Source organism: Silene latifolia, chromosome X (genome assembly GCF_048544455.1).
Source record: "Silene latifolia isolate original U9 population chromosome X, ASM4854445v1, whole genome shotgun sequence".
In the NCBI taxonomy this organism is placed as follows: domain Eukaryota; kingdom Viridiplantae; phylum Streptophyta; class Magnoliopsida; order Caryophyllales; family Caryophyllaceae; genus Silene; species Silene latifolia.
Window position 1 is genome coordinate 303,394,754 of NC_133537.1, and position 72,089 is coordinate 303,466,842.

Below are 72,089 nucleotides of genomic sequence, written 5' to 3' on the forward strand. Positions count from 1 at the left end.
CAATCATTAATTCCTTCAAAGAAACCGCTTTCTATGAAAGAATGAAACAAGTATAACAATAAATAGAGAAAGGAGGATGAAGTGCGCGATGTCATAAATTTATGAGAATGAACGAAAAATAGGAAAAATTAACATTCAATGTTTTAATTTTACTTGTGAAACATCTTTAACAAGTTTTAACATTTATATAATGATCTCCTACTAAATTATATAAATGATTCCAAGACCCAAATATTAAACAAAAATGAGAATCGCTTGGGCGAAACATCCTATAATTGTGTAAATTCGGTAAGTCACGTTGACTAATTCTACCTCTAGAACTCTTGGTCGACGAATTTCCTGAAATCCATCTACTATCCCCGGAACACAAGACCGTCTTATATCCCGTTGAGTTTAACCAATTTTGGCGTGTGATAACCGCTTACCACCTTACTTACTCAAGGTAAAAAGAGAACACCCCGCTTGGGCGAGGGTGGCTCTAATGAACAAGAGATTCATAGGTGTTACTAATTGGTAAGGCTAATCTCAATTTTAGTTATGTGAGAGATCTTGTCAATTTAGTCATAAATTCCCTATAAGTGAACTAAGTCGGTGAATGTAAATGACGTGAATTGACAATCGCGAAGATAAAATGCATGTGAATGGCGATTTTGACATGCGCAAAAATAAAACAAGCAAACAAGTAAGCATATGAATAAATCCTAGTATGGCCACCTAGTTAATAAAAACTAGTCTATTACATTTCGGAAACCGACTCCTTGGTCCCTTGTCTCTTCATTCCAAAAGTGGCTTCTTCTTGTGGGATTTGGAACACCTTCCAAAAATAGACTCTTTCTCGATGTAATCCGTCTTTTGGAAACGCCGGTAAGAATAACTATTACAATTGAATTACATAGCTATTCCTATTATACATTAATTAATAAAATAAATAAAACTATTAATTAATTACAAACCGACGATACGAGATCGTATTTAATTACAAACAAATCGCTATTCCCATTCATTTCGGGTAATAACGATTAAAATAAACTAGGCATACTAGGTACAACAAGATAAATACTTTAAATAAATGACAATCATTCATTCAACTTAAATAAATATGGTTAAAATGCTGTAAAAAGATGCCAAAATCGCTCTATCAATCAATCGTTGGTATCCATCTCGGTTTTTGTGGATTTAATCGATTTTTAACATGTAAAAATCAGTAATCAACTCTTAAATCTCATTTAAGTCCAAACTAATTGTCCAAACTGTTTTGGACCTCAAAATTATTCCTCGCTAATTTTATGATGAATAATTAGTTTGATTTGGTGATATTTTGCTAATTTAATCGGTAAAATCATAATTTTTAAGTAAAAATCCAAAATAATTGAAAAATTACCGAAAAAAATTGAAATTTTTTTTTGAGTATTCTGGAACACTCCCAAGAATACCAAAATGTCAGAAAAAATGCCCCAAAAATCTGGATAAAATATATTAAGTAAAAGATCGATATTTATCGGGTTTTAACCACTAAAACCAATAAACATAAAAATAAGATGAAATCACATTTTAAATTTCACTTTTAACTTTTAAATAATATTTTCAAATGTACATAAATTTATCATGGGCAGGAACAAACTTTTCAAAATTATGATTAATTTATTTCACTTTTATCGACTTTTATCTCATAAAATCAAAAAACATGCAAAATTTCAAACAAACCTTCAAAATTTTGCATACAATCAGTAGAAAACATGCATGAAACACCATAAAAATTCCATGGCCCGAATCATCGTTTAACTATTTTTAGTGGCTTGGGTCTAGTGGTGTCCGGGTGTGCCGTAAGGTGCTGTTTCCTCAACATTGAGGTCCCGGGTTCGATACCCTAGACGGGAGCACTGAGGTATTGCACGGTGGCCCTATGGGTCTGTTAAACGAGGTGTCGGCTTTCCGTGTTGTCGCGTATCCTCAAGGTTTGGGCTCTCCGGACTCTCTTTATGTTCTCTGGTGTTATGACACTCGCCATAGTTCGGACTAGGCGGATCCTCTAAAGTTTGAAAGGAAGCCATTTTCCTTGCTTGCAAAAAAAAAAAAAAAATACGGCATTTTGACTCGGTTTTCTACCAAAAATCCTTAAAAATAGCAAAATAACTTTATAAATCACCAAAGTTTACCACAAATCTTTTGAGATCAGTAGGTATGCATGCCCCAAAAATTTCGTGCTAACACTTCTTCTAACACAATGTTTGAGTTTTTATAAATTATCTCATAATTTATTAATATGCTTAAAATCATCATGCAAATTACAAGCCTAATCTCTGATACCACTTGAAAGATCATAGATCCTAATTAAACTCTCTAATTAAAACAAATTATCTCATAATATGTTCATTTAGTGATCTATGTAACATGCATGCAAATATAAAAGCATAAAATTAAAGATTAAGAAAAACCAATTTTCTTACATTGATATTTATGGTAATATGGGCACAATCAAGATCTCCTATCTAGATTGTTCTTGAGCTTAAAAGAAAAGAATGATCCTCCTTGAAAAACTTTCAAAAAGAAAGTCTCCTTCAACTTGCACCCAAGAACAAATCACCCAAATAATCTTACAAATATTAACTAGATATTTGTAAAACTTACCCTTGATAATATTTGTAATATTACGAACACTCTTAGTAATAATATTTTGATTACTAACTTCTTAGTAAATGATGTATAATAATTTTGGAGAGAAGATAGACAAATTTTGTTCACATGCAAAACAAGTGAACTAGCTTGTAGAAATATGAACAAAAATTGGTGTAAATAGAGTAGGAAAACCGGTTGGGAGTAGGTGGAGTGAGGGAGTCAACTTGTTTTAATATTGTCCAATCTTTATCACATGCATAAAGATGTTATGACAACTTATGGAAGAAAAAACAAGTACTGTGTAATGATTATGATTATAATCATCCACTACACTCCATTTACACGGTCCAATGTCCCATTTACGGGTCCATTTTGGTTCTTATATTTGTCGCACAAATACGTGTAAATTTTATTTAAACATCGTTTCATGTTTAAATATTTCCAATTAATTTCGTCCAAATCACTCCGTAAATATACGTGTACTGCTACACATATTTTTTACGTACTAATATTAATCACATTAATCAATTAGTACAATTTTAGTGAATTAACAATTAATTAACTAAAACTCGTCTCCCAAAATTTATTATTCAATTATCACATAATTAAATAATAACTGCCGTGCCTCGAGTTCGCAACTCGAAATCTCTCTAAAATAATCGACTAACCTTTTAGTCTATAAATCAAGGGACTAAATAAATTGTATCTCATACAATTAATTAGTTGTCAATTGGGGTTCGTTCCTTTAGGTGTGACCGAAAGGGGCCAGTTGATCACCGCCGTCTCACGACAATAATTTCAAACTCTAGTCAACCAATCGTTATCGATTTACGTTAATCAATTGACGAGGATCAAATAATTAAATATCTGATGATATTCCTTAATTGAGATTTATTATGTAAAGGCACTATTGTGGAGGACACTAACTCCAACAACTCACTCAAAAGCAATACCCATCGCATTAAATGGGGTTTGGATTCCTTCTTGTTCACCAAATGCCTTAAGGCAGCATGATCCGTGAAGATGATGACCTTGGCTCCAAGAATATAAGGTCGAAATTTCTCCAAAGCAAACACTACCGCAAGGAATTCTTTCTCGGTAATGGTATAATTTCTTTGAGCCGCATTCATATTGTCCACGCATATTGAATAACATGAGGTGCTCTTCCTACCCTTTGGCCAAGTACCGCGCCAAGGGCATAATTACTCGCGTCCGACATTATCTCAAATGGTTCACTCCAATTGGGAGGTTGAATTATAGGTGCCAAAATAAGCTTCTCCTTGAGCATATCAAAAGCTTCCTTGCATTCTTCACTCATGATGAATTCACAATCCTTTTGAAGTAGCTTGCATAAAGGAGCGACAATCTTGGAGAAATCCTTGATGAAGCGCCGGTAGAACCCGGCGTGACCTACATGAAGGAGTTTGAGTACCTACTTTTTGACAACATCCATCATTGGAGGGTTCAAACGCCTTTGTGGTTGGCGAACGGGTTTGGCTTCATCCTCCAAAAGAATCTGGTGCATGCATAAAGTGGGACTAATGCTCTTGATGTCTGCCATTGTCCACCCAATTGCTTCCTTATGTTGCTTAAGAACTCGGATGAGAGCCTCTTCTTGCTCCCTTGAAAGCTTGCTTGAAATAATTACCGGTAAAGTTTCTTCATCTCCTAGAAAAGCATACTTCAAGTGGCTTGGTAGGGGATTCATTTCAACAATAGGAGCCCTGACAATAGAAGGAATGGGTTTCTCCTTTGGTAGCTCTTCTAACAAATTGGAAGAAAGGAAGCAAAATTCCTGGACAGGAGAGAAATCGCACCATGCGAATTCTAGGCTCTGTTTTTTTCGCACGGTGCGAATTCCCCTCTGCCCGCCGGATTGCTTCCTTCTCTTCCCCCTCTTCCATTGGCGGATTTTCCTTTAATTCTTGGATAGTTTCCTGCAAATTAGAAGACAAAGCATACCTCATATCCCCTCCAACCATTCCATTAGTTAAAGCAACATCTAATGTGTCAATTTTACACAATTCATACACGGTTTGAACAATTGGTTCAAAAATTTCAAGAAAACACAAAGAAGAGGTCTTGGTTGGGTATTTCATTGCCTCATGTATGCTATACTCAATCTTTTCCCTTCAAACTCCATTGTAAGACATCCACTAGACACATCTATCTTGGTGTTAGAAGTTCTCATGAAAGGCCTTCCCAACAAAGTGAGAGTGGAGCCTTCTCGGGTTCCATTTCAATTACATAGAAGTCGGCGGGGAAAAGCATATCCCCCACCTTCACCAAGACATCTTCAACAATTCCCTTAGGGTAGATATTAGACCTATCGGCCAAAGAAATGACCGTACGAGTCGGTTTTAAATGTCCCAATTTGAGAGACTCGTAAAGGTAAGTGGGCAAGACATTAATAGATGCACCCAAATCAAGCATAGCATGTTGACAATCCAAGTCACCAATTTTGGAAGGGATGGTGAACATGCCCGGATCACTACATTTTTGTGGCAAACGTTTTTAAAACATTGCCGACACATGTTCACTAGCCCTTACCTTTTTCATGCTTTTTGCCTTGTTGGTCCTCTTAGTAGTGCACAACTCTTTCAAAAACTTTGCATGCTTGGGCACACTACTAAGAAGATCAAGAAGTGGAATGTTTACCTCTACTTTACGAAAGATATCGTAAAGGCTTGTAGTCTTCTTGTCAATTATCCGTGTGTCATTCAAAGCACTTGGAAATGGAGCTTGTGGCTCGTATTCCGGAAGTGGTTCATTGATCCTCACTTGTTCGGGTGTAGATGCTTCCCCATGTTCCACTTCCACTTCTATTTCATCTTCAACTACATCCTCCACTTCATGAACAATAGGGAGTGGCCTTGATTTCTTAGGAGCCTTGGGTGCCTCTATCAACTCTCTACCATTCCTCAAAGAGACCGCTTTTGCTTGTTATTTGGTGGGTGGAGGAATTGTGTGAGAAGGGAGGCTCCCTCCTTGAGTGGGTTGTGAAGCGAGTGTGTTGAGAATTTGACCAAATTGGGTCTCAAGGTTACCAATCCTAGAATCGGTGAGCTGATTTTGTTGAAGCACGGTGGTTTGGAATTCCTTGGTATTGTTTAGCAAGGCTTGGCTTTCTTTTTCATTGCCACTTGATTCATAGCAAGTGTCTTCATCATCTCTTCCAAGGAATTTTGTGATTGGTTTTGATTTTGATTTGGTTTTTGAAATGAGGAGTTTGAGGATCCCTTTTGGTTTTCATTTTGAATTCCAACCCAACCCATATTTGGATGAGATTTCCACCCTTCATTGTAAGTGTTGGAATATGGGCCGAACTTCCTAAACCCAAGAGCCTTCACCGCTTGAATTGCCTCCTCCATTTGCAAAGATGGACACCCATCGGTGGGATGAGTTGGATCATTACAAAGACCACAAAATTTCACATGAGATGTACTTCCATTCCCTTTTTCAAGTTCCTTAACCAAATTGGTAAGAAAATCAACTTTTTCTTCCATATGGTTGGAGCTTTGCCTTGAAGAAGATGCCACACTTGCCTTCCTAATTCTCCTTCCGAAATTCCTAGAACTTCCTACCAATCTTTCAATCAAATCATTTGCCTCTTGAACCGACATGTACTCAATCCCTCCGTGTGTAGCGGCTTTAATCATCCTAGCATCATCCTCAAGGAGACCACCACAAAAGTTCAAGACTAGGTCGTGGTCGGTATACCCATAGTATGGACAACTAGCAAGAAGTTGTTTGAACCTCTCCAAATACTCATACAAGTTCTCTCCATCTATTTGTTCAACATTACTTATTTCTTTCTTCAATTGAGAGGAGAGATTAGCGGGAAAATACTTCTCTACAAAGGCCTTCTTCATGTGATTCCAAGTAGTAATGCTCCCGATGGGGAGATAGTAAAGTCAATCGTTTTCCGCATCCTTGAGTGAGAATGGGAAGACTCTTAGTTGAAGTTGCTCATCGGTAACCCCATTAGGCTTCATGCTTGAGCAAACCATATGAAATTTGTTTAAATGCTTATTGGGATCCTCCGTGCTAAGTCCATGGAATTGGGGCAATTGGTGGATGAGCCCGGACTTGAGTTCAAAGGTGGCTTTTCCGCTAAGGCCGGAAATGATATACACAAGGGGACTTATGTAAGGTCCGGGGTGGTGAGTTCTTTGATGGTCCTAGGCCTTGATGGTTCCTCATGTGGGTCATGTCTTGGGTGTTCTTCGATATCCCCCATGATGATTCTTATGGGTTGTGGATCGGTTTCTAAAACAAAAGCAACGGTGTTATCTTCCTCTTGGTCTTGTTGAGCAACGGGATTAATTTATTCAATAACCGGGGTGTCTCTTCTAATACCTCCTCCTATCCAAGCAAGTGATCTTTGAATTTCCGGATTGAATGGAAAAAGTGGTTCACTTGAGTTCCTAGTATTGACCATAAACAATTCTAAACAAGAGCACACAATCAAAAAGGTTCACACAAGTAATGAAAAAGACACTAACAACAATGAACAAAGATTAACTAACACAACTATTCTAAAAACACCAACAAAAACACTAGCAAAACCGTTACCTTCCCCGGCAACGGCGCCAAAATTTGACACACCTAAAACGTCGCTATTTAAGACGGCCAAATTAATAATTTATATACCACAATACGTACTAATTAATACTAATTCTAAACTAGCAAAGTAGTAAGCAATGAGATCGAAGCCAAGAGAAGGGGGGTTTTGCAATGGTGTATTCAATAGAGCAAGTAGAACAATCGTGACAAATTAAACAAAAAACAAGTATGTAAAGGGGGGGGGGGGGGGGGGTTGGTTTGGTTTTCAAAAGTAACAAAGACAAAGCAAAATTCAAACAAGAGTAAGCAACAAGTAATCAAACAAGCAAGTTTTGAGATGGAAATTTATCAAATTTAAGAGAGACATAATCCGACTCAATAAAGTGAAACACTTTAGTTAATAAAACCACAAAATCAATCCTTTAATTATATATTATCACCCTATTGTGAAGATAAATCTTCTAAATCTCCTTAATAATGGCCAAATGACAAGGAAATCGCACTTAATCAAATAACCCAACTTATCAATTCTACCAAGTAGAAATCACATACATTGGTCAAATTAACAAGAAGATAAGAGCACTAGAGATTCAATAGGGGTAATTAGACACAATGAAATCACGATTAATGCCTAATTACAAGTTAATCCTTTACTTGCTAGTCAAGCCAAGAAGAAATCACATTCATTAGCAAAATAACAAGGTGTTGCAAAGATGATATTATAAGGAAATCACACTTAATAATCCCAACAACAATAAATTAAGGAACTTGATTAAGCAACAAGGAAATCACAATTAATTACTCAATGTAAACAAGGATTCCAAAATTCAAACAATAAACACAAAGGATTAACAATGATAATGAAAATTAAGGAAAGATTAAGTAGTATTACAACCAAAGATTACACCTTTGAGCCGGATTAAGAAGAGGAGATTAGTTCTCCATAGTAGATCTAAACCCAATCAAAAAGATGAATAATTCCCAAAATTACAACTTGATTAATTAAAATGAGCATAAGATGTCTTAACCTAAAGTTAAACATCCTATATATAGTCTAACATAACCTAATAACCATGGGCTTAAGATAGGAAAAGCCCGTAATACAAAACGGCACGAAACCCAGAAAAGTCGCACCGTGCGAATTCTGGAGTCTAGAAATTCGCACGGTGCGAGAAGTGGCCTGGAGTGCGCTTTTCAATTGTTGCTTGCTTGATCCTTGGAAGGCTTTCTCATGTTGTTTCTTCAATGCTTGTTTTTCACCCTTCCTTTGATGCTTCTCTTGGTCTTTTGGCACCTCATTCTTCACTAGAAAACCATGCTAAATGATAAAACACTCGGGATTGGTCAAGTAACGTTATGATTGTCAAAAACCGTTACCAAATGCTATCAAATGAGCTCCAAATGATGTCAAACAAATGTAGAAATAGGAGCTCATCACACTCCTTTAACTAGCTAGATACACTTTTTAAAGTTACTAGATATACATCTTTGGCTAGCTGGATACACTCCTTAAAGTTACTAGATACATACCTTTAGCTTGTTTGATACACCCCTTTAAATAACTAGATAGATAATTTTAGCTAACTAGATACACTTCTTTAAATACGAATTAATATATTTATGTATCTAGTCTAGAATACCAACATTGGACGTAGTCATAGCCAAATTCAAGTAGTTCAACATACCACCAGAATACCAGATGCATTGTACTCCGTAAGTGATACTATTATCATTTAAGTAATTGAGAAATATCTCATAACATACATCACATTAAATTTGTTACTAATCAAAATCTAGTTTGGACCTGGATCTTGTTGGTGGATGGAGGCAAGTATATGATGAGCTAACACTCGTGACTGTCAGAGGCGGGGGCCGTGAGGTTCCCCTGACTCGTCCTCGACTTGAGTTACTTCTCTGCACACATTCCTTAAGGAACCAGTCTGCCTTAGATAACCTTACCACAGAGTCTACAGTAGAGATTAAGCATTCTAAGATCGATGTATTGTAACAGAAACTCGTTTTGAAATAGAAACTTGTAATTTTAATATTCATTTCTGCGTTCTTAAATTCAATGATATGTAAACTATGTACGAAACACATCAGATAAAAACTGATCAGACCACACTTTTCTGTTTCCACTTTCAGCAATTCTTACACCCAAAAAAACTACAATTGCAATTCAGGTGAAAAACAATTAATTTCAGATCACAAAATTGATATACATTAAATCAGTATGTCAAAAATTGTTCAGGTTCATAATTTTTCCTAATTTCATTATGGAATAAAACTCAACCTTCATTCATGTAATGAGTATGGCATTGCCATCAATAATTTTGGAAAATTATCAGTGAAAAAAAAACCTTAGAAAAATCAATTGGTCTCCCTTGTGACGGGTTATCATTTGTGGCGGATATTTTGTGAGTTAAAATGGTAACAAAATGGGTTAGTGGAGAAAGGGGACCACATGAATAGTATTGCAGAGAGAGAAAAAGTGGGTACTTTGTGAGGTAAAATGGTATCCGTCACTCAAAAGTGACGGATATGTGCCGTCACAAACAAGAATTTGTGTAGAAAAATAGTCTTGGCAAGTTGGAAATATATTAATGCCTCAAATGTTTTTTTTGAGGGGAAAACCCGAAGGCTTACTTTAATATCGAAAGATCAAACAAAACAGCATCGTTCGCAGTCGGTGGTAAGACACTCGCACACTCCATTCGACCAGAAATCCTAGGATAAATATGAGCTAAAGCATGGGCAACAGAATTGTTCACGCGACTCGAAAAAGACCAAACTGTTGGGAAATGTGTCCTCAACAATAGTGCGATCACATGATTTAAATATCATTATTAAATCTCATTTTAAGAATACATATGGGATGTAATATTTTACAGTCAACTGGTCCACACATATCGGTAATGATTGGCTGACTAGAGTTTGACATTACTGTCGTGCGACGGTGGTGATCAGTTGATCCTCTTAGGTCATACCTATAGGGAAATACTCTTACTTGATTATTTAATTAATCGTATACCGATACGAGTTAATTAAATTGCTTAAAATTGACGGATGATTTTGTGAGTATAATTTACGCATCTTATTGTAAATATGATTAAATGAGACACGGTCTAAGTAATCGAATTATTTTATTACTTAGATGAAATTATTGTTTACAGAAACAATTGAAACGAAATGAATAAATTATTATAAATACAGAATGTTGTAGTTTATAATTTGGAAACTTTTGGTACAAGTAATTACGAATTACTAGTCGATTTTGTAAATGACATATTTTATGAGTATGTTGATTTTTAATATGTTAAAAATACATTACAATTTCATATTTCAAGTAACATGTCACATATGTTACAATTGACAAATGACAAAATAAAATGGAGCATCCATTTTATGTTGTATATGCCGAAATAATGGAGGGAGTATATGATATACATTGTGTTTTTATCTTGAGTGGAAAACACAATAATTATACCTAAAGGAGTAGCCATGCACACCTATGCGTTTGAGAAGAGCAAAAATAAAAGGTATTGGGCTACCTACCCAAGGCCCTCTCTCTCTTCTCTTTTTCGGCCCTATCAAAAGAAAGAGAGCAATTTTTCCTCTCTAATTATTCATTCATTTTGTGATACACAATACAATTTTCTAGTGTAAGAAAATGGATAATCTCTACAATATATGATTTTTCTAGAGAAATAAACTCACAAAAATTACTCCTCTCTTGACCGAAATATTCAAGAGTAAAATTACAATTTATATTGTATCAATTTTATAGCAAAAACTAATATTATTACTAGATCTAAATAATATTGGTTATTAAGATGTATTCCTTGGGTATATGCTTTTGGGAGGGATTCTATACTTGAATCCTTGTTCTTCCATTTGGAGAGCTCAAGAACAAAAGAGAAGGAGATCTCTTTTATGCCCATTTGAACCGAAATTATATTGTAAGGATATTATTTCTTCCTTATTTTGATTTATTGTTTGCATGCATAAGACCTTTATTAATTTTATGACAAATTAATTTATAACATATATGAGTATGTTAGTATGTATTTAGATCTACATTTCCTTCAATCGGTATCAAGAGCCACGGTTGTTTGCATGCAAATCGGTTAAAAGTTTTTCCGAGTTATAAGAATAACAAATAAAACTTGTAAAATTTGTGTTATTATGATATATCACGAAATTAATTCATGCATGTTAATATTTCTGGTCCTAAAATGATTTAGGATATTTTGGTTAATTTTACGGATTTTTATTATTCATATTTTACAATAATGACATTTAAATATGATTTTATGAGTAAAAATGTCATTTTTGGTCTAAAATTAGCTATACTTCGAATTTTCCGTTGATTTTTGGATATGTTGTCACATATATTATTTAGAGATAACCTGTAAATTTTCATAATTCTTGGACTTGTTATGCTCGAAAAATGAATTTTTCATTATTAAATTCGGATTTAGGTGAAAAATAGGTTAATATGAGTTAAATTTCGAATCTGGTCATAGAAAATTAATATGTTGTCACATGCAATTTTACAAGATGTGTGTAAAATAATTGGCTATAAAGAAGTCTTTTTGCATGATTTATGGATTTTTGAAGAAAAATAGCATAAATAGTGACATTATTAGTGGAAAATTAATAAAACATAATCTATGACTTAGGAAAAACGTCTAATGTTGCATTTTATTATCTTTTTCAGATCTAAAATTGAAAAGTTAGTAAAAATAATTTTTCCATGTTTTTATGATTATTTTATTAAAAATCGATAAACCGCAACATTGTTTTTCCGGAAAAATTTCGAAATTTTTAACCTAAGATTTTGAACATTATGAGTGTCATGGTATTTTTCCAGAATGTTCATGAATTTAAATTTCAAATTTCAAATTTATTTGAAATTTTGTGATTTATTTGAAGTTTATGGCTTATTTTTGTAATTTTTGGTCCATTTATGAACAATTTTATAAAATATGGGTTAATTATGGTCAAATTATTAGTGAAGACTAAATTTTGAGTCCTAAGAGGTTAGGGTAATTAACTTATGCATAAATATGAGTTTATGTATTTGTGTGATTATAAAATGTTGAAATCACGCAAATCCGTAAAAACCGAGTAATATACGATATTGGCTAATTAAAGGCGATTTAGCATAAAATTGAGCATGTTCATACATATTATAATGCTGCATTTTTCCTTTATGATTGTCATAATTTTAGTTTATGTAATTTTGAAATTATGTAATTTTACTTAGTATGGCCTTAGATTTTAATTGGTATTTCCCGAAATGTATGGGAATATCGATTCGGTTGTAATTTTATTGTGATCTCGTATCACCGTTTTGTAATTTAATAGATTTATTTTTATTTTAGTTACAAATGTATAATAGGAAATTATGTAATTTATTATGTAATTTTATTCATTCCGGAGTTCCCAAAGACGGATTTCTTCAAGAATGGCGATACATAAAGACGGTGTTACCTCGAGATGCGTGCCACAACCGAAGTTCAAGGGACCAATGGAGTTGTTTTCCGAATATGTAATAGTTAAATAGTTTTTCTATTTTAGGAAAGGCCATACTAGGATTTATTTATTTTTATGCTTGCATTTTATTTTATGTCGCATGCATCGCTAAATCGCCATAACTAAAACATGCATCCTTATTTTATCGAGTTTATCGACCTTGTCAATTAAAATTATCGTAGTTCACCGCTTTAGTTCACTTAAAACGTGATAGATAATAAATTGACATGACCTATCGCTAAAACAATTAATTGAGACATAGCCTTACCAAATAGTAGAAACCAGAAAACCTATTTCGCGAGGGAGTGCGCTCGGCCCCACCGGGGTACAAACCTTGTTACGTAGGGGAAGTGGGTGATGAATGTTAATCCACCGAATTCATGTTGATAAGGGATGTATCGGCCACACCGTGCCCAAGTTAATTAGGGTTTGGATCATGGACACATTTATTCGAAATTTGGATTGAACTCAACAAAAGTTTTTGATAAGGGATGTATCGGCCCCACCGTGCCCTTGTCGGATGTGTTTTCGGCTAAAGATAATTGTTAATGTAATATTATCGACCAAGAGTTCTAAAAGTAGAATCGATTAAACGTTAATCCACCAAGTTGTATTGATAAAGGATGAATCGGCCCCACCGTGCCTAAGTCGATATGAATTTGGGTCTTGGAATCATTTATCATAGTTGGGTAGAGGTCACTATGTAAATGTTTTACTTGTTGTTTACAAGTATTAATAAAACGATAAATGTTAAGTTTTCCACTATTCCGTTGTTATATTGTTCTATTTCTTTACCACAATTCATATACGATATCATTTTGATTTTGATACAAATCTCCATTAAAACATCGTAACTAAAGACAAAATTTGAATTTGCTTCTAAAACCTCAAACGAACCATTGCTAAGGATCTCTTGTAAAGAGTATAGATTAAAGTTATTCATTATCAAACAGGTTTTTGATTCTTGACTAACACTTCTACTTACAATGGACTATGTTTCATATGCTTAATTGAATTAAGTACCTTGAAGCGATAAATTGTTTTGGTGATTAGATTTTCAGAATTCGTAATTGACCAAAATAACGCAACCACTTCAATGAAAGTTTTAAGACTAAAACGAACAAATGAAGAGTAATCTTCATGAATTCAATTTTGCTTCTCAAAGCAGACTCATTGAAATGAGTGGGAGCATTCTCTTAAACCGTTAAGATGAGGACGAGGTTCAAGAAGTAAAGATAATAATGGAATTGATACAAGGTAATGTTAAAAGTAAAGTCATTGAGGAATGACGATACTAAACCTATCAATCCCGACCAATAAAGTTTCCATTGTATTAAATGTTGGACACAAGAAAGGAAACTGCCCCAAATTATTGAAGAATCAACAAGTTAGTTGTGGGACATCTAATGGGACTTTCTTCTTTAAATGTTTATTTGATTAAACATAAATTTTGCTAGTACCACTTCGTCAATATTAGAAACCGATGGAGGTTTTCATCATTGTACTTGATACATAGGATGATTAGAATATGACGACTAGCAACAATAATGTCGAGAGATAGAGTAATTGTGTACTCAATCTAGTTTTTGGATTTAAAGTTGTACTTAATTATGACTATTAAGTGCATAAACTCTAAATAAGAATATAAACTTGTTAAGATACAAAAGAGGTTTTCACTTTTGTGACCCTATACACCACGATTTGATGTATGGCTAGCCCATTATCAAGGTGATTATATTCTAAACCAAACTAGAATGATATATCATGTAGATGATGTAAGATTCAAATTGGTAACCCAAGATTAAACCTTAAATTTTGGAATGATGAACGCAAAGAGTTATCGAGTACTCTTGAAACCATTAGATTGTTAATGATATATGCGTATCTTGTATTCAAAGCAAGATGTCTCATGCCTTTTGGTTGAAAAGGAGATCGAGGTTGTAAATCATCTATCCAAAATAGGTTGATCATTATCTTTTACCAACGATTTAAGTTGACACTAATATGTTCACTTAATAAGGTAAATAGAGAAATCTTTGAAGAATTTCAAAGAGTTCAAGGAATCACGATTTAGTCGTGATGGGATTATCAAAGTGAAGACTTTGATATAAGCCGAATGAATTGTGATATAGTATCACAAATTAATCTCTCTTAACACGCATTATGGGATAATGTATGATTGGATAAGAATTCAAACGCTATTCGATAAGGTTTGGACTTCGATCAAGTTATTTTGAGTTACTTGATCCTTTTGGGGATTTTATCATTTTGTCTAAATTATTTTTCCACTAAATCGAATCATATGAGATATGAAATGGTAAGGGTACCATGTTTGTAAGTTTTCACAAGAAACAAATGCTCATTTTTCCCTCTTCAATTATCACGAGTACGACGGGTTTGCGACTCGTGAAGCTGTCTTTCTAAAATACAAGTTTATGTTTAGAAGACAGAGTGGGAAAAATTATTCAAGAGCCACAAAGAATGCCACAAAAATGTTATGTCACAAGAAACTGGTCTTTCTTGGCTACATGAGACGTTTTGTGTAAGACGTTGTTTCTTCAAAACCTAGGAGGTTAAATTCGTCACTAACATACTCATATATGTTAAAAATGATGAATTCATGCTACTTTTAAGAAAGTAAAGAGCTTATAACTTACAAAAGAAATTGTTTGATTCAAGTTGATTACTTCTGGAAAGTAATCGACAAAGGAGTTACATAAGAGTGTTTAAGTCACAACTCAATACAAGGCTTAGAGCCATGAAAATCCGAAATAAAAGGCTTGATTAGTGACAAAGGGTTTTGCACTAATAAAGAGATATTTCATAGCAAGATTAGTTGCAAAGGGTTTTGCACTAATTGAAATGCTTAAGTCTATTTGGATCTTCTTAGGGATTGTGTTTCATTATGAGGTTATGAAATACACAGCAAGTGAATCTAAAACCCACTTCTTCAATAGAAGCAATGTATTCAATACATGTCATAAGTTTTATAGATTCTTGCAATCCTAAGATAATGTGAAACTTAAGAGAGGATCTTAAGTAGGACATCAATGAGTTGGAATCAACATTTTGATCATGTGATAAAACATTTCTCGATAAGTCGAGAAGTTGTGTTTATACATGGAGTTTAGTGAGAGTTACGGAATTTTTTAATTAGTCCGATATGTGGATGACATATTGATCATTGAGAATGATTTAAGACTTTTGGAGTATTATAATACATCTTGAATATCCGGATTTATGAAGATAAATCCACATGATATTAGCGCCAGTAAGGAGTCTTATGTTGATAAGATTCATGACTAGTTCAATTAAATTGAACATATTTGATTGATTTCATTTGCTTCCGCTGCCGAATCAATTAAAAAGAAATGATGTATAACACTTCATATGCTTTGAGTATGATGAATTGTTTTCAAAAATCGAATTTAAGTAATCTTTACCAAGTAAGTTGTAAAGATTACCCTTAAGTCTTGCGAGAAGCATTAAAGAAGTAAAGCAAAGTGTTTATGATGCAATTTTGTGTAAGGGTGTTACACAAGTGACAATTGACAATTGAGATTGCGCATGGTTTCCGACAAAACCATAATCAAAACACATTAAGATGGTTAAGATACCATTGTGGCTATGTTAATTAAGAAGTAGATTTTCTAGAATCGTTCTAGGCAATAAAGAACAATGAGAGATATTTATAACGGAAATTGAGTACACTTGCAATCATGGGATGTGCAAGAAGGAAGAGTCCCGCACACTGCGAAAACAGTGGGAGCTATTCTAAGGATAGAAGGCCTATGTCTTGATTGGATCTCGACACGTACTCAGAAAGTTTTGTGATGCAAATGTATACATTACAAAGGAAAACGAGTATGTAGTGAGGTTGAGTAAGGTACAAGAAATTGATAAAACCTACTAACCAAAGCCTTCTCAAAGGCTAAACATGATGAGTCATGTCATTTCAATTGAATTGAAATGAACAACTACGTACAAGATCAAATTAGATTATAGAACATGAAATAGTAATCAGGCATTGACTATTCATATGTGATAATCGCATTTGTCGTTCGAGTTTTACTTTAAAACTCTTTTATTATACTTTGTTACATCCAAACGGGTTGTAGAGACAATTGAACCCCGTTAAAGTGAACACGGATTAACATTGTATTTGCCCATAGTTACTTGTATGAGGTGACGTCTCGAAGTGACTAGAGTGTGATGCGATTGATGGCAAGTTCAAGTGCCATAGAGTCATGTGAGATGACTAGTCGATCACATAGCAGCGGTATTAGGAACATTTTGTCGGGCCCTATGACCGCTTATAGAGTTCTGGCAATTTATATAGCCTGGTCGTGGCGAGAGCTACTATAGTATTCAAATGAGTCGATTCTTTTGACTAAAGACTATTCGCCTAAGATGGCACAATTTCAGATTAACTTTGATTTGTGTTACTACGACCTTCGTAAATGGGGTCAAATGGGCATATTTTGGGTTATGACGGCTGTGGCTAGTCGAAGGGAATGAGTGCGATAGGAATTGTCCACCCCCTTGTCAGGGTTAAAACAATATCTCGGGGCCACTCGAGGAGTAATGAAGCTCGGAAATGCGTGGCCACGCTCGGAAGGTATCAGTGGATAAATCCGGTCAATCAGTTATTCTCCGGATCGAGGAAACCACTCTCGATATGATCACTTGCAAGTACGACCTGAAAGACACCTTGCATTGAGTGGGAGATAGTAATATGACAAGAGAATTGGTGACGCACACTTGTCGAGGACAAGTGGGAGATTGTTGGGAATTGTGTCCTCAACAATAGTGCGATCACATGATTTAAATATCATTATTAAATCTCATTTTAAGAATACATATGGGATGTAATATTTTACAGTCAACTGGTCCACACATATCGGTAATGATTGGCTGACTAGAGTTTGACATTACAGTCGTGCGACGGTGGTGATCAGTTGATCCCCTTAGGTCATACCTATAGGGAAATACTCTTACTTGATTATTTAATTAATCGTATACCGATACGAGTTAATTAAATTGCTTAAAATTGACGGATGATTTTGTGAGTATAATTTACGCATCTTATTGTAAATATGATTAAATGAGACACGATCTAAGTAATCGAATTATTTTATTACTTAGATGAAATTATTGTTTACAGAAACAATTGAAACGAAATGAATAAATTATTATAAATACAGAATGTTGTAGTTTATAATTTGGAAACTTTTGGTACAAGTAATTACGAATTACTAGTCGATTTTGTAAATGACATATTTTATGAGTATGTTGATTTTTAATATGTTAAAAATACATTACAATTTCATATGTCAAGTAACATGTCACATATGTTACAATTGACAAATGACAAAATAAAATGGAGCATCCATTTTATGTTGTATATGCCGAAATAATGGAGGGAGTATATGATATACATTGTGTTTTTATCTTGAGTGGAAAACACAATAATTATACCTAAAGGAGTAGCCATGCACACCTATGCTTTTAAGAAGAGGAAAAATAAAAGGTATTGAGCTACCTACCCAAGGCCCTCTCTCTCTTCTCTTTTTCGGCCCTATCAAAAGAAAGAGAGCAATTTTTCCTCTCTAATTATTCATTCATTTTGTGATACACAATACAATTTTCTAGTGTAAGAAAATGGATAATCTCTACAATATATGATTTTTCTAGAGAAATAAACTCACAAAAATTACTCCTCTCTTGACCGAAATATTCAAGAGTAAAATTACAATTTATATTGTATCAATTTTATAGCAAAAACTAATATTATTACTAGATCTAAATAATATTGGTTATTAAGATGTATTCCTTGGGTATATGCTTTTGGGAGGGATTCTATACTTGAATCCTTGTTCTTCCATTTGGAGAGCTCAAGAACAAAAGAGAAGGAGATCTCTTTTGTGCCCATTTGAACCGAAATTATATTGTAAGGATATTATTTCTTCCTTATTTTGATTTATTGTTTGCATGCATTAGACCTTTATTAATTTTATGACAAATTAATTTATAACATATATGAGTATGTTAGTATGTATTTAGATCTACATTTCCTTCACAAACAACAGAATTAAAGTACTCGCTTAAACATAAGACCTCATCTATAACTAGCATAAAAGAACTACGGCCAGCTTGCTTCTTGTTGAGCGCTTCAATGACTTGTGCACAATCACTCTCCATCACAATGTCCTTGTAACCCATCCGCTTCGCTTCCTTGACACCTTCCAACACTGCTACAGCTTCCGCCACATGCGGCTCCCAAACTTGATCCTGCACGACAGAAATGCTCCACAAAACCGCACCCCTATCATCCCGACAAACAAGTCCAAGACTCACTCCTACCCCTTCACTTACCCCCGCATCTGCGTTGATTTTAACACACCCCATCGGTGGCAGTCACCATCCTCTTCCCTCCTCAGCCCCCATTCCGTCCTCCCTCCTCCGTCGTCCTCGCCTCACTTCATACTCCGACCCTTCGAGTTCAGCTGCCACATCTCCTACTCGTCGAATAATCACCATAGGATCGACCTCCTTTGCATCGAATATAACTTTGTTGCGATGCTCCCATATCGCCCAACACCCCAACATAAACAGCCTATGCTCCCTCCCACCGAGCTCCCTCCATCTCTCCTCCACCCAGTCACGTATCTCGCCAGCCATGGCTCCCTCCCCGTCCCCTATCCCAAGCCCCTCCCACACATTTTGAGCAACCCCACAATTTTTAAAAAGATGGATACTTGTTTCATAAAAAGAATTACATAAATAACAGTAAGAAATATCACCTCGAATACGAGACGCGATGTTTGCTCTCGTTGCCAGCGCTTCACTGCACAGTTGCGAAAAGAACAGCTTCACTCGGGGCCAAACCGGGACATTCTAGAGCCTCTTCCACAGCCACATCTCCCTCTCCCTATCCGAGCTCCCACTCACCTCCTGTTGGGGCTGGTGTCCTTTACAGGTAGTGCAAGGACTTGTAAATCTCTAAAAGGATCAAAGGGTATACTTTTGTATTATAATATGTTGGTCCACGTTTATCAATAACGGTTGGCTTGCTAGATAAGTTTGACGTTATTGTCATACAGATGGCGGTGATCAACTGGTCCCTAAAAGTCACACCTATAGGATACGTTTGAGAGATGTGACGGTATGAAAATACAGTCATGTTGATGCCAGAAAATTGACTAAGCAGTTAGTCCGAGTTATTTGACTAGCAATTAGTCAAAATGCGATGTTGAGATATTTTATTTAATACGGATTAAATAATATTGGCTAAGGCGAATTAAGCAGTTAATTCGTAAATTAAATATAAACGGTTATATTTAATTAATGTATATTGAATTAATTATACAATATTGTCTTTGTCGGACACATATTAATATTTCAACTAATCCGAGTTATTAGTTGATGTTTTAATAACCGATAACCGATGACGATTTATAATAAAACCGTGTCATATACATTTAGCATTTAACGAACCAGACCACGAGTTAAAATTAAGAGGAAGTGGAAGCCCACTTCCCCATGAGAGGCTCGGTTTGGCCGAATGCAAGAGAACAAAAGGAGAGCCTTCTCTCCTTTTGTGACCCAATTCATTCTACAACAAAATTATGGTTTTTGAGAAATATTTCCTCTCAAAAATTCAGATCTCACATCTAAAGAAACTCACATCAAATTCTCTCAATATTGCAAGGCAATTAGAGAATTCATTTCTAGCACAAGGGCATAGTCTCAGACGGTCTTGGGTGTATCGATTAGGAGGAAATCTCTGTTGATTTCTGTTCTTAGGCCGCATCTCAAAGGACCCGAGGTTAATTTTAATGCTTTATCGTTTTCTATTATATTTTCGTTTTATGACAATGATCTCATATAAAATTTGCGTTATAGTCCTATAATTTAAGGGTTTTATACGGATATTACCCTACAAGTGGTATCAGAGCGAGGCCACGTAAATTTTTCTATGTGATTTTCATCAAACGGAATTGAATCGATATTTTTTTCCTCTTAAAAAAGCGTGCGGCAGCCTATTTTTCATCTCGGCAGAATTTTTTTTTTTTTGCATTGAAATCTGTGTGGCTGCATTTTTGTCTCGGCAAATTTTTTTTTGCACGGCTGTTTTTTCCTTTCTTGAAAACCGTGCCTTGTTCATACATGGTTGTGATTGTTGTTATTTTGTTTATTGAAAACCGTGACAAACTTTTACCGTCTGATCAGACGATGTTTTGTTTTCAATCGTTCATTGCATATTGTTCTTGTAATCGATATTCATAACAATATGTTAAAATTTTGTCAATTGTAATTTGGTTTTAATACGGATTAGTTTACATTTGCAATTGATTTATTTTTGACAAATCGACATTGTTTTTGGTTTGTTAAGGCTCACGGTCTTGAGCTGCAAAAAATTTTTTTTTTGCCTTTTTGCTCTCGGTATGAGCTGCTGGGTTTTAAAAAAAAAAAAAAAAAATTTTGTTTTTTTTTGTCCAGCCGTGAATAAAAGAAAAAAAAGGATTTTTCATGTTCTTCTTTTTTTTCGGCCATGTTTTATGCATAACACGGATTTTATGCATTCGCTTGATAGTGAAATGGTTCACTCACGTACCATTTAGTTATTTTAAAGCATTTAAAGTAACGGATTATGATGAATTAAAATTAAACTGATAGAAGCGGTTTTATCACATAATTTTAATTATCTTTGGTGGTTTGGATAAATTTAACATAATTACGGAATTGTGTCACGAATAAATTTTATTTTAGTTGATGCATTTTATTTATCGTAATTTTGAATGTTTTGAATGCTTTTATTACGTATTTATTTATTTTACACGGTTGTAACTTAGTGTGGCCTTAGTAGAACGTGTTACCGTAATGATGGAACACGGTCTTGGTTGTATTTTGAGATCTCGTATCTCCCTTTTATTTTTTTTAATTACAGTTTTTATTTAGAATGTAAATAGGTTTATATTTTGTAAATTTTAATTGTAATTTTGAGAAGACTAAAGATGGAGATCGGATGCTCACTCCCGCTGCATGGAAAAGATGGAACATCAAGACAAGCTTCTCGGGTCCAACGGTGGATTCCAAAGTTGTATTATGTTCTTTTTACTAGGATAGGCCACACTAGGAATTTTTATTTACGTATTGCATTCTTTTATTTATTTTATCGTAACGATAGATTGCATCATATTCCGCCTAAAACCAAACCACCTAATAATTGCATGAAAACTGACTCATATAGAGGTCACGCGTTAGTTTTCTATGACATTCTCATGTCACACGATCATTTTAAGCCATCACCTAAGTTAATTCATTCACGTAATGCTAGTTATTCGTTCACTTAAAATGAATTAAAACTAAGTTGATGGGATCTTCCTCGTATAAACAAAAATTGAGAATAGTCTTTATAGGTCAAACTCAAATGAATCCCTTCTTCGTCGGTAGGCATAATATGACCCCTTCTACGTCGGGTAAGTTGGGAACCGATTGACTTATTTTATCTCAACACTATGGTCACTAAATGCGATCCTGTGATTGTGGTGGACTATAGATAGGATTTACGGAAATCTATCGACCAAGAGTTCTTACGGAAGAACTAGCTAAACGGTTGGCTTATCAATTTACGGAAATTGAGTCTTGGGATCACTTGTATTATTCTTGAGGGAGATCAATTATGCAAGTGCAATGAGTCTACACGATTAAAATGATTTTTTAATAGACTTAAATCACCTCGATGAGTTGCTTATTTCGTTTTTGTTTTTCTTTCTTTTTCAGCGTAGATCACGTTTTTTAAAGCGCTAATAACATAATGGTGGCATCCTCGATGACCCAATGCCAAGTGCCACATTGGACCGTGAGAGTCCGGCCGGATCTTCATGAATCGGAAGAATCAGTCCACTAGATCGAAGAATGATGGATCAAACTTCGCGGAATGGGAGGCGGCATTACGGAATGCGCCCACTGGCCGACGGGAAGCTCAAGTATATCCGATTGAGCCCCTCCTCATGACCCCGGCCCCACGGCTCGAGTTAACGAGGTCTCCACGTATAGCGACTTCGTCATGGAAGCGGGTGCGATTAAAAACGTACTTATTTTTGCAATGGAATCCAATTTGCATAAACGCTTCATAGCCCAGGTGCAAACAAGATTTTCACCACGCTCACTAAGGAATTCTCGAAAGCACCGAGAATCGTGACCTATGAGCATACCACTCGCTTCTTTGATGCGAGACTCGAAGAAAGGGCCAACAGGTTAGCCCACACATTCTCGGCATGATTGAGAATGTCGAGAGACTGGAGGCGCTTGATTGTAAAATCAGCGAGAACATTGTGATTGACCGCATGCTCCATTCACTCCACGATGGTTTTGCGCTCTTTAGAGCCAATTACTATATGAATGATTTGAAGAAAAGTCCCCATGAACTGCACTCCCTTCTCGTACGCACCGAGAAGGACATGAAGTTCGGTGGGAGCATGAAACAAGATGTTCTCGTTGTGACAAACAAGGGCAAGGGTAAGGGCAAAGCTCAAGCGAGACCTAGCGGTAGGCAAACCGAAGTTCAAGAAGTCGGGTCGGGTAAGAGTGGGCCTGGCGAGGCAAGTAACTCATCGAGGCACGACAAAGAGCAAACGACCGATAACATGGAATGCCATCATTGCCACTAGATGGGCATTGGAGGCGTACATGTCTGTTTACCATGAGGACATAAAGCGGTCGCGTTAAACTTTGTTGGTATGTCTTCATCCTTTTCTACTTTTATTCATATGATTGAGATTAACCACGCAAGTTACGGAACTTGGGTACTAGATCCTGGTTGTGGTTCTCATCTGTGTAATCATGTGCGGGGGCTCGGAACATCGAACCCCTCGTAAAGGGTGAGGTGGACTGCGTATCGGGAATGGAGCACGATTGGCTGCCGTCTCGAGGGGAACATACGTGATCCGACTTCCTAGCGTATTTGAGTTATTTTTATATAACTGCTATTATGTACCCAGTCTTTCTAAAACATTATTTGGTTTACGCACTTGACAAACTTGGTTTTTCATTTGTAATAGAGAATAATAATTGCATTTTCTCATTACACGATATGATTTTTGGCAAGGCAGTCTCCATGAATGGAATTTATGTTTTAGATCAGACCACTGAAATATTACACGTAATGCATAAAAAGTTAAAGGTTGGTGACAAAGATCAAACGTATCTAACGCTGTAGTATGGGACACATTAATGAGAAACGCGTAAAACAGCTCATAAAGAATGGAGCTATCTCGGCCTTTGATTTTCAATCATTTGGCACGTGTGAATCATGTCTCATCGGTAAGATGACTCGAATTTCCTTCAAAGGTGTTGGAATGCGCGCTGCTGACCTATTAGGACTCATAAACACGGATGTATGTGGCCCTATGTCAATCACCGCACGAGAAGGCTATAGGTATTTCATCACTTTCACGGACGATTTAAGTAGATATGGCTATCTCTACTTAATGAAGCATAAAAGTGAGTCCTTTGAGAAATTCAGAGAATACCAGAATCGGGTACAGAACCAACTGGGTAGAAAGATTAAAACACTACGTTCAGATCGTGGTGGCGAGTATCTTTCTCACGAGTTTGATCAACACCTTAAAGACTGTGGGATTGCCTTACAGTTAACTCCACCTGGAACACCTCAGTTGAATGGTGTGTCCGAACGGAGAAATCGAACACTAATTGATATGGTTCGATCTATGATGAGTCACACGGTATTACTTGATTCATTATAGGGTTATGCTCTTTGTCATTTGCTCTAATACTTAACCAAGTCCGTCTAAAATTTGTTGACAAGACTCCATATGAACTATGGAAGGGAACGGTCCCTGACTTGTCTTTTATACGGGTTTGGGGCAGCGAGGCTTATGTCAAGTGGAGACACGAGGATAAGCTTGGCCCGCGATCGGTCAAGACATACTTTATAGGTTATCCTAAAGGAACACTTGGTCATTACTTCTATTCGCCAACCGAACAACGTATATTTGTTGCGGCTAGTGCGACATTCTTAGAGAAGGAGTTTCTCGAGAATGCAAAGAGTGATAGAACCTACACCTCCATCCCGTCTCCACCCGCTAGGGATCTATAGGCCGACTTCACAGAATACATTCCATCCTTCTCCGCTTTCCAATACCAAATATCCATAGGCCGATGTTGGCTCACTCTAATATTAAGAATGCGCTCCATCTCGAAAGGCAAGAATAGACCCGAAACTCGTTCCAAATTGGTTCATCATTCTTACCATACACACATTCATTACTAGACTGAAACGAATTCAAAAATAGTAAGATGTCATCAATTGAATCCAAAAACAAAGCACAGCGGACCGGCTGTAGTGAACAACAATCCCATGGCATACGCCAGTGATACCACCAGCCACACCATACGACATCGGAAACCACCGGCGACGTCTTACGACCACCCCACCTCCTACCTACCACCAAGCCCGCCCCGTCTAAGACCAGACCAACCATCCAGCCCAATAACTACCACCAACTACATTAATATGACCTTACATGGCCAGACCCACACCATTTACCTTTCTTCCTTTGACAGCTAAAAAAACGACAACTAATATTTCTTTCGCCTTCAAATATGCAGCTTCCCATCTCACCAAGGATACACCACCGGACCCTCAGCCCTTTCTCTTCCCTGTGTATCCCCCATCGCCGCAACATGCCTCAACGCGCCACCATCGGAAACCATGAGACTAACCTGTGTCATTTTTTTTTTGCAAAATTCAATCGAAATACGAGATCTACGATAAACGAAGTAAGATTTCAAAAAAGTAATTGCACCGTCGAAGAAATGAGAAAATTTAGAGCTGAAAACTATAATTCATGGAAGTTGTCGGAAAATCCATAAATTGGTTGCTGCCGCCTGCTAATAGGAACGAGTTAAAGAAGAGCGACGGCTTGCTGGCTTGGTCTGGGTGGCCGGCGAAGGGTAGCACTATATCCGGTGATCGTCTGAGAAGCTACGATGGACGGTTGTGGTGACTGGTGCTGATGGAGGAAAAATAGGAGATGGAAAATTAGGTGGAGTGTGGACAAGGGGAAGGAAGTCGGAGCGATGGTTTATTTTTGATGTTAAGATAATTTTTTAGATTAGTTCGTACGGTTCGTATTGAACATTGGTTTAGAATTTTAAATATAACTAGTTGTTGCACCGCGCCAGGGCGCGGTGCTCCAATTTAGTGAAATTATGACCTTCATATTTTGGAACATTATTACTTCGCTGTTTGCTCAAGCATTTCACAAATATAGTTTATAGCATTTGACAAGTAAAGCAAGCCAAAATAAGAGGTGCCAATGGATAAAGGCCCTTTTTTAATAGGTTTGCTTACAAGGAAAAAGGTGCATAATGCACACTGGATTATGTTCAAAAGCAATTATGTAAACTGCTTTGAAGCGGAACACCATGCGTATATACATATGTGAAAAAGGTGCAGAATGCACTGAGAAGCAGATCCAAAAGCAACTGTGCATTGCTTTTGAACGGAACACCTAGCTTCGTATAAGCTAGGGTGTTCCCAAAAGGTAGTCGTAGTTCTACATTACATAGAGTTTTATACATATGTTATATAGTTATTATAGTAGTTGAAACTGGAGAGGGTGCGTTGCTGACATTATGGTGCTGTGCCGCTTGCCTTCTAATTTGCATTGTTGTCTTGTGCTGGATATGTTGCAGTGTTATAGTCTTCTTTCGTTGGAAGTGTTATCTGCTTCTGGTGGTTTGGGTAAGTCGACTTTGCACCTTCAATTTTAACTGAGATCAATTTTGACACTTGAGATGGACAGGTTGTACTTGCTGGCAGATCTGGTTGGGCATGTTGAACTGGTTCATGCTGTACCATTTCCTTCTGTTTTTCAGCAGTGGTGAGGTGGGCAGTAGTGTTTTGCAAAGGGGCATTGTCATCAGACGTTGTGGTCATTTCTTTGTTGGAAGATTGAGTGACATTGTGCTGTGCATCAGAATTAGTAATGTCGTTGGAAATTGTTTGCTGGGTCGGTGATTGGGGAGCTTCTTCAGGCACGTCAACAACTTTCTTTAGAGTCCAGTTCAGTACATTGTTTGTTGAAAGTGTTGTGTTTGGACCAACTTCAATTGTGAAAGGGGATGTTTGGAGTTGTATTTTGATTTGGTCAAATGTAGCCATGTCGCCCTGAAATTTTGATTTGTGTTTATTAGTGTTCATGTATGGGAAAAAAAACCAAAAAAAAAAAACCAATCCAACAAGGCAAGCTATTTGTTAATTTGTCTGTTTTATGCTGATCTTGTGGTAAAGTCTGATATTTATTTGCATTTGATTTTGGTTATAGAAACTTGCATTTTGATGAAGATTTGCATTGTTCATGAAAAATTATTAAAGAATTGCAGGAACATACAGAATGTTTCATCCTAAATATGTCTGGTGCGAGCATGTGAAAAATCCTTTCTGCGTTTGCGGTGAATGCTGTTATTGGTAGTATGCTAGTTCCGTCGGATACTTCACAATTGAATGTCACCCTATATGGCATAAGTTGTAAGTGATTTATGTATAATGTGCATATGTACATAAAATAGAGTTAATACCTAAGAGTGGATTTGCTACCTGGCTTGGAGCAGTTTGAGCAAGTGAATGAGTTTCCTGCCACAGTGTTTGTACGCTTTCCACAATTTGAACACCCTAGGTATGCATTAACCTTTTCAAAGTCAGGTTCAGGGATTGTAACTTGTAATGTATATCTCTCGTCTTGAAGTGTAGTATGCGCCTACATAGTAAACATACAAATGGCAATAAAATATTTGAAAATTGATAGAAATAATGGTTATTGTAAAGAAACCGATAGCTTGGTCAAAATAGGTATGGGATTTTGAAGTAATTTTTGGTGGATCAATTGAGCAAATCAGAGCGACTTTTGTCGTAGCAGATTTTGATTGGAGGTACATAAAGTTTGTTTGAGCTTTTTGTTTTTACCTTTTTCATGCGGAGAGCAGCTATGGTGTTGTTTTGTTGTCTCCCAAATAAACCTTTAAGTGCTAAGATCCGTCCTTGGATTTCACACAGTTTTGCGTGGTGGCCAGCAACCCCGTAATGGAATGAAACAGTGTTAGATAATTGCATTTTCCGGAGACAAAAATAAGGCATATTGTTTACGAGTTCTCAAGTAATCATTGTTAACATGGTAGTAAATGCGTATATTGTTTGTGAATGCGTATATTATTTAGGTTGTGTAAATGCCTTACCAGTCCTCAAGAGCTCGTGGCCTGTCACCGACAGGTGAATGGTCAATCGTTGTTGACATGGTAGTGGTCATTGAGAAGCCTGTAAAAAGGCATTTAATTAGCTGCCTGACCTGGGGTATGTTAAGTAATCATTTGAGGTTGAAAAACACAATACCTTTGTGAGGCGAGATTTTCAGTGCGGTGAAAGCAACCACTTGCAGTTGCTCTGCTTTTTGTAAAAGCAAGTCAGATTCATTTTCAGCTAAGTCACTCCACGCGGAAATTAGTAGTGGTTGTTCAGTGCTGTATTTTGGCAACAGAGAAAGTATTTAGTTAGCAAGTTCAGCAAACTGTAGTATCTACAAATTGTCTTTTTCTATAAATAAAAGGATATAAAATGGTTTACAATTACCTGTGATCTATAACTACAATTTCCCGAACATAAATTACCCGTCCTTGGTCTCTTTGAATCCTGCGGGGCTCTTCCTCTACAAACAGAACCACTGCGACAATGTCTACACATTTGTGTTAAGGTGTTAGATAATGTAAGTAAAAAGGGTAAGGTAAGTATTACAATTTTGTTTGTCTTCCTCATACCATATTTGTCATTGGGGTCAGCAGTTTTTGGAATCTGAGCAATGCTTCGATATTGTGGTAGAGGTGGACTGGAGCTGCCGTCTACTGGTTGTACTATGGTTGGTTTCCCGAAAGTCATTTGGTAATCCAAATCAGCTGCAGTAAACTTCCATTGTTCTTCGCAAGGCTTGATGGGTGCATTAGCTATTTCATAGTGACCATTCAGCATTAAAGCTTTTTTAAAACCATCTATTTGTTCTCCAAAGAGTGTATCACGCATTTTTTAGCCCTGCAAGTGATGTAAGCATGGTTACAATACAAGTTGACTATATACTAAATTAGTATTTTAGGAAAGTATAAATTAGAAGTGGCAATGCCTTTTCATCCTCAATAAACAAGTTCTGGTACATGACACCCTTTTTAGGTGAACATTTTGGCCGTCCTTTTTCAATTACCCGGACTTTAACCTTGTAGTTTCTGCTGGATGTAGTGAGTTGATTAAGATACACGTAATTTGGTCTCATTGTGTAATAGAGGGATCCTGTTTACAATTTAATTTGGTTAATATAAGTAACATTCAATGGACTGCTGAAAACTTAAGCATTGTTGAGCTAAAATGAAATGTATGTAAAACAAGAATACATAGAATTATATGCTCCTAAAGCTTTTTGGATACGTGCCACGAGTGACAAATCAGATGAATGCATGTTTATAGACTGTCTAAAAAGATATGTGTAATGAAGAAAACTTATTTCACAAATGAAAATAAATGAGTATTTGGCAAAAGAGTCTATGTTAAATAAATCTGTATATTGTTTTTTAAACTGCAACAGGAATTATCGCAAGTACATCACATTCTATAATCATGTTCAACAAGTTTATAACTTATCAAGAAAGGAACAGTGATCATAGCAAAGTACTGAAATAACCCAGAAATTTTTTCAATTGATCCAACAAATAAACAAAAAATAATTTAGAGAAGAAGTAGCCAAAAGAAGCTGACAAACGCTAGAAACTGACCCAAAAACAATCAAAGGAGAAGTAGTAGGCCAAATCAGGGTAACGCATAATGATGGTCGATTACTGTTTCACATGGCAGCTTGACACAGTTTCACAATTACTATTAAGAAATCCACATCTACAAATGTTACAATTAAGTATTTTAAGCATTGTTGTGAAAAGAAATGTTAAGGAACAATTGAAATCCCGCCAATAAGCGCGCGGTACTTTTAAGGTGTGGCACATCATCAGCATTTGATGTTATTAATTTTCCTCCATCCGCCGACCGACACTTTATTTTATAAATTGACTGATTGTAATGGGACAAAGTAACGGGGATTTCTTGGTGAGATTCAATAGTTCCTCAAAACAAATCTAATCATTCCAAAACTGAAACCAAATCCATCATAAAAGACACAATTACAAACTAAACCAACAAAACTAACCCCAATCAAAACTAAGTTCATACAGCAAGCATATATAGTCCGACATCTACCGTTAATACTCCTCCACCAACCACCAAGTAGTATGTCTCTTGTTTACTACCTTTCAATAATCAGAATTTCCAAGTGACCAAATTTAAGATACCTTTAAAATGGTTAGAAAGTGACAAAAATAATTGCATGCAATCAATTAATACTATAAATTATTTTCTTTTAAGTAACAACCAATCCCTAACTCTCAAGGGACAACCTGAGCAGAAATTGAAAGTAATTAGAAGTACATATGAAAATATAGGGAACATTTATATAATTAATCGCAAAACTGAATTAAGCGTTCTAAACTTGATGCAAAAGTAGTTTAATCATACTCGTCAAAGATGTAGTTGAAAAGATCGGTGAGAAATACTAATATAAAAGGGAAAGTTATATCAGATACAATTTATTTATTTTACTGAGCATTCAGCAGACAAGGTGAAAATTTATGTGACATGCATGCAATTAAACATTCAATACTTACTGGTAAAAAGTGTTTACTAATATCCTACAACATGCATGTGAAGTTCAATTTAAAATGTGAAAAATAGTTACGAGATTACCTATAATTTGCATGCATATTATCCACAGACGTTGCAACATGTGGAATCAGTACATTTAATACCCAATGCTCAAATGAGTAAGAAGATATAATTCACTACATAGACTTATATACATCGAATGATATTTAGATGGTATAAATGCAGTGGATAAATTTAAAATTGTCGACATGCATGACAATTTTTAGATTTTTTTTACTTATACATGAATAATAGTGGGACAAGTTGTACTGAATAATCAAAGAATTGAATCAGTAAGTTAGTAAGTTAGAAAGACACTGAAGTTAAACATGCATGAAATCACCTGGAAAGTTGCATGTATATATACAACTAAATCCAAATCAGAAAGGCAAAAAAAAAAACCAGAAATAATAAGCATGCATGAAGACAGTTAAACAGAAGCATGACTGATCGGTAGATTGTACAGATAAACAACCACAGATCATAAAAAAGTCCAAAAAAACAAAAAGAAAAAAGCCATACATGCATTAAAATAACCAAAGAATACATGCAATAACATCAGATCACAATAACATTGAAATTTTCATTTCTAAAGGCATACAACTAAAAATAGTGTAAGAGAAAGTAAGGAACAATAATTACAAGAATATAGAAAATCACCCAAATGTACCAAGACAAAAAAAGGAATTGTAAAGCAGAAAGTTGAAATTTGATGATGAAATTGAAAGATGTCAGAGATCATATGCCATACCTTTTGATTTAAAATGGTTGGTTGTATATGATTGATGTAAGTTCCCGTTTTTTTTTATGTTTTTTGGGTTTTGTTTTGTGAAATGTAGTTACTTGTGTTCTTGTATGTGCTAGCTTCCTCTTTTTATAGTGAGAAAATATAAGTTGAAGTTTGGCCAAATGTGAACAGTAGTTGCATGTGTATAGGAATGAAATGACTTACTTTATTAGGGAAATGGATCATCTCCATTTCCTTTCTCTCCATTTTCTCTCACAATTTCTTTAAATATTAATATACCCTTTCATTCTCATTTTCCTTTATTTTTATGCGTAAATTTAGAACCATTAGATATTGTCAAAATGCGATCCGGACCATTGATAAGAACTTGCCTCTCCATTTCTTTTTAGGAAATGGAGAGAAATTGGACTCCTTTATTAGATTAGTGATGTCACCCTGAATTCCTTGATGTCAATTATGTCATTTTTACCGTACTTGGAAATAATTACACTTAGTGAAAACATGGTTATAGTAGTAACGGAAAGACACGACTTGCAATTTTCTTTTGTTGTGTGTTGAAAATAAGCTAGCTTTACTGGTTTGTCGGAATGGACACAATGAGGAATGTTAGGCTGGCCACATTGAGTACATCTAATTTACAACTTTGTGTTAGGGAAAGGAGAAAAAAGGGGAAGTTGATGAGTAATAGAGCTTGGATGGTCATTTTGGGTATGGTGATGATTTCGAATTAGGAATATTGTTTAGAGAAACTATCTCAATGCTGTTCCCTGATATTTGCAGATGTCATTTTGGGTAGTGGTTAATTGAGCAATGTTTGGAGTATTCTATTACTTACAATTATAGTTATCAGTTGCTAGTACTACTAAGATGGATGATTAAATATTCTAGTTTTTGCACGCGGGATTTGAAAGCATTTCGTGTTTCAGAAAGTATATAATGGGAGTTTGTGTGGATAATTCATATTCCCTCCATTCAACTCCCCTACAACTTTTTTTGTGTAATTTGTGGACCTTAATAGTGGAATTATAGTATTATATAGTAATAAAAGTACAACCAAATAAGGAAATGTGTAATCCGGAGTTGAATGGACGGAAAATGAATACATGCAATATGGAATTGAATGGAGGGAGTATGATTAATTAAGTAGTGAAGTATTGTACCATATATGAAGAACAAGGATGCTTGCGGCAGAGAAAAATTGCAAACTAAATACCTTAAATTTGAACATGACAATAACATAACATTAGCCCAGAAAGGGCAGTTTCCTTTCATCTTGAACATGTAAAACTTATACAGGTTTCGAATTTTTAGATGTTTTTTTTTTGAACTGGATCTATGACTTGTAATGATTCTGCAGACTCTTGTAGTTTGTGTTGATAGAAGAGCTACAAAATAAAAATATATTGCATAAATCAATGGTAATATTAATTGAGTGAGTAAAATGGTAAGTAGAAAAGAATATACTTAGATAGTGGTTAAAATAATAGAAATGAAACTGAAGTGAAGCTGGGAAGAAAATAAAGGAACTTACGGTTTGCGCTGAATTATTGTTGCTAGTTATCAGAACTCTTGTCAAAAAACATTATAAAAGATACTTAACCATATATGCTCCTTGCCACAGGGTGTTAGTCAGAATTAAACCTACAATATTTAAATTACAAACCATAAGCAAAATGTTGAAGAATTAGTAGAGAAGCGGGTTCAAAAGCAAACATGTATTGCTTTTGAATGGAACATTAATCTTTGTAAGCATGAGTTGCGTAAAAATTCCCTCACTATGCCACAAAAGCTGCTCTAAGAATAGGCATTCAATTCCAAGAGTATGTATGCTACAACTTACAAGTAGAAAATATGAGAAAGGAAACACACCAACATGGAATTCAAATGACCAGGTAAAATAAACACAAGGGGGAGTATTACAGGGGTTCTACAACTTTACAATCTACATGAACAAGATGCGACCGAGTTGTGTAACCTCCATTATAAATTACGGTTCACTTTTAGGTACGGCAAAGCCTCAACTACGTTATCATAATCACTCATGTTTACTTGCACCTTTGTTTTAAAGAGCTTGGGATACAAAAGATCATAATCAACAGTCAAGCACGAAGCATCGGAACGTTGTAACTGACCCAATATCAACATTGTACTGCATTTGCCACAAGAATAATTCTCAAACAAGATAACAAATAGATCATAGCTCAAATATTAGATGAACCAATGACGGTTTGGCTAAACTATATGCCAAAAGAACAATTACACTAAAACTTGTCAAACACTAAACATTCATGACATAAATAATTACAATTAAGCAAGCATTCATACACAGTCTGTTGTAAAGAACACACAAAAAGGTCCAACTTTTCAAAGAAATTCATTTTGCATTTCTTAGTATTATGCTGAATAGAGCTTCTAACTATATTAGATGAGTGAGTACCTCGTATTTCAAGTACTCAAGCAAGTAATCGATAACAAATATTAACAACAATATTAACCTCTTTAAATCAATACATGTTTTAAAGTAAATGGAACAAGGGAACTTACTGTTTCCAAAAACATGTTGAAAGATATTTAATCACATATGCTCCCTGCCATAAAGTAAGCCACGTCTTATGGATACGCCATCTAGGAGACAACATGAAGAAAAGAAAATTAGCATTTTAAGGTTAGCTGGTAAGTACACTTTAATCAGCATATGGATCTTTTGCCTTTTATATGTATATATATGTCTAACACTTACATAGATGAGTGTTATGAGATAATATTTGCAAGCCGGAGTACTGTGTACGACACCACATTTTTAACATAGATATCTGGTATAAAATTTGGCCTTGTAGTTGAGACAACAGTAACTTGTTTGGATGTCCTAGCACGGGATAATGCTACGTACAACTGCCCATGGGAAAAGCATGGTCTAGGGAGGTACACAGCTACTTGGCTTAGAGTTTGGCCTTGCGACTTGTTAATTGTCATTGCAAAGCTTAGCTTGATTGGAAATTGATTCCTTTGAAACTGGAAGGGATAGTTAGCTGATTCCGATGGCCGCAACTTAACACGCGGTATGAACACATGCTCCCCCTTATGGTGGCCAGTTGTTATGACGCATTCAATCAAGTTGGGGCTGAACCGTTTGCAAAGGAGACGAGTTCCGTTACAAAGGCCAAATGATGGAAGTATGTTGCGTAACAATATAACTGGGCAATTCTCCTTGAGGATAAGTTCGTGTGGGCTCATGCCACCTGGACAGAGTTTGTTGACAAACTCAGCAGGGTATATATTGCATTTGTCATCGAGTACTGTGTCATAGCTTTTGTAGATTACAGGTTCCCCTGGGAACTTATCTATCAACACAGAGTTGATTGCATCCACATCTTCATTCATTGGTGTAAGGATTGCGCGTGTTGTAAAAATATCAGAGCTGAATTCAATGAGATCAAGTTCTGGAAATGCAACTGATGTTATTTCATTTATAGGATCTGGCCCACCATCAGTAGGATGTCGAACAATTTCTTCTGGAAGTTGTACATACTGATTCTCTTCAGTTTGCAATTCTCCATTGCCTAGTGACAACAAGAATGCAGAGTAGATAGGATCTTCCCTTGCTCGCATGTTTTCAGTTAAGCGAAATTTGATGAATCCAGGCCACAATGGAGAGTTAACCAAGCTTGCCTCTACTGCCTCTCTTTGTGATTTATGAGGAATTACTGGAAGGACTTGGCAAAAATCACCGCCGAAAACAATAATTTTACCTCCAAATGTTATTTTCGCATTGCACAGATCTCGAAGTAAAAGATCAACTGCGTCAATGTTCTGTTTTTTAGCCATGGACGCTTCATCCCAGATAATTAAACTACTCTCCCTTATTAATGCTGCCAAACTGCTTTGCTTTGGTACGTCACATGACAAGGACGTACTCGTATCCAGAGGGAGCTTTAAAATAGAATGTGTTGTCCTTCCAGAAGGTATATTAGCAGCGGCTATGCCAGAAGTAGCCGTTGGTAATACAATTTTCCCCATGAGACGCACCTCTGCATACAACGCGTTATACAAGAATGTTTTTCCTGTACCTCCTGGCCCATCTATAAAAAAAGCCCCAGGTTTTCCCTCTTTTACATGGTTAACTATAGTATTGAATGCTTCCTTCTGTTCAGCATTAAGCATGCTACAAAAATCAATGCATTCTTGGGGAATAGGGGCATCTAGTGCATCTATAATATCCTTGGTTCTCCTGATTTCATCATCCTGTGCTTCAACTAAGTGCTCTAAGTTGAAATACTTCAGGGACTTTCCCATTGCTTCCAAAGATCCTTCTACTGAAGAAGCTGTAAGGTGATTTACTTTGTTGGGTTCATGTGGGTATTTATGCCTGAAATCTTGAGATAATTCTGAGTAGTACTTTGTCCATAGTGAAGCTGGATCCCTTGGCTGGCAGAAAATTAGCAATGTTGCAAACAGGTATCGCAAAACAGAAGGCATTTGAACCTTGCAAGCTTCACTTAAACACAAATCAGCTGTGTTATCTTCTTCAATTAGGTGGCGTCTGAGGGCGGCCTCCTGGAATGTCTTACATTCAAACCCATTAACATTGAGTAGGTCTTTAAAAGACTTAGGTCCTCGGACATGAAGAAGTAGCAAGCGAAGAAAGTAACGCTCTCCTTCTGAAGGTGTAACAAAGACAAGTCGACCAATGACCACAAGTTTGGTTCTCCTTTTAAACCACTTTTTTTCTCCTTTATCCCACCTATATTTTTTTGTAAAGTCACGATACAGGAGTTGTTCAGCATGTGGTTTTGAATTTTCCTTAAAAAACTCAGTGAGAGGTGTTCGAGCACGCTTTTCGTTTGCAACCACTCTTTCCAGATTTTCTTCTGGGTGCAACTGCAATGACTGCATGTTCTGCAAATGTACAGGCAGTACCATAACAGGTGGTTGAGTTTCAAACAAATCAAATCCGTAAATACGCCACATTGCTTCACATGGCGACACCCATCTACCAGATTGATATTGCTCAATTTCATCAATAGGTTTTGGGTCCTTTTCCCTCACCACATTGAAAGGGATTTTATCGTGACCTTTGTAGACATATTTATATAAATATTTCACAGCTTGAATTGTTGAGCAAATTTCAACATTTAAATGGCAGTCAAAGAGTGATAATAAGTATGGGTTTTATGGTATAACCCACCTGTTGTCTAATGTTTCCTTTCGGACAACTGCAGACTCACCAGTATCCCGCCTTCTATATACTGGATATCCATCTGAATTAGTGGTAGTCTCAGATGTGAAGCTCTTTGGGTATTTGTACTTGCACTGACCAATACTACTTTTGTGCTTCATGCATTGACGATCAGGATCCAAACGGCCGCAAGGTCCATGCATCATGTGTTTCAAAACCATTGCACGAAGAGTTGGATGGCTTGAGCTTGGTATTTCAGCTGATACGAATTTATCAAAGTCGCCAACGACGTTAACTTTATAGGGTGGCTTGAGGATAATTAAAATGTGAGCATGTAGTAGACCCCTTTTTTGAAACTCAACCACATAAATGAATGCTGCAACTTCTCCAAATACATGCTTCTCCATTATTTGTTTTTTCAGAGCTAACAACTTAGCATGAAAAACTCTAACCACTATATCTGGCCGATTTTGGGGTTCCTCTCCAGGGCTAAGTTGCTGCCTAATTTCTGGCCAGTTTGTATTGCATGTCATTGTTACAAAGAGGTCTGGTTTACCGTACTCCTGCACAAGGGACATTGCATTGAGGTATCTTTTCTTTAGGTCACGAGGTCCACCTATGTATGTAGGAGGCAAAATCACCCGTCGGCCAACATTAGCTGCACAGCTCTCCCCAGCGTCTATAGTATCTAATATTCCCTGATAGAGTTCAGCGCGAATAGTATCTTGATTATGCCTGAAGAAATCCAATCTAGTGTTTTCAACTTTGACATACATATCTACAATGTATTGTTGTAAGCAGCGCCCTGCTTTTAACATCATGTTGCCAGGCCTATTTTGCAATTTGTAGCAATAATATTCGCGACAAGATATCTGCTTTTCATCTTCAGTATGCATTCTCGTTGTGCCTGGGAAAAAACGCATAGTTAATAATGTTGTTAAACTATATATAATAATTTAACAAAGTTTTAAAAGGAAAAGCTATAGTTAATTAAAAATACTTACGGTTTTCTTCCGCCTCTAATAGAGCCTCGACACTTTCCACGGATGCTGGATGTAGCATGGGTTGGGCATTAGCAGTCTGAATTTGGGGATTTTGTTTCCTTTTTTTTAAGCCTTGTCTCCATCCGCACTCGCCAGAGGGGAACAAAAGCGGATATTGCAGTGGATCATAGCAACCATAATAGTGCATGATCCTATGCGTGCCATTCACTTTCCCAGTCACTGATATGTGAGGTCCATCAGATAGACTTGAGGAAGAACTCTCTGACCAAATAACAGCCACCTCATCAGATGTAGGTGCATTATAGACATTTGGGTCTGCACGTGGATTTTTGTTTATCACAATTTCAGTGTTTTCATCGACACTTATATCTTTAAGTGAGCGAAAGAATCGTGCATAAGGATTTGTCTGAGTTACACGCATAAGGATATCAATAACATCCTGCCTTAATTCAGAGAAACAATTTGCCCGGTTCTCGGCTTCATGTTGGCCGTCATAAAAATATAGCTTCAAATACTTCGGCCTACCATCAGAAGGGACTAAATTTGGAACATGGTGATAAATCTGCCCATGCAACTTGAAAACATAAATAACATTTATTGTCTGGCAGTCAAAGTCTCCACCAATTGAACTAAAGGCAAAGAGGTTATTGTAGACCCTAGCATACTTTCGAAAATGTATTGCATCTTCTGTATTGGCAGTGTACAAGCCTGGCCAATTCAACAGGGTATTCCTTCTGAGGAAGTTCTATAGCGCCATCTCCACAACAAAAATTCTTTGTCTCAAATCCAATCTTGTATGCACGACATTTGTTGCATTGCTGGACCAGAGGTAGCTGCAAAGGTGCTCGAGGTAGAGGTTGACCTATTGTTGCAGCTGGTATTCCTAAGAGAACTTAAAAGTGAATAGTGTTCTGGTGAATAGATAAAGGGAGAGAAGGTTATTGAAATAATGTCATTGAGATAAAGATCAAGAAAAGTAACTACTTACTGCATGCTTGGGCAATAGGATGTCTTGTCCGAGGTATTTTTGGCTGTCTAGCAACCGTCCTAGCCATACCACTTCATAAAAGGATACGACGAAACATTAGAATCCTCAGCAGAAAAAGTATTAGCTATTAGACAAACAAAAAAGAACAATAAAATTTACCTAGACGTTGGTACTTCGGACTGTGAAAGAACTTGACGCATTCGTTTAGGTCTACCCATGCCCACTGTCTCTGAATAATAAGGAAAAGTATCTACATTTGGCCGTATTAAAAATTTACATAAACATTTGTCAGTTATCGTTGTTCTCAATGTTCTGTCTATTTGTTTCTTGGGTAGTGGCCAAACACCAAAGCTACAAAATATTGTAAGTGGTTTTAATCTTGAAAAACTTACCCATATAAAAAACTTCTAATGGTGTTGTAATCTTTTGGGTACAATGAAGTCAAGGTTAAACAATAAAAGTCTACACCTGGATAAGTACACAAAATACACGTGAAAATAATTAGATAACGACACAAGTATGTTAAATATAGGAAATAGCTAAATAAAAAAAATTAAAGAACGAATAATAAGAAAGGAAGGCCTATAAACAGATAATTCAGAGATGATATGCATATCAACACTAAGACTTTACAAAGACATCAAAATGATTTTGCGCCCATAAATGCTTCTAGTAGCAATATGGGTCATCACAAAAAACTTACATTAGTTATGCCTAAGACAAAATAAACTCAGAAAAGAAATAATGATGAGCAACACAGTTAGTTCATGAATTTAGTAACTACGTAAATTGAATGGGTAAACATTCAGAACAAAATGATTAGCAAACAAAAGTAGTGAAAGTGTAAACTGCAATTGAACGATAAACTTTAAATTGCATAACAGGTACATAATAATAATAAAATGATAAAATAGCTAGTTTTATTTTTTTCTTTTATTTTTTTATTTCATCATATCTTGAGCTGCAGTACGCCTCTATATAACTATTTTGTACTTTAAAGACATAAAACATAACGAAACCAGCTTACACGTATACCCAAAATTTCATTTAATATATGATAAGAAAATTACATTGAGAACTTTACAAAGACATGAAAATGAGTTCTGTGCCCGTAAATGCTTCTAGCAGCAATATGGGTCATTACAAAAAGTTACATTAGTTACGCCAAGCCTAAATAAAAAGTGAGAAAATATATAATAACACAACGACCTGTACTCAGGCTGTATATCTTAACAAAATTTTTGGAGTTCTGTGCCCGTAAACGCTTCTAGCAGCAATATGGGTCATTACAAAAAGTTACATTAGTTACGCCTAGGACTAAATAAAAAGTGAGAAAATACATAATAGCACAACGACAACCTGTACTCCGGCTGTATATCTTAACAAAATTCTATGTGTCTAAGATATAGCTAAACACCTAAGGAGTTTAGTTATGTTTTGCCCGTTTGAACACCGTGGGCAGTTCCTCAGGGACCCTGAAAATTTTCCTGTGGCCACTTTGCATTTTAGTTTCAACAGACAATTGCATTGATGCTGTCTTGTAAGGCTTTTTTTTGGGCGGGACAGGAATAAAAATCATAGTAGGTAGCTTAATCCCCAAATCTTTTGGTGGGGAACATATCTTCACAGGTAGCGAAATTGGAGTTGCAGTCATAATCTCCATACCTAAAAACCGCTCTTTCGCAGCCAGGTAGCTTTCCATTTCAAGCGCACACAAGATAGCCGCATATGCAGTTAGTTTCGGGTTATAATTTGCATCAATAATTTCCAAGTTGTAAATGGGTATGAGATAGTCTATGACTGTCTTTGCCAGGCTATTCTTTGAATCTTCGATATGATCACAACGCACACTGAAAAATGTTTTACTGTCATTACTACCTTTGAGGGAGCTAATGGTCGTCCAAGCAGTGTATTTAGAGCGACCATGTGCAACAATTTCAAGGCCAGTGCACTGGATATGGCATTTACATATGATCAATTGTAATATACCATTGTAATCTACAATGACTGGTACACTCCCAATAGGCGCACCCCTACCCAGCTTTTCAAGTAGTGGAAGCCCGACAACCCCCCTACTATGATTGCGTAGCTCCTGGCGTTTTAATTTATAGAGACCCGCACACCGCTCAAATTCCCGGCGTTTAAAAATAGAAATATCCTCAACCCAAACGTTAAACCTCTCCATTAAGTCACGAACAGCAATTTGTGCAGCCTTCTAACAAGAGTTATGTATATTCAAAGACGGACCACCTACATAAGTATATGCTTCAGGCCCTGAATCTGTGTAAACTAACACAGCTGCACTATTTGTCCGAACATCTATCAGCTTATATTTTGGGGCAGGGAAATGCAGATGTTTAGTCATCTGCAATAGCAGAGATTGGAAAGGGATGACTATTTGGGTTCGTCGATCCAATCTAGTACCTCCAAAATCAGTCTTAATACCTGCAGTTGTCGAACCGCCTGACATTAACTGCATAACATAATCACTAAGTGTTTTAGAATAGCCCACCCTATCATAAATCTGTTTAGATAATTATTTAAAATTTAAATCTAATATGCAACTCCTTAAAAGCGTTTCAGACGCCATACAACAATAACAATGTCCTAAAAAATGGAAAATGAAGTGTACTGCAAACATTCCTTAGTAAATTTTATCTAATATAAGGTACAATTTCTGTGCATGCATGAACAACAGTAACAGAATAGGTTCTCGATAAAAATCCGAAACGTCAAACATAAGTCGAGAGATGATTGCATGACAACAGAAACCATAGCATGACAACAGCAACAGTAGAAAACAACATGCATGTATATATCTATTAAGCTACCCTACCATGAATCTGTTTAGATGCTTATTTTAAATTTAAAACTAATCCGCAACTCCTTAAAAGCTTTTGAGACACCACAAAACAATAACAATGTCCTTAAAAAAATGGAAAATGAAGTGTACTGCAAACATTCCTGAGTAAGATAAATTTTATCTGATGTAAGGTACAATTTCTCTGCATGCTCATGCATGAACAACAGTAACAGAATAGCTTCTGAATACAAATACGAAACGTCAAACATACGTCGAGAGATGATTGCATGACAACAGAAAGGATAACATGACAACATCAAGGCTAGAAAACAACATGCATGTATATATCTATTAAGCAAATACTTAAAACATAATCTATGATCTATAATTTGTCAAGGAAGTACCTTTGAACTGGCAGTTGGCATTGTTTGTAGATGTTGAGAAGCAGTGTTCACCTTCAATAGTCAACAAACAAAGTAAGTGTTAGCTAGCCTTATTACTTATTTTAGAGGAAATTTATATTTAGAAATACCAAGGCACCTAACCTAAACAATGGTTATATATATATAGAAAAAGAGGAAGCAAAGATTAGTGGGTGGTCATGTGGGTGGGTGATGATTACTGTTCATGAAGTCATTCCACTCAATGTGTCATATCTGGTCAAACCACCATATATGAGCCTAAATCTCATGCTGAAGTACATTGAACCAGAAATTGACAGAGTTCATTATCAGCCCACCATTGATTTTAAGTTATGTGAATAAGTATAGCAGGTAATGTGTATGCGTTAAGAATTCCGCCACTACTGCTATATTCTCTATTAAATTATATTCATAAACTGGTTTTGACGCGCCAAATCTTGAACACATAACTAAAATCTTGAACACATAACTAAATCGTATGTTTAACCATTAGAAAACGGTGTGAAAACACAAGAACGAATTATATATGTTAAGGATATTTTATAAAGTAGAAAAAGGAGGCAAATTTCTGCAAGTCAACTGGCATCTGTAAAACTTAGTCATTTTGTCTACAAATTTGTTGTAGTATGACTTTTGACAAATGAGCAGGATGTCAATTATGCCAATTTAATTTCATTTTCTATTTCTGTTCACTGTAATAAATTTTCAGATACGCCAATCAAGTAAAAGTTTTAGTCGGACAAAGGTACGTGAGTTCATATGAAATGTCGAAGTAACATAGTATATAAGTAATATATATATATATATATATATATATACAAATAACATTGATAATATCAATAAATGACAACCCTATACATTGGAATTTAGCAAGAAAACACCTAGGATTCTCAAACATTATACAACAATCCAAACAATCCAAAAATGACCTGCAACGACTCAATACTTAAATAGAGACACACAGATCTGTCTCGACATGTCAAATTTAACCTTTACAGTCACTCCTACTATAAGTAAACTGTCAAGCCCCTAAAATGTTTAAAACATAATCCTGCATGCACATTTTCCTCCATATTTCCAGCTTTCTTTTTTGGTTTCTTTTTTGGTTGAGTTGCAAGTGTGTTTTCATCTTCAAAAATGGCTACAAATGCCTTCATAGTTAGAAGCTTCCAGCGGAAAATCGATGCAATAGTGCAGGAAGCTCCTAAACTATTTAGGCGTCTGAATATTATCATGGCACCGAACGCAATATGGAACTTATTAAACAACGAGAATCCCACCCTAGGAAGGCTAGGACATCTTATTGTTGGAGATAGAAGCCAAATCTCACCAGCAATAACAACCGATTTTGTTTCTGATGGTAAGGCATACTTTTTCAAAGATAATTTTATAGTAAATATGTTATTTACTAACCAGATATGCATTTCTAATTTGCCTGCATGCGTTATTGCAGAAGTTGTGAACAGGAAAAGAGAAGAATTAAACATCCTGAACAATGAAGTTATCGTACTCTGTCAAACGCTTCAGACAGTTCTAAACTGGATTGTGGTTTGTGACCTTTGTAATGGAGGAGGCCAGGTTGTCATGTGCCCAGAAGATGAGCGTCATGCAATCAAAATTATAGAAATCTATACTGATCATGTTGAGGCGGTAATTGATGAAAGACAAAGGGAAGAGAGACGAAGGGAGATTGAACCCTCCACTTCTTCTGATGATAGTTGCAACCAACAGCTTTGGTAATCAATAAGTTCTTAAGCTACATCAGTGAAGAAGTATTGTACGAGCCTAATGAACACTACATTCAGTTCTTAACTGAATAGTTATGCAGATGCAGTAGGCATCCCACCCATGCATGTAATAAAAACCAAAATCCTTAAGCAAGAATAAGGTTCATTATCATCACAAAAAGCTCTGTGAAAATCGCAGTTGTTGTTTTTCATAAACATTTCAAACTACGAAATAGAGAAAACGTAAACTGATACCTTGGTCAGTTGATGTTTCATAACCCATTGTCAATTTCACCAGCCACTTAGATAATGCACAGGAAAGATGGCTGATAGTGTCCAAACCGTGAAATCCAATTTTGCTAGTCCCAATCCCAATAAAGCACAACCCGTCTTGTGCAATTTCGGATAAATACTACAAACAAACACCAAACACTAAATTATAATTTCACACACTTAGCTCCCAATTTCTTGTACTGCATTCAAGGTTTCTACAGAAAATCTCAACTCTGCCATCCTCCATTATAAATGTATCTGCATCAAAGGATGCAAATGTGATCAATAACCCGCAAAATAAATAGAACTGGTGCAGTCATAACTCATAAGAGAAACACAACAGCCATGGAATTAATTAAGAGCAATGCACATAACTCATTGTTCCGTTCTTTAATAACTCAAAATATAATACTTTCGAATTAAGAAGAAACAAACCCTAAATTTATTTAAATTAACTCAGAATCAATAATCCATTACAATAGGTAATATTTAGAAAGATAAAAACAGTGGAATTCACCTTTGATTGATCTAGAAATTAACTGCCTTTACGACACTTGCAGACCGTCATTGCTGCCCAAAATTGAGAAATGTCTCTACCTTCTGTGGGAGGCTTTGATCCACCCCTAGACTCTTTTGAACCTTCATCAGCACATTTACTACTTCATCAAGCAATTATTGAGCTGCCTTGAGGTACCTGGACTTCAAAAGCGCGCTAGCAATCCCAGCCTGCTGATATTGGTACTGATAGCAATTCTCTCCTTTCGGGTTTATTATAAATGGATAATTACTATTTGGCATCCCGAATCTAACCGTATTGCTTCCATCTCCATGAATACCATACGGAAAACAATCATAATTTCTCATATCTTTGCTAGGAGAAGTTTCGTCAACTTTGCAGGCCATTTGTCTGACACTATTTTCAGCAGATACTGGCATATGCGGGCTTAACACAGAGGAAAGGCCAGGGTTTGAGTACTGGTATTGAAATGAAGGTGTCGAAATTCCCGAAACTACTGTCGACATTTGTGTAGTAAGACTAAGAGATAAACCTTGTAAATTCTGTTCACCATCGATAATCACCAAGTGATTTCTATACATCAATTGCAGCTCCCCAGGAATAGACATACTTATTGGATCAGTCAAAAATTTTGCCATTATTAGGAGGATTGATTGAGAAGTCGTCATTAGAAGAATTCAGGTTCAGGTACATCATCATATTGCCATGAAGAAGATTGGATTCCAGGTACGATGCTAACTTTTGGTCCGACGTATAACAAGTAAATAAGACATCAATTCGAGCACTTGAGCTTGGGTAATAAGTGGCCATCAGATTTAGGATTTCGCTTTTTCGTGTCAGAAATTTTCGGTATTGCAGAATGAATCCAAGAGTATTACATCAGCGGTGAACTTCAACTGTCATATGATATGATCAGGTTATGGACCAGTAACAACACCTAAGCAAAGGTAAAAAAATCATTTGGTCAGTAAAGACTGATAAAAGTTAAAACCATAAATCATTATCTGCCATTGTGTCAGGAAATATCATATAAGGATGATGCTAGATTCATTAAAACACGGAAAAAATAACTACTTCCGTCACAATCATTTGTTTAACTTTTTTATTCAACTGTAACCAAATAGACAATAGGAATACTTTTTCTAAGAAAATTGGAAAAGTGCAAAATTCTATTCACCATCATATATTTATATCAGAAAACCTTAATGGATTCTGCTCTAGCTAAACAAAATTAAGGGCAAACACAGATAGAGACTTATATAAGAACACCTACCCAAAAAAACTTAATGACCCTTCTACAAACAAGTAAGCCATATAGTCTAATATGAACCCGTGATGAGGAATTGTGTTGTCATAACAACTGTCTGAAAAATGATTTACCAAACTTTAGACTAAACTAACTACCTCCGTCACAATCATTTGTTTACCTTTTTTATTCAACTGTAACCAAATAGACAATAGGACTACTTTTTCTGAGAAAATCGGAAAAATGCAAAGTTCTATTTACCATCATATATTTATATCAGAAAACCTTAATGGATTCTCCTGTAGCTCAACAAAATTAAAGGCAAACACAGATAGAGACTTATCTAAGAACACCTACCCAAAAGAACTTAATGACCCTTCTACAAACAAGTAAGCCACATAGTCGTCTGAGAATAATTCGGGGTCAGCTAATATGAACCCGTGAATATATTCAAAATTGCATATGCTAACACTCACTCACCATTTTAAATCGCACCTTTCAAGTTACAAATGGAGCAAATCAACAATAATTAACACTGGCTCCTTCCATCGTTGCATTTACGCCAAAACTAACCGGACTCGTTCGTAAACAGAATAAACCCAATATAACCGAAACCCGAATCGACTCAGACCTGATAATAAAACTGGCCCACCATAAACATCTTACGTTGAAATAATAACGGAACCAAACCAACAATAAATTAAACAAATGAATAAAAAAAATACCCAAGGTACGATGCTAACTTTTGGTCCGACGTATAAGGAGTAAATAAGACATCAATTCGAGCTCTTGATACTACTTGTTGAGATCATTTAAGCATATCAATGAACCTCTCCAAGGAGGTATCCCACCCAAATAACGTTTTCGGTTTAGTGGAGTATTACCTTAACTGTTTGAAAAATTAGCAAACTTGATATTATCGTAATTTTTTTTATGTTAGGTGCGCACTGGGTAAACTCCAATTTTCGCTAAAATTATATGCTTATTGAATACAGATTAATCGTTTTTCAGTTGCTTCAATTGTTAACAAGGCAGAACCTTTGGAAACACAATTATCAACTTCCTTTATTTCCCCCTCACAAAATAACGAAAGTGTAAACATATCAGTGGAACAAGAGGGAGTACCTTTTAACAATCAGAATTTTCAAGTGACCAAATCTAAGATACCTTTAAAATGGTTATATATTTCACCGAAAATTAACCCAGACATATGCAAAGTCACTCCAAAAAGGCATCAGACCAAACCAACACTTGCATGCAACATGACCCGAATTAGACAAAACATCAAACACTTGGAGTGCATCCCCCAAAAACAAAAACAAAAACAAAATGATTGAGCAGTAGATCGAACACGTAAAAAGCAAAATTTAGATCACAAAAAGACGCACCTCTAATAATACAAAGGAGCAACCACCGATGTAAGATGCATAAACTGCAGGAAAAACCCAAATAATGGAAGCACTGTAGAGGCAATGAAGAAAGAAGCGGTGGTTGAGCTCCTCGACAAAAAAGCTGTGGTAGAAAAAATAATTTTAATAATAGATAGATAGAAGAGAGGAGAAGGAGAAAACAAAAAAGGAAACAGAAGTGGGTAACATACCTGAATAAAAAAAAGGGAAAAATAGGGATAATGAAGAAAGTTACTGTTCTGGGAACAGTAACATAGGTTTGGGATTTTTAAAGAGTTAGGAAATTGACATATTTATGTTTATTATAAAAAGAGGTTTCGAAAAATTATAACTTTAACAAAAAAAAATTAAATAAAGAAAAAGCGGTCAAAGGTCGTCTAATAACCATGAATATTCATTTATTTTCACGTATTAATTCAATCTGTACGCCCACCAATCTACAAGACTACAATTGTAATGTTGTTTGAATTAAAAGGTTAACTACATAAAGAACCGGGGAAGTGACAAATAAGCCCCATACGTTTTGTCCTATGTGCAAATCACCCCCACAACTTTCAATACGTGCAAATTAACCCCATAACTTTATATTTTGGTGCAATTCAATTCTATTATTAAACTTTTACAAATTAAAACATAAAAATTGAATTAACATGATTATTTAATATTAAACTTTCACTTATAATATTACTAATATGTGAAAACCCAAATCTACCCTTTGTTTATCACGGTACCATACCACCACCTTTTACATCTCCTAAGTTTATGTCTCCTTTAATTTATCTTCTTCATTGATACTCCTATTGCTGATCAACCCCTTCATCTTAAGGCAATATCACTATAGCTATCAACTGATGATGATTTTCTTGTTCCAATTTTCCCATTTTGGCTCTAATCCAATAATTGAACATCTATAATAAGTTAATCACAGCAATGGAGATGATGGTTTCGCGTTTCGGGTGTTCCGCCAAGGTGGTTGTGCGAGTGATGCGACCTGTTTCTGGGCTTGTTTGGACTTTGGTGCAGCGGAAAACCTCTGGTGGCGGTTGTATGAATCGGATCACGGGTTTCGGATTGGTTGTAGCGGCTGCTATTCTTCGCCGGTGTTAAGGGCGGAGGTGTGAGTCGAATTCGAGCCATGGTGTTGATGGGCGTTGCTATTGTTGTTTGAGATTGAACGGAGAAGCAGTAAAGCATATCAGGGAAGAAGGTGAATTTGGGTTGAAGAATAAATGGAGTGTGTAGGGGTAGATAGGTCAATTAACTAAATTTCTAACAAATATGAAGGAAACTAGATAAGAAATAAATATATTTTCAAAAAGAAAAAAGAAAAATAAATAAGAGTGTGGAAAAATCAGGTAAATTAATTAAATGGAGTTAAATTGCACCAAAACATAAAGTTATGGGGCTAATTTGCACGTATTGAAAGTTGTGGGGGTGATTTGCACATAGGACTAAACGTATGGGGCTTATTTGCCACTTCTCCGCATAACCGAACGGGTTGTATTATTTCTCTTTGCTTTTTTTTTTCCTTTACATTTTTGTTTTATCATTATTATTCGCTTTACTTTGCTCAAACAATCAGCCTTTCATCTGTACACAATACGATTATTCATCGCTAATTACCCAATAGATGAGGTAACTACATACTGATATAAATTATACATCCGAAGAAGTCATTTATTTACATATATAAAATTGTAAAAAAAACATGCTTAATCTATCTATCTATCTATCTCGTCTATATGCATGCATGCATGCATGCATGCATGCATGCATGCATGCATGCATGCATGTGCATGCATGCATGCGTGCATGCATGCATCTGCCTCATGTCGTAAATGCATGTCTCTGTCTCTCTATCATCTCTCTCTATCTGTCTCTCTATCTATCTATCTATCTATCTATCTATCTATCTATCTATCTATCTATCTATCTATCTATCTATCTATCTATCTATCTATCTATCTATCTATCTATCTATCTATCTATCTATCTATCTATCTATCTATCTATCTATCTATCTATCTATCTATCTATCTATCTATCTATCTATCTATCTATCTATCTATCTATCTATCTATCTATCTATCTATCTATCTATCTATCTATCTATCTATCTATCTATCTATCTATCTATCTATCTATCTATCTATCTATCTATCTATCTATCTATCTATCTATCTATCTATCTATCTATCTATCTATCTATCTATCTATCTATCTATCTATCTATCTATCTATCTATCTATCTATCTATCTATCTATCTATCTATCTATCTATCTATCTATCTATCTATCTATCTATCTATCTATCTATCTATCTATCTATCTATCTATCTATCTATCTATCTATCTATCTATCTATCTATCTATCTATCTATCTATCTATCTATCTATCTATCTATCTATCTATCTATCTATCTATCTATCTATCTATCTATCTATCTATCTATCTATCTATCTATCTATCTATCTATCTATCTATCTATCTATCTATCTATCTATCTATCTATCTATCTATCTATCTATCTATCTATCTATCTATCTATCTATCTATCTATCTATCTATCTATCTATCTATCTATCTATCTATCTATCTATCTATCTATCTATCTATCTATCTATCTATCTATCTATCTATCTATCTATCTATCTATCTATCTATCTATCTATCTATCTATCTATCTATCTATCTATCTATCTATCTATCTATCTATCTATCTATCTATCTATCTATCTATCTATCTATCTATCTATCTATCTATCTATCTATCTATCTATCTATCTATCTATCTATCTATCTATCTATCTATCTATCTATCTATCTATCTATCTATCTATCTATCTATCTACAGTATCTATTAATCCTCTAAGTTTGCTGCTGACATGGCAGCATAATAAATTAGCAAAGATGATGTGGCAGCCTATGGTAAAACTAACATATGATATCCTGGCAAATATGGTAAGAATATGATAGTATATTTCCTATATATATTTCGGTGTATATTTCTTATATTCATAAATTTTATATATATTTTGAATATCTCTTCCATCTTACACAATATATCTTTTAAAAAACATATAAATTATATTTACAAAACATATAAAATATTTCCTATATATACTTTGGTGTATATTTCATATATATTTTCAAAATCTCTCTCATCCTTATACAATACTCCTATTTCTTTAAAATTAAAAAATAAAAATCATATAAATTCTTACACAATATATTTTTAAAGATCATATAATCTTTTTGTGTATTATAAAAACATATAAAATAAATAATAAATATAAATATAATATCTATGCAAAAATAGATTATAAACTAATTTACTATAGTTCTATAGCTATATGATATTCTTTCAATCAAAATTACGGAATATATTTATATAAGCAAAATTACGGAATATATGATTCTAAAACTAATTTATAACAGAAATTACGGAATATATTTTAAATTACTATATTGATTGTACTCTTCCTAAAAACAAACGTACTTCTAACCATGTTAAATCTACAAACTAGAGTAATGGTAAAAAAATACTCCATCAACTATTGTGGTTATCATTAATTATTAAATTAAGACGGTCTTATACTGTGAGACTGTTCTATAATGTGGAAAGACAACTTATTTGTTAGCATTAAATGATTTTTTTATATAAAAATGAACCGTCTCATGGCGTGAAACCCTCTTATTTTATAATTTTTAACTCATTAAATAAAAAGACAATTTTTTTTTAAGACAAAAAAAATCAAAGCAACTATGAGAGAGGAGAGAGAAAGCGATCAAAAAGCGATAAAAAAAGCGATTAAAAACACGATCTAATTCTGGTGATTTGGGAAGATTTCTGTTGTTCAGCAATGGCGAGGCAACGGAAAAATCAACCTAAATCTAGTAGAGTGTTAAGAATAATAGCTACTAATAGTAAACAAAAATCACAAAATAGTACTAATACGCTAAATAATACTCCAAATACTAATAATAAATCAGGTTCTAGGTTTCAGGTTTTCAATAATGAGGAAGATGATGTTCTGGATGTGAGGAATTCGCCGTCAGGCTCGGTTATACGTCCGTTTAACTTGCAGTCTGGCATGGATGTGATTACCGAGGAAGAAGATGGGGATGCATCGGACTGGACGGAGGTTTCAATGTTGGGAAATGTGTCCTCAACAATAGTGCGATCATATGATTTAAATATCATTATTAAATCTCATTTTAAGAATACAATTGGGAAGTATTTTTACTGTCAACTGGTCAACATATATCGGTAATGATTGGCTGACTAGAGTTTGACATTACTGTCGTGTGACGGTGGTGATCAGTTGACCCCCTAGGTCATACCTATAGGGCAACACTCTTAATTGATCATTTAATTAATCGTATAACGTTACGAGTTAATTAAATTACTTGAAAAATTGACGGACGATTTTGGAAGTAAAATTTACGTATCAAATTGAAATGTGATTAAATGAGATACGGTCTGAGTAATCGAATTGTATCATTACTCGGATGAAATTATTGTTTAAAGAAACAATTGAAATTGAATGAATTATTATAAATACAATCTGTTGTGATTTATAAATGGTAAAATATTTTGGTACAAGTAATTATGAATTACTAAGTCGATTTTATATATGACGTATTTTTATTGATACGTTGATTTTTAATATGTTAAAAATACATAACAAATTTATGTTAAATATGACATGTGACATATTGACAATTGACAAAAATAAAATGGATTTCATGTTATCCATTTAGACCGAAATATTGGACATAATTAACATATTCTTATAATGTAAATTAGTGTAGTGGAAGATGTAATCATTCTTTTTACAACTAGGCATGCATACCTAGTGCTTCTTGTGGAAGAGCACCTAGCCCATGCATTGGCCTTCCTCTTCCTCCCAACCGGTTTTCCCTTGAAAAGAACAAGGGTTCTTTTGCTTATTTTAATTATCATTCACCATATGAATGGGAGAGTGATAATTATTATTCATTCACTTCTTAAAAATTATTTTTAGAGAGACAAAATAATATTCTTCCTCTCCTCTTCTCCTACCCGGTTTTAGGAGCCAAAACCAAACATTTTTGGTTCAATTTTTCTTCAAAATTAATATTGTACTAGTTCATATAATATTAATTTTATTAAGAGTTAGCTTTGGGTATAATTCCTAAGGAGAGATCCTACACTTGGATCTTGTTTCTTCCATTAAAGGAAAGCTCAAGAACAAAAGAAAAGGATATTTCTTTTGTGCCCATTTAAACCGAAATACCCATTGTAAGAATAATGTTTCTTTCTCATTTCTTTAATTAGTTTGCATGCATAAGTTCTACCTTTAATTTTATGACAAATTAATTTAAACATATATGAGTATGTTAGTATGTATATAGATCTACATTTCCTTCAATCGGTATCAAGAGCCATGGTTGTTTGCATGCAAATCGGTTAAAAGTTTTTCCGAGTTATAAGAATAACACATAAAACTTGTAAAATTTGTGTTATTATGATATATCAAGAAATTAATTCATGCATGTTAATATTTATGGTCCTAAAATATTTTAGGATTTTTGGGTTAATTTTACGGATTTTTATTGTTCATATTATTCTATAATGGCATTTAAATATTATTTTATGAGTAAAAATGTCATTTTCGGTCTAAAATTAGCTATACTTCGAATTTTTAGTTGATTTTTGGATATGTTGTCACATATATTATTTAGAGATAACCTGTAAATTTTCATAATTTTTGGACTTGTTATGCTCGAAAAATGGATTTTTCATTATTAAATTCGGATTTAAGTGAAAAATAGGTTAATATGAGTTAAATTTCGAATCTGGTCATAGAAAATTAATATGTTGTCACATGCAATTTTACAAGATGTGTGTAAAATAATTGGCTATAAAAAGTCTTTTTGCATGATTTATGGATTTTTGAAGAAAAATAGCATAAATAGTGACATTATTAGTGAAAAATTAATAAAACATAATCTATGACTTAGAAAAAACGTTTAATGTTGCCTTTTATTATCTTTTTCAGATCTAAAATTGAAAAGTTAATGAATATAATTTTTTCCATGTTTTTATGATTATTTTATTAAAAAATCGATAAACCGCAACATTGTTTTTCCGGAAAAATTTCGAAATTTTTAACCTAAGATTTTGAACATTATGAGTGTCATGGTATTTTTCCAGAATGTTCATGAGTTTAAATTTTGAATTTTGAATTTATTTGAAATTTTGTGATTTATTTGAAGTTTATAGCTTATTTTTGTAATTATTGGTCCATTTATGAACAATTTTATAAAATATGGGTTAATTATGGTCAAATTATTAGTGAAGACTATATTTTGAGTCCTAAGAGGTTAGGGTAATTAACTTATACATAAATATGAATTTATGTATTTTTGTGATTATAAAATGTTGAAATCACGCAAATCCGTAAAAACCGAGTAATATACGATATTGGCTAATTAAAGGCGATTTAGCATAAAATTGAGCATGTTCATACATATTATAATGCTGCATTTTTCTTTATGATTGTCATAATTTTAATTTATGTAATTTTGAATTATGTAATTTTACTTAGTATGGCCTTAGATTTAATTGGTATTTTCCGAAATGTATGGGAATATCGATTCGGTTGTAATTTTATTGTGATCTCGTATCACCGTTTTGTAATTTAATAGATTTATTTTATTTTAGTTGCAAATGTATAATAGGAAATTATGTAATTTATTATGTAATTTTATTCATTCCGGAGTTCCCAAAGACGGATTTCTTCAAGAATGGCGATACATAAAGACAGTGTTACCTCGAGATGCGTGCCACAACCGAAGTTCAAGGGACCAATGGAGTTGGTTTCCGAATATGTAATAGTTAAATAGTTTTTCTATTTTAGGAAGGTCATACTAGGATTTATTTATTTTATGCTTGCATTTTATTTTATGTCACATGCATCGCTAAATCGCCATAACTAAAACCTGCATCCTATTTTATCGAGTTTATCGACCGTGTCAATTAAAATTATCGTAGTTCACCGCTTTAGTTCACTTAAAACGTGATAGATAATAAATTGACATGACCTCTCGCTAAAACAATCAATTGAGACATAGCCTTACCAAATAGTAGAAACCATGAAAACCTATTTCGCGAGGGAGTGCACTCGGCCCTACCTAGGTACAAACCTTGTTACGTAGGGGAAGTGAGTGATGAGTGTTAATCCACCGAGTTCATGTTAATGAAGGTTTCATCGGCCATACCGTGCCTAAGTTGATGTGGATTTGGATCATGGACACATTTATTCGAAATTTGGATTGAGCTCAACGGAAGTATTCGCGACCGTAGTTGCATGTGTTCCGGGCTATAGATAAATATTAGAGTAATTTTATCGACCAAGAGTTCTAAAAGTAGAATCGATTAAAACGTTAATCCACCGAGTTATATTGATAAGGGTTTCATCGGCCATACCGTGCCCAAGTTAATATGAATTTGGATCTTGGAATCATTTATTATAGTTGGGTAGAGGTCACTATATAAATGTTCATATCTTGTTAATTTGCAAGTATGATTTAAAAAGACAAGTGTTAATATTTCCTTTTCCTCCATATTTGTAGTTCTTTACAATGAATCCAACAAATGCTACCGCACCGATAACTATTGAGTCATATCACAATGTTTTTGACGACGTTTGCTCCAACAATGATTTCGACACCACTAGAGAACTTCATTTTGGGATAGGTTCGGATGGAAACCTTAACTTCATCACTTCTTCTAAACCACCTACTACTACTAGACCTCGTGTGAGTCCGTCTCAGGAAGACTACCTCATACAATCTATAGGGTCTTTGTCTCTGGAAGATAAAGATGCCAAAGCTAGTGGGAGCTCAAGCAATCAAGCTCTTTCTTCAAAGGGCAAAAGGTTCAAGAAGAAGGGAAAGAAAATCAAAAACTTCAAGCAAGTTAATGATGAATGACATTATTGCTATGGCATAGGACATTGGCTTAGGAATTGTCCCGTATATTTGCGAAATATAAGGGAAGGACTCATTACTCCAAAAGGTAAAATTCTTAAAGAAATTTATGTTATTGATATAAATTATACTTCCACTACGACATGGGTACTAGATACCGGTTGTGGTTCTCACCTTTGTAATCATTTACAGGGTTTAAGAGATGTGGAGAGGCTTAGCAAGGGAGATGTGGATCTACGCCTTGGAAATGGAGCTCGGGTAACGGCCAAATCCAAGGGAACTTATGTTTTAGCTTTGCCTAATGGATTTGAGTTGTATTTGCATAATTGTTTTTATGTGCCTACACTCTCTAAAAAAATTATTTCAATCGCCATGCTAGACATGGACGGTTTTTGTTTTGTCATTAAGAACAATCGTTGTACTATTTCTAGGAACGACTTGGTTATAGGCCAAGCTTCCTCTATCAATGGCATTTACATTTTAGAGACCTCAAATCCAACTAATGATATTTATAACATCCAATCAAAGAAACTCAAAATAAGTGACCCAAGTGAAGCGTTCATTTGGCATTGTCGATTAGGTCACATAAACGAGAATCGCATCAAAAGATTAATTTCAACTAATGTAATTACACCATTTGATTATCAATCATATGGTACATGCGAATATTGCCTACTTGGCAAAATGACTCGTAATCCTTTTAGTGGTAAAGGGACACGAGCTAGTGAGCTATTGGGACTCATACACACCGATGTATGTGGACCAATGAGTATCACCGCTCGTGGTAATTATGACTACTTTATAACCTTCACCGATGATTTGAGTAGACATGGGTATGTCTATTTAATGAAACATAAGAGTGAAGCGTTTGAGAAATTCAAGGAATTTCAAAACAAAGTAGAGAACCAATTGAACAAAAAGGTAAAAGCACTACGTTCCGATCGTGGTGGGGAATACCTTAGTCTTGAATTCGATTCACACTTGAAAGGTTGTGGTATTATATCACAACTTTCTCCACCCGGAACACCACAACTCAATGGTGTTGCCGAAAGGAGGAATCGAACCCTACTTGATATGGTTCGATCCATGATGAGTCAAACCGAGTTACCGAACTCGTTTTGGGGATTTGCGATTCAAACCGCAATTAGATCTTTGAACAATAGTCCCACTAAATCCACCGAAAAGACTCCATATGAGATGTGGACGGGAAAGGTTCCCAATATATCCTATATGAGGATTTGGGGATGTGATGCTTACGTCAAGACTAAACCCGACAATAAGCTTGCCCCAAGATCCGAAAAATGCACCTTTGTAGGTTAACCCTCGCATTGTCGAGGATACTACTTCTACAAACCTCAATAAAATAAAGTGTTTGTGTCTAGCGAGGCTGTCTTCTTAGAAAGTCAATTTATTTCTAGGAGACAGAGTGGGAGAAATTTTGAACTTGACGAAGTTCAAGAGCCACAAACCGAGGAAGAGACGCAAGAAGATGTTCCTTCGTCGTCTAACGCGGTTGTACCTCCTCCACTAAGAAGGACGGGCCGAGTAATTCGCCATCCCGATCGATATGTGGGACTTATCGAGGAAGATGGAACACTCGATGTATTGCTTATAGAAAGTGACGAGCCCACCACCTACAAGACCGCAATCTCTAGTTATAATTCCTCCTTATGGTTTGAAGCCATGAAGTCCGAAATGGATTCTATGCATGAAAACCAAGTTTGGGACTTGGTAGATTTGCCTAAAGGGGCAAGACCTCTTCAATGCAAATGGATATTCAAAATCAAGAATGGCATAGAAGGACATGACGATGTCTACAAAGCTAGGCTAGTGGCAAAAGGATTTACCCAAGTCCAAGGTCTCCATTATGATGAGACCTTCGCCCCCGTAGCCATGCTAAGATCCATACGGATTTTGTTAGCGATTGCCGCATTTCATGATTATGAAATATGGCAAATGGATGTCAAAACCGCTTTTCTAAATGGGCATTTAGAAGAGGAGGTGTACATGATACAACCCGAAGGTTTTGTTGATTCTAAAAATCCTAACAAAGTGTGCAAGCTTAAGAGATCCATTTATGGTCTTAAGCAAGCATCTAGAAGTTGGAATCATCGATTCAATCATGTTATAAAAGAAAATGGTTTCACTCGAAGTGTTGAGGAACCATGTTTATACATGAAATTCAGTGGGAGCAATGTTGTGTTCCTAATCTTGTATGGTGATGACATACTACTCATTGGAAATGATATTCCAATGTTGTCCTCTGTTAAGAAGTGGTTAGGTAACCACTTCCAAATGAAGGATTTAGGAGAGGCACAACGCATATTAGGTATCCGGATCTATAGAGATAGATCCAAGAGGATATTGGCACTAAGTCAAGAGTCTTATGTTGATAAGATTCTTCGACGGTTCAGCATGGACAAATCCAAAAGGGGTTTGGTACCTATGGTAACCGGGACGATATTGAGCAAGACTCAATGTCCCTCCGAATCCCATGATGTTGAACGCATGAAGTTGATCCCTTATGCTTCCGCTATTGGATAAATCATGTATGCCATGATATGCACACGTCCTGATGTCTCGTATGCCTTGAGCATGACGAGTAGATATCAAGGAAATCCAGGTGAGAGTCACTGGATTGCTGTCAAGAACATCCTTAAGTACTTGAGAAGAACTAAGGATTCTATCCTTGTGTTTGGAGGAGACACTGAGTTGCGTGTTAATGGATACACGGACTCTAGTTTTCAAACAGATAGAGATGACATGAAATCACAAGATGGTTTTGTTTTCATGCTCCAAGGTGGTGCCGTAAGCTGGAGAAGCTTCAAGGAAGCTGTAACCGTGGATTCTACAACGGAGGCTGAGTACATTGCAGCATCAGAAGCTGCTAAGGAAGCTGTTTGGATCAGGCAATTCACGGAAGGTCTAAAAGTGGTACCTACTGCCAATGATCCCATCACTCTCTATTGTGATAATAGTGGGACGATCTTCCAAGCTAAGGAGCCGAAGTCTAGTAATAGATCTAGACATGTACTTAGAAAATATCATGTAATAAGAGATTTCATTGAAAGAAAGGAAATTGCGATTTGTAAGGTTGGGACGGATGACAACATAGCCGATCCGCTCACCAAGCCTTTATCGCAGGCTAAGCATGATGGACATGTTACGTCCATGGGACTTAAACGTGTACCAAGTTTTTGTTAGATTTTGAAATGAAATAAAAGTGTTGTTTTTGTTCATGTTCATAATCACATTTGTCTTTTATCTTTAATTTATACATTGTTACATCCAAACGGGCTGTAGAGACAATTGATCCCAGTTAAAGTGAACACGGATTAACATTGTATTTGCCCATAGTTACTTGTATGAGGTGACGTCTCGAAGTGACTAGAGTGTGATGCGATTGATGGCAAGTTCAAGTGCCATAGAGTCATGTGAGATAACTAGTCGATCACATAGGCAGACTGTTAGGAACATTTTGTCGGGCCTAATGACCGCTTATAGAGTTCTGGCAAATTTATATAGCCTGGTCATGGCGAGAGCTACTATAGTATTCAAATGAGTCGATTCTTTTGACTAAAGACTATTCACCTAAGATGGCACAGTTTCAGATTAACTTTGATTTGTGTTACTACGACCTTCGTAAATGGGGTCAAATGGGCATATTTTGGGTTATGATGGCTGTGGCTAGTCGAAGGGAATGAGTGCGATAGGAATTGTCCACCCCTAGTCAAGGTTATAACAATATCTCAGGGCCACTCGAGGAGTAATGAACTGGAAATGCGTGGCCACGCTCGGAAAGTATCTATGATAGATAAGTCCGGTCAATCAGTTATTCTCCAGATCGAGGAAACCACTCACGATATGATCACTTGCAAGTACGACCTGAAAGACACCTTGCATTGAGTGAGAGATAGTAATAGGACAAGAGAATTGGTGACGCATACTTGTCGAGGACAAGTGGGAGATTGTTGGGAAATGTGTCCTCAACAATAGTGCGATCATATGATTTAAATATCATTATTAAATCTCATTTTAAGAATACAATTGGGAAGTATTTTTACTGTCAACTGGTCAACATATATCGGTAATGATTGGCTGACTAGAGTTTGACATTACTGTCGTGTGACGGTGGTGATCAGTTGACCCCCTAGGTCATACCTATAGGGCAACACTCTTAATTGATCATTTAATTAATCGTATAACGTTACCAGTTAATTAAATTACTTGAAAAATTGACGGACGATTTTGGAAGTAAAATTTACGTATCAAATTGAAATGTGATTAAATGAGATACGGTCTGAGTAATCGAATTGTATCATTACTCGGATGAAATTATTGTTTAAAGAAACAATTGAAATTGAATGAATTATTATAAATACAATCTGTTGTGATTTATAAATGGTAAAATATTTTGGTACAAGTAATTATGAATTACTAAGTCGATTTTGTATATGACGTATTTTTATTGATACGTTGATTTTTAATATGTTAAAAATACATAACAAATTTATGTTAAATATGACATGTGACATATTGACAATTGACAAAAATAAAATGGATTTCATGTTATCCATTTAGACCGAAATATTGGACATAATTAACATATTCTTATAATGTTAATTAGTGTAGTCGAAGATGTAATCATTCTTTTTACAACTAGGCATGCATACCTAGTGCTTCTTGTGGAAGAGCACCTAGCCCATGCATTGGCCTTCCTCTTCCTCCCAACCGGTTTTCCCTTGAAAAGAACAAGGGTTCTTTTGCTTATTTTAATTATCAGTCACCATATGAATGGGAGAGTGATAATTATTATTCATTCACTTCATAAAAATTATTTTTAGAGAGACAAAATAATATTCTTCCTCTCCTCTTCTCCTACCCGGTTTTAGGAGTCAAAACCAATAATTTTTGGTTCAATTTTTCTTCAAAATTAATATTGTACTAGTTCATATAATATTAATTTTATTAAGAGTTAGCTTTGGGTATAATTCCTAAAGAGAGATCCTACACTTGGATCTTGTTTCTTCCATTAAAGGAAAGCTCAAGAACAAAAGAAAAGGAGATTTCTTTTGTGCCCATTTAAACCGAAATACCCATTGTAAGAATAATGTTTCTTTCTCATTTCTTTAATTAGTTTGCATGCATAAGTTCCACCTTTAATTTTATGACAAATTAATTTAAACATATATGAGTATGTTAGTATGTATATAGATCTATATTTCCTTCATTCGCGCCATGGTCAGTCGTTTGATTCAGAAACTTTGGAGAGGGCAAGACCACTACAACTTACTTCTGTTGATGTTCAATCTGAACTCAACTACTGGTCCACGTCGGTCTATTGTTATGTCTTAGGGGCTAACCCACCGTTCAAGGTTATTGATGGATTTGTTAAGAGAGTTTGGAGGTTTACTGACTATGACAAAATCTCTTTCATGTCGAATGGGGTGTTTTTGATAAGGTTTAAAACTGAGGAAATGAAATTGCATGTTCTTCAACCTGGGCCTGTGTTCTTTGACAACAAGCCTGTGATTGTCAAGGAATGGACTCCTAATGTTAAACTGGTTAAAGAGGCTATTGATGTGATTCCTATCTGGATCAGATTTTATGGTCTTCCTTTAAAGTTTTGGGGTCCTGCTTTAATGAAGATTGTGGGGCTAGTTGGCAAACCAGTCAGATGTGATAGTAATATCTTACTGAAAACCTTCTTAGGGCATACCAGAATCATGGTTGAAGTAAGGTTTGGAGATGAATTACCAGATGTCATTGAATTCACTGATGAACTGGATGTGGTGCATAGGCAAATTGTGCACTATGAATGGAGACCAGTTCAGTGCACTCAATGTCAAGGTCTGGGTCATTTGGCACGGGACTGTAGGGGGAAACAACCTTTGAAATTCTCCAAAGCAGGGAAGAAGGTGTGGGTACCTAAGGCCTCAGTGCAGGCCAAGGATCCTGTGGAGGAAGTCAGGGTTCCTGAGGCCCCTGTGGAACAAAGTCAGATTGTGGTTAGTGGAGCTGCTGACCCTAGGCTGGGGGATTTGATAACACCTCTGCATCACCCTATTTCACGTCCTTTCTCTGCTTCTAGAATAATCACCAAACTGGCTAGACAGGGAGGCATTGCTCTTGGAAGTGGGAGAGGGTCGTACATGGAGGTACTGGAACATTCTGTGATGTATAGGAGAGTGTTAGCTGATGAAATGGAGGGCAGTTCTGGCAGTAAAGAAAATGGGTAGCATAGGGTTCTGGAACGTTAGGGGTATGAATAATGTGAATAAGCAGAAGGATATTATATGGTTCCTGCATAATAATAACATAGGAATTTTTGGGTTAGTTGAAACCAGAGTTAGGACTATGGCAATAAATAAAGTTCATCAGGGATTAAGTCTTAATTGGGCCATGGTGACTAATAATACAGCTCGTGATGGTGGCAGAATCTGGGTCATATGGGATGACAATAATTATGAGGTGGAGATACTTAGTATTGAAGCCCAAGTCATTCATGCTAAGGTTAAGTCTTTGCCTACAAGCAGTACTTGGTGGATGTCTGTGGTGTATGGATTTAATAGGGTGGCTGAGAGGACAGCTTTATGGGAGTTACTTGTTCATATGGATACTAGTGTTAATGGCCCGTGGGTGGTTATGGGAGATTTTAACAATGTGCTTGCTATGTGTGAGAGGATAGGGTCTGAAGTCACTAATGCAGAATTGAGGGGATTTCAAGATTGTGTGGATGACTGTGGTCTTGTTGATTTTCCTGCTCAGGGTGCCTACTATACTTGGAACAATAAGCATGAGCTTGGGGCTATGGTGTTTAGTAGGATAGATAGGGCTATGGCAAATGATGAGTGGTTGCACATTATCCTGAGACTATTACTATGTTTCATCCCGAAGGTCTTTATGATCACTGCCCTTGCACTATTAATATGAGACCTACTGTGGAGAGAAGGAAAGGGAGTTTTAAATATTTTAATATGTGGGGGTCCGATCCTGGTTTTAGAGATGTGGTGGGCAATATTTGGGGGCAACCTGTGGCTGGATATAAGATGTTTCAAGTTGTTAAAAAACTTAAACTTCTGAAACAACCTCTCAGGCAGCTTAATGGCAATGCATTTGCTAATATAGAAACCACTGCAAATGTGGCCAAAATGTTGCTACATCATATTCAGGAAAAACTGCATGCTGATCCTACTAATATCTTATTGCAATAGAGTGAAAAAGATGTTTCTCAGAGTTTTAAATTGCTTGAGGATGCTAAGCATAGCTCTCTGGCTCAAAAAGCAAAGGCTCAATGGTTTGCTGAGGGTGATGATAATACTAAATATTTCCACAGCACCATTAAAGCTAGGAGAGTTTCTAATTGGGTACTCAGTATTAATGACATGAATGGCAACATGTAATATTACGGTTTTATGAGCCTCTGGGTACTCTATCGAGTGGGCCTTACTCTGTCGAGTAAGGGTGTTTTGCATTTTAAAATAGTTTCTGACCTGCAGGGTACTCGATCGAGTAGCCTTGGTACTCGATCGAGTAGGCGGCACTCGATCGAGTACGTCAGTTACTCGATCGAGTAGCCCGGTTTACGGGTAATGTTTTGTCGGGTTTTGTTAATAATGCGAATTAGTATTTAAACCTTTCCGTCACTTTCATAAACACTTTTACAAACCTAGTCACTTTGAAAAGAGATTGCAACCTACGTACTTCGCATCCTTCGCATCATTGACAAATCCCGGAGCTTGGGAGGTCGGAATTCATCTTTCTTTACATTCTTGTGATCCTTGCGTCGAGGGTAAGATCTACGTACTGATTTTATGGTATTTTGTTAAGGTTGTTTAAACCCTAATTTGGGGGTTTGGGGGTTTTGTTGTCTTTTATGATTGTTAGTAATTGTATGATTATATGTTAGGAGGAGGATTCGTAGAGGAGGCCTTTGGATAACAGTTGTTGAGACCCTCTGATTGTATTGCATTCCAGGTAGGGTTTCCCTACTCAGTATTAGTCACATGATGTGTTGGTTGTGCTTTGTGATTGTTGAATATTATCGTACGAGTATTGTGACGGTTGTTTGTTTTGATTGTTGATAGTAGTTGTGGTTGATTGTATCTGTCTGTGTTCTTCGGGGTGCGTCCCTGGCTGAGTGGAGTCACTTGCGGGAGTGGCTTCACGCCCATTATTTGCCTTCTGTGGAACCCGCCGCAGAAGGGATGTGCACATTAATGGATTTGGGTTTATCGCTCGACGGAGATGAGCGGGGCTTAGGTGGGAACGATTGCGGTCCCCACTGGCGGCGAGGAGTAACCTGTTGCGATGGGTACTCTGGCAGGGCTACACACTTTAGTGTGTAGTCAGTATTGTGGAGTTAATGATGGAGTTCGGAGTATATCTGTGACGATTGAGCTGTGTTGTTTGTTGTATTGTTGAGTTATATAAATTGTGTGATTAGTACTGACCCCGTTTATTGTTTTAAAAACTGTGGTGATCCATTCGGGGATAGGATGTGTCACCTTCAGATGATAGAGTCTTCCGCTGTAGCTTGAGTTGTTGTCAGACATTTTCATTTAGTTGATTAGACGGTTGTTTTGGGAACTTGTAACCCGTATTTTGGGCATTTGGTTTTGGATTGTATTTATTCACTAAACTTATACTATTTAAACGTTGTTTCGTTATTGTCTTATGATTATCATTGCCTTGGGAAACCGAGATGGTGACATCTTTATACCTGAGTGGTCCTGGTAAGGCACTTGGAGTATGGGGGTGTCACAAAGTGGTATCAGAGCGATGATCCTGAAACCTGTAACTAATGAATATAATGAACATAGGGTGTCAATTAAAATGAACCCGGGGTAAAGGTTGTAGGAACTAATGCAAAGGCTTGGGAGACGTCCTAAAGTCGCGAACTCGCCCTACAATTTTGAACCGGTCACATGGGGGATATATGTCAAGGTCGTATGTGGTGTCTTCTAGTTTTTATGTGAACGTAATGATATATGTTGTGAATTGTTGGATGTTGGGAATGGAGGATTGAAATTATGATTGAAAAGTTGGTGGGGTGTGTTTATATGTTGGTTGGCATTAAGAAGCATGCTGGTTGTTTATTATGTGGCATTTAATAACATGAAGTAGATTATGTTGTTGATTATATGAGGAATTGTGTTGAATTACATGCGTAGTTATATTATAATGTTGAGATTATGAAGTTGCATAGTATGTTGGGTTATGTGAGATAACATGCGGGTAGTATCTACGAGTCAGCATGACTCGATCGAGTGGGGGGCACTCGATCAAGTAGGTGAGGTACTCGATCGAGTGGGTCTGACTCGATTGAGTGGGTACTTTGACGTTTTCATGAACAGAACCGTGTTTTTGGGTACTCGATCGATTACATAGGGGCACTCGATCGAGTAGGGGGTCACTCGATCGAGTGGCTAGGCTGCTCGGTCGAGTATGTTAGAGATCAAAAGGTCTGTTTTGGGTCTGGAGTCGGGGCACTCGATCGAGTACGTTGGGCACTCGATCGAGTAGCCTCTACTCGATCGAGTAGGTTTAGGCACTCGATCGAGTGGGTTCTGGACAGGATGTTTTCGTGTTTTGGGTTATGGTATGTATGTTTATATCTACCTTTTCCTATATAGTTTCAAGATGCCGCCAAAGAAAACCGCTTTGTATGCGAGAGCTGAGAGCATGAACATCGACGATATAGTTGAGATTTTGGAGCATCAAGATGCTCTTACGGAGGCCCTAAAGGGAGTGGGGAAGGATAAGGAGGTTGATCACTCTAAGATCAGTCTTTATATAGCGAAGTTTAACCCAAAAGAGTATAAGGGGAGCGGGGAGCCAATTCTTCTTGACAATTGGCATCGTGAGATGGAGAACATTCTGGATCTGGTACATTGTCCTGATGAGATAAAAGTAGAACAGGCCGCGTTCTACTTGAGGGAAGCAGCTGGTGAGTGGTGGGACAAGGTGAAAGCGAGTGCTAGAGAGATGTATATAAAGCAGGGTCTGCCTGCTATACCTTGGGAAGAGTTCCAGAGGGCTATGAGGAGAGAGTTTGTACCTGAGCATGTGAGGAGTAAGCTGTGGGAGGAGTTTGATGGGTTTAGGATGACATCTGATATGTCGGTTGCTGAGTACTACAAGCAGTTTAATGAGAAGTCTAGATATTCTGAGGACATGGGTTTGAGTGAGGAGAACCTAGCGCTGAGATTTGAGAGGGGGTTGACCCCCAGGATTATGGACAAGTTACCCGTGGGAGTCCTTACTGATGTTAAGGAAGCTTATGAGAGGGCTGGAAGAGCTGAGAGGTTGGTAGAGATGGCCCGGGAGAGAGGAAGTGAGAAAAGAAAGGCTGAGAGTGAGGGTGGTGGCCAATCTAATTACAAGAAAGGCAACCACAATCAGGCTAGAGCGTTTTCTTCTGGCTCGGGGTTCAATGCTGGGGCTTCCTTTGCGCGTGGCCGTGGGAGCGGTAGTGGTAGTTGGGGGATGACCTGCTTTGGCTGTGGCGGTGTAGGCCACAAGAGACATGAGTGCACGAGTGTACCAGGAGCTTTTCAGAGACCGGCTCAGGGGAGCTATTCTCAGGGGTCGGCACAGAGTTATGCGAGTAACAGACCGGCTGGGTCATGGTCTAACCGGGGAGGTCAGAGCAACCAGGGTGGAGGTAACCACAATGGCGGTAATTCTTATAAGAAACCAGCTACGAACAACAACAACAATCAGGGGTCAGGTGCTAAGCCGACTACTTGACCCGATCTTGTCAGGGAGGTGGACAGAAGACCAGTGGAAAGCTGTATATGATGGACAAGAAGACAGCTGAGGACGACGCACATGTTATCACTGGTACCTTTCTTGTTAACGGTATTCATACCTTTCTTTTGTTTGATTCGGGGGCGTCTCAGTCGTTTGTATCTTCGAGTCATGTTAAACGGTTGGGTCCGAGGGTATATGAGTCTGTAAGTGAGAAAGTTTTTATACCTTCGGGTGAGTCTGTATCATGTGGGAGGTTATATAGGGATGTATCTATGATAGTTGGGCAAGTTGATCTACCTGTAGACTTGATAGAGTTTCCTTTAGACGGTTTTGAGATGATAGTTGGGATGGATTGGTTAGGGAAGTACAAAGCTAAGATAGACTGTCATCAAAAGAAAGTGTATTTGAGAGGTCCTAAGGGCGTTAGTGTGTCTTATCGTGGGTTTATGGTCAAAACCAAAGTTAAGTTGATTGCAGCTGTGACCTTGAAGTCCTATCTGAGGAAGGGATGCCCTTTGATCTTGTGCCATGTGAGAGATGACCGGATAGAGAGTCCGACAGTTGATCAGATACCAGTGGTGGATGAGTTTGTGGATGTCTTTCCAGAGGAGATTTCGGGGTTGCCACCGAAGAGGGAGATAGATTTCACGGTTGAGTTGAAACCAGGGACGGGGCCAATCTCTAAGGCACCGTATCAGATGGGTCCTAAAGAGTTGGAGGAGCTCAGGAAGCAGTTAGATGATCTGATAGAGAAGGGATACATTAGACCTAGTGTATCACCGCGGGGAGCACCAGTTCTTTTTGTGAAGAAGAAAGATGGGAGCTTAAGGTTGTGTATAGATTACAGGGAGCTGAACCGAGTGACAGTGAAGAACAATTATCCTTTGCCAAGGATAGACGACCTGTTTGATCAGTTGAGTGGTGCATCAGTCTTTTCCAAGATTGATTTGAGGTCGGGGTACCATCAGGTGAAGATTAGAGAGGTGGACATACCAAAGACAGCTTTCACGTCGAGGTATGGCCATTATGAGTATGTGGTGATGCCTTTTGGGTTATCTAATGCACCGGCTGTGTTTATGGATTTGATGAACATAATCTTTAGTCAGTTTTTGGACAAGTTTGTGGTGGTGTTCATTGATGATATCTTAGTCTATTCCAAGACTAAGGAGGAGCATGAGGAGCATCTGAGGATTGTGTTGCAGACCTTGAGGGAGCATGAGTTATATGCTAAGCTGTCCAAGTGTGAGTTCTGGTTAGAGAGAGTTGCTTTTCTGGGGCATGTGATCTCTAAGGATGGGGTAGCTGTGGATCCGACAAATATTGAGGCAGTGACCAAGTGGGAAGCACCAAAGAATGTTGCTGAGATCAAGAGTTTCTTGGGTTTAGCTGGATATTACAGACGGTTCGTGAAGGATTTCTCCAAGATTGCTAGACCTATGACAGCTTTGATGAGGAAAGAGAACAGCTTTCGTTGGGATGAGAGTTGTGAGACGGCGTTCCAAACATTAAAGGAGCGTTTGACCACAGCTCCTATCTTAGCATTGCCTGAAGGGAGTGAGAACTTTGAGGTTTATACAGATCCCTCAAAGAATGGGTTGGGATGCGTGTTGATGCATAACGGTAAAGTGATTGCCTATGCTTCTAGGCAATTGAAGCCTTATGAGGAGAATTATCCTACACACGATCTAGAGTTGGGTGCAGTAGTGTTTGCTCTCAAGATTTGGAGACATTACCTTTATGGGGCGACCTTTAAGGTATTTTCTGATCACAAGAGTCTCAAGTACATCTTCACTCAAAAGGAGTTGAACATGAGACAGGGGAGGTGGATGGAGCTGATTGGCGATTATGACATGGATATTATCTACCATAAAGGGAAAGCCAATGTTGTTGCAGATGCTTTGAGCAGGAAGAGTGTACATTCTTTGTGTATAGCTTTATCTTTGATGAGGTTGAGAGACGAGGTGGGGAAGTTTGGGATACATATGATGGAGAGAGGGGATGCCATGGGAGATTTGACAGTACAACCTGATCTTTATGATGATATTCGAGGTAAACAGGTGTTGGATCCTAAGATGGTAGAGTGGAGAGCTGGAGTAGAGAAAGGGATAGTGTCCAGATTCTCTATTCATTCAGATGGTGGTTTGAGGTTTGATGGGAGGTGGTGTGTCCCTAATGACGAGGAGCTGAAAAAGACAATCATAACAGAGGCACATTGTACACCATATTCAGTACATCCAGGTGGTGACAAGCTATACAAGGATTTAAAGAACACGTTTTGGTGGTCTGGGATGAAGAAAGAGACAGCTGAGTTTGTGGCCTGTTGTTTGACATGCCAGAGAGTTAAAGGGGAACAACGACGACCACAAGGTAAGATTCAGTCTTTAGAGGTACCTGAGTGGAAGTGGGAATCCATTTCTATGGATTTTATCGTGGCTTTGCCGAAGAGTCAACATGGTAACAACCTGATATGGGTAATAGTGGATCGACTGACCAAGTCATCTCATTTTGTGCCAATGAAAGATACATGGACTAAGGCACAATTAGCTATGGCCTATCGGAAGAATGTGCTAAAGTTGCATGGAGTCCCTAAGGACATAGTATCTGACAGAGATGCGAGATTTATCTCAAGGTTTTGGAAAGAGTTGCAGGAATCTTTGGGAACGACATTGAAGATGAGTACAACATTTCATCTGCGCGGCAGACGGTCGATCGAGAGAACAATCAAGACTCTTGAGGATATGTTACGAGCTTGTGTGATGGACTTTGGCGGTAGCTGGGAACAGAGATTAGATTTGATTGAGTTTTCTTACAACAAAAGCTATCACACCAGTATTGGCATGGCACCGTTTGAGGCCTTATATGGGAGGAGATACAGGAGTCCAATTTGTTGGGACGACAGTGCGGAGGCAGTGGTTCTAGGACCAAATATGTTACATGAGATGGTTGAGCAGATTAAGATGATTAGGGAAAGGATGAGAGCGGCTCAGGATAGGCAAAAGAGTTATGCAGATCTACATCGCCGGGATATAGAGTTTCAGGTTGGGGACAAGATTCTTCTGAAAGTGTCTCCTATGCGTGGGGTTATGATATTTGGGAAGAAAGACAAGGTTAGTCAGAAGTTCATCGGACCTTATGAGATCTTAGATCGAGTTGGAGAGGTTGCTTATCGTTTGCCTTTGCCAGCTGCGTTGGAGAGAGTGCATAATGTGTTTCATGTATCTCAGTTGCGCAAGTATGTGAGCGATCCGACACATGTGTTAGAGGCAGAGAGTATAGAGCTAGATGAGTCCTTGTCTTATCTTGAGGTGCCTAAGCAGATTCTTGACCGGAAGGTTAGGAAGACTAGGAATGGTGAGACAGTTTTGCTTAAGATCCTTTGGTCTAACCACGAGGTTGAGGAAGCTACATGGGAGGCAGAGGAGGCCATGAGAGAGCGTTACCATTTTCTTTTTGATCAGGTATGTATGGTTACGGGGACGTAACCTTGTTTCTTTTAGGGGGGTAGGAGATGATCGCAAAGAGTTTTTAAGAGTTTTTACACCCTTTTTGTGCTGTGTCGGTATGTTTGTTGTGGTTGGTCGGGTTGAGTTTGGTTAGTAGCATGTTTTTATGTTGAGTTTTGTTTTGGTTGTTGTGTCGGGAGTGTAGTAGTATGCCTTTGTTTTGTTGTGGTTTGAACATCGGGGACGAAGTTCTTTTTAAGGAGGGAAGACTGTAATACTACGGTTTTATGAGCCTCTGGGTACTCTATCGAGTGGGCCTTACTCTGTCGAGTAAGGGTGTTTTGCATTTTAAAATAGTTTCTGACCTGCAGGGTACTCGATCGAGTAGCCTTGGTACTCGATCGAGTAGGCGGCACTCGATCGAGTAGCCCGGTTTACGGGTAATGTTTTGTCGGGTTTTTTTAATAATGCGAATTAGTATTTAAACCTTTCCGTCACTTTCATAAACGCTTTTACAAACCTAATCACTTTGAAAAGAGATTGCAACCTACGTACTTCGCATCCTTCGCATTATTGACAAATCCCGAAGCTTGGGAGGTCGGAATTCATCTTTCTTTACATTCTTGTGATCCTTGCGTCGAGGGTAAGATCTACGTACTGATTTTATGGTATTTTGTTAAGGTTGTTTAAACCCTAATTTGGGGGTTTGAGGGTTTTGTTGTCTTTTATGATTGTTAGTAATTGTATGATTATATGTTAGGAGGAGGATTCGTAGAGGAGGCCTTTTGATAACAGTTGTTGAGACCGCCTGATTGTATTGCATTCCGGGTAGAGTTTCCCTACTCAGTATTAGTCACATGATGTGTTGGTTGTGCTTTGTGATTATTGAATATTATCGTACGAGTATTGTGACGGTTGTTGGTTTTGATTGTTGATAGTAGTTGTGGTTGATTGTATCTGTCTGTGTTCTTCGGGGTGTGTCCCTGGCTGAGTGGAGTCACTTGCGGGAGTGGCTTCACGCCCATTATTCGCCTTCTGTGGAACCCGCCACAGAAGGGATGTGCACATTAATGGATTTGGGTTTATCGCTCGACGGAGATGAGCGGGGCTTAGGTGGGAACGGCTGCGGTCCCCCACTGGCGGCAAGGATTAACCTGTTGCGATGGGTACTCTGGCAGGGCTACACACTTTAGTGTATAGTCAGTATTGTGGAGTTGATGATGGAGTTCGGAGTATATCTATGACGATTGAGCTGTGTTGTTTGTTGTATTGTTGAGTTATATAAATTGTGTGATTAGTATTGACCCTGTTTATTGTTTTAAAAACTGTGGTGATCCATTCGGGGATGGTGAGCAGTTGTTGAGCAGGTATGAGTCGAGATACATGGGATAGCTGGGATGTGTCACCTTCAGATGATAGAGTCTTCTGCTGTAGCTTGAGTAGTTGTCAGACATTTTCATTTAGTTGATTAGACGGTTGTTTTGGGAACTTGTAACCCGTATTTTGGGCATTTGGTTTTGGATTGTATTTATTCACTAAACTTATACTATTTAAACGTTGTTTCGTTATTGTCCTATGATTATCATTGTCCCGGGAAACCGAGATGGTGACATCTTTATACCTGAGTGGTCCTGGTAAGGCACTTGGAGTATGGGAGTGTCACACAACAGCTGTACTACTTCTGAGGCAATTGAACAGGCTTTTATTGAGTATTATCTGAACCTCCTTGGCAGCAACAAAGCAGTTAGTCATGTCCATATCCCCACTGTGAGGAAAGGAAAGATTCTGAGTCCTGCACAGTGCCTTGATATGTGCAGAGCTGTGACAGGTGAGGAGGTCAAGCTGACTTTGTTCTCTATTCTCCCTAACAAGGCTCCTGGCCCTGATTGGTACTCATCAAAGTTTTTTAAGGACACTTATGACATAATTGGAGGGGATATTGTAAGTGCAGTCCTTGAATTCTTTCAATCTGGCAAGTTATTAAAACATGTCAATTCTACAACTCTTACTCTAATTCCTAAAAAGCCCAGACCTGTTAGTGTGGTAGATTTCAGACCCATTGCCTGTTGCAATGTATTGTATAAGACTATTTCCAAGGTAATTTGCAATAGGCTTGCTAGTATCCTCCCTGAAATAATTAGTGCCAATCAAAGTGCATTTATTAAAGGGAGGGATATAGTGGATAACATTTTGATCTGCCATGACCTTGTGAGATTGTATAATAGGAGAGCTTGTTCTCCTAGGAGTATGATGAAGATTGACCTTAAAAAGGCCTATGATTCTATTGAATGGCCTTTCATCAAGGACATGTTACAGGCTTTGGGGTTCCCTGATCAAATGGTGCATTGGATAATGCAGTGTGTTTCCACCCCATGGTATACACTTAGTCTTAATGGTGCTTCTTTTGGATACTTTCAGGGAAGGAGGGGGATAAGACAGGGGGACCCAATGTCCCCTCTGCTCTTTACTATATGTATGGAATATTTGAGTAGGGTTTTAAGTGAGGTGACTTTGATTATGGATTTTAATTTTCATCCCTTATGCAGACCATTGCAGTTGAGCCATCTGTGTTTTGCAGATGACCTGTTACTGTTCTGTAGGGGGGATAGGCAATCAATTATTATTTTATTAAGGGCCTTTGCCACTTTCTCCTCTGCTTCAGGGCTTGAGATGAACTGTGATAAGTCTGATATCTATTTCAATGGTATGAGGCAGGAGGAGATTGATTATGTGCTAAGCATTTTTGGGGTTAAAATTAGGAGCTTTCCTTTTAGGTACCTTGGAGTGCCTATATCTTATAAAAGAATGGCAATAGGTGACTGTACCAGGTTGGTGGAAACGATTGTAGGCAGAATCAGAAGTTAGGGGCTAGGAAACTGAGTTATGCTGGGAGGTTGGTCTTAGTTCAGAGTGTCCTCACACAACTACACTCTTACTGGACCAGAATCTTTATCATTCCCTTAACTGTTAGTGATAGGGTGGAAAGGATCTGTAGGAATTACTTATGGTCTGGGTCTGATCTTTATTTGAGAGCTCCTGCTGTGGTTTGGGAGAAGGTCTGCCAT

The 72,089-nt window shown here is 36.7% G+C and overlaps 3 protein-coding genes across 3 annotated transcripts; 1 reads left to right on the forward strand and 2 right to left on the reverse strand.

Moving 5' to 3' along the window:
- Positions 1-26,447: 26,447 nt before the first annotated feature.
- Positions 26,448-28,824, reverse strand: LOC141617263 (replication protein A 70 kDa DNA-binding subunit B-like). Its single transcript, XM_074434447.1, has 7 exons — positions 28,561-28,824; positions 28,376-28,478; positions 28,139-28,266; positions 27,716-28,063; positions 27,350-27,509; positions 27,144-27,264; positions 26,448-26,920 (listed from the first exon to the last, which is right to left on the reverse strand). The coding sequence occupies exons 1-4, from the start codon at positions 28,817-28,819 to the stop codon at positions 27,981-27,983; spliced, it is 573 nt and encodes a 190-aa protein (XP_074290548.1). The 5' UTR covers positions 28,820-28,824; the 3' UTR covers positions 26,448-26,920; positions 27,144-27,264; positions 27,350-27,509; positions 27,716-27,980.
- A 5,210-nt stretch (positions 28,825-34,034) lies between these two features.
- Positions 34,035-41,982, reverse strand: LOC141620425 (uncharacterized). The gene is made up of 9 exons (XM_074437299.1): positions 41,956-41,982; positions 41,659-41,709; positions 40,706-40,975; positions 39,905-40,663; positions 38,611-38,701; positions 38,129-38,346; positions 37,464-38,025; positions 36,509-37,366; positions 34,035-36,355 (listed from the first exon to the last, which is right to left on the reverse strand). The coding sequence occupies exons 1-9, from the start codon at positions 41,980-41,982 to the stop codon at positions 34,035-34,037; spliced, it is 5,157 nt and encodes a 1,718-aa protein (XP_074293400.1).
- A 19,201-nt stretch (positions 41,983-61,183) lies between these two features.
- LOC141620426 (uncharacterized) lies at positions 61,184-62,229 on the forward strand. The gene is made up of 2 exons (XM_074437300.1): positions 61,184-61,723; positions 62,041-62,229. The coding sequence occupies exons 1-2, from the start codon at positions 61,184-61,186 to the stop codon at positions 62,227-62,229; spliced, it is 729 nt and encodes a 242-aa protein (XP_074293401.1).
- The last annotated feature ends 9,860 nt before the right edge of the window (positions 62,230-72,089 follow it).

Coding starts and splice junctions, on each gene's coding strand:
- LOC141617263 (XM_074434447.1), bottom strand. CDS start 28,819: ATGCGTGATACACTCTTTGGAGAACAAATAGATGGTTTTAAAAAAGCT. Junction 28,267..28,375: donor ATTGTAGTTATAGATCACAG/GTAATTGTAAAC, acceptor GCCAAAATACAG/CACTGAACAACCACTACTAA. Junction 28,064..28,138: donor GAAAATCTCGCCTCACAAAG/GTATTGTGTTTT, acceptor GCCTTTTTACAG/GCTTCTCAATGACCACTACC.
- LOC141620425 (XM_074437299.1), bottom strand. CDS start 41,982: ATGAACTCTGTCAATTTCTGGTTCAAT. Junction 41,710..41,955: donor CTGTCAATTTCTGGTTCAAT/GTACTTCAGCAT, acceptor TGACTATTGAAG/GTGAACACTGCTTCTCAACA. Junction 37,367..37,463: donor ATTAGAGGCGGAAGAAAACC/GTAAGTATTTTT, acceptor GTTTTTTCCCAG/GCACAACGAGAATGCATACT.
- LOC141620426 (XM_074437300.1), top strand. CDS start 61,184: ATGGCAATAAATAAAGTTCATCAGGGATTAAGTCTTAATTGGGCCATG. Junction 61,724..62,040: donor TACTATGTTTCATCCCGAAG/GTCTTTATGATC, acceptor TTATTGCAATAG/AGTGAAAAAGATGTTTCTCA.